Source organism: Strigops habroptila, chromosome 1, assembly GCF_004027225.2.
Source record: "Strigops habroptila isolate Jane chromosome 1, bStrHab1.2.pri, whole genome shotgun sequence".
NCBI classification, from domain to species: Eukaryota; Metazoa; Chordata; class Aves; order Psittaciformes; family Psittacidae; genus Strigops; species Strigops habroptila.
This window is the reverse complement of record NC_044277.2, coordinates 17814268-17886356: the sequence shown is the minus strand read 5'-3', so window position 1 is coordinate 17886356 and position 72089 is coordinate 17814268. Positions and strand designations below refer to the sequence as shown.

Here is a 72089-nt window from a genome sequence, read left to right as displayed (position 1 = left end):
CATTCAGCTTGTTATGGGGATGATCTGTGACTTGCTGCAATGAGGGACAAAACTCCTGTAGACTTCTGAGAGGAACTGATTGCACCCTCTGCAAAGGGGCTGTATTACAGGCTGTGCCACGCATTGCACAGGGAGGCCTTGATGTCCTCACTGTTGGCAGGTGACACAGTAATATGGCCCAGAAATCAGTGAGAATAAGCAGAATCCAACTCCTAAGGCATCTACCATCCTACTTTTGCTAATTAAAGAGTATAAAAGGGACAGAAAATGTAATCAGGCTTTGAATACATTTTCCAGCACTCTTTCCTGGAAGGACCAAGGGGAATTATTCTGATAAGAGGGAAAATATAAAGGATGTTTTTCTGAGCTATTTATTGTATTGAAATATGCACAAAGACTAGTCCTGAAGAATAGAAAAGGGGTTCTTTTTTAATTGATTTCAGCATATTTCACCCACTGACTAAGCTCACCAGCCTTCCCAAAATAAATACCCTTTCAGACCCATATAATCAGCAGTGGCTTATGACATACTGGTTGAAAGAAAGTGCAGTTCAACATTTTCATTAGGAGGGATTTGTCTAGCATGAGAAGAGCGATGTGGTATTTCACTTCACTTCACTTCATTTACCTCTGAGATAGATGATCTGAGCCATGTAATGTAGTGCAGGCACTGACATCTATTCCCTGTCCATGCCTGTTTCCATTGTTGGAGTACCAATGGCACAACTAACGAATCACTGTCACGTCAGTGGAAAAGGAGACAAAGTCGACAGAGGCAGGAGGACTGATCACATTTCTGCCTATGATGTCTTAATGGTTGGTTATACAATGTGTGAATACTGTTAATTTTTTATAGAAGTCATGCGGTGTTGTACGTGCTTGCCCGTAACTGTCACATTTGCTGTTAAACACTTGCTATTTCTAAGGCCCAGTGATTAGTTTAGGTTTATTAACTCAAGACAAAGGTAACGACAAGTGGCAAAGCTGTAACTACCTCAGGTTTTAGCGTGGGGTGTGTCTCATTGTATTCTGACCTCTTTAGCTGAAATGCACCATTTTTGATGCTCAGGCTGGTTGAGCTGCCTGGGCAGAGGGGCAAAGGCACACAGCAAGAGGTTAGTAACACCAGCATGGAGCATGGAGCCAGCGCTCTTCTCCTCCTGGTCCCATCACCACCTCCATCACCGCACCCAGCCATGGCCAAATCAGCAAGTACAACCTTTCTGTAGTACATAGAGCATGTGGTTGAAGTGACAATAGCCTCTAAGCTGGATGATTAAAAAATTTCTGTGTAGGAAGTGACTGGTGAATGACAAGGCAGAAAAGTGCCTGGGCTTCACATACATTCTACCAATTAAGCACACTGTTTGAGGAAGACTTTTAAATACGTGCTTGATTTTCATTCTAAATTTTCATCCTAAGCAGAACAATGATTCTTTGCAGCACGTTCTGGCTCTGCAGCAAAATACATTTATATTTACTGAGCACTAAGAAGCATTCAACTGGCTTAAATGATATGAAAGAGAATGATGTATTTATGCCTCAGGGTTTAATTTCTCCTAATGTAAGACTTGTATTAAAAACACCCTCCACACTTAAAAGTGGGACAGTTGTCTTAATTTTTGACAAGGGATTCGCACCTGGGGGTCTGTGGTGAGTTGGGGAGCAGCAGGAACGGATATGAAGCAAATTGTGCCTTTCTTTCCTGATGATTAGTAGATACACAGAGAGCAAGGAAGGCAGGTACTTTATTTTTCCACAGTTTTATTTCCTTGTAATTTCCCAGAGCCCATAAAGACAATGATGAAGAGATCAGTGATCCAGTTACAATGATCTTTCTTTTCTTCCTGGTCAGGGAGCTTCGGGTCTTTTGTATTTTACAAAATAGGAGAGGAAGAGTATTAAAAAGGTGACATTAAAAATGAAAAGATCTGAAATAAAATAGAGCTTGTAATTTAACTCCTGGGGTTTATTATACTTCGGGTGATCTCAAATATACACCTCGTTTTTCTCCTTTGACTATCACTAGTGTACTACCATATAATGGATAGAAAAAAAAAAAAAAGATGATTACTGCAAGTTTTAAAGTGCTTCAAATTTGCAATGGCTTTTGGAAAAGTCAGTAGACCAATTACCGTCAAACACCAAGATATGAATTCCATTACCCCAGTGTAGTTACTATATCTGTGTGAAAAAGCTGTGCAGCAGATGGTAACTCCAACTAGTCTTTGTTATGTTTACTTTATTTACATACAAATGTATGGATTCTTTTTTCCAGAATTCTTTTTTTCATCATCAGCTCTGCCCAGACTTGGTGAGTGGAGACATGACTTTGCCTTACAGATAGTATTTGTTACCATAAATGAAGCCTGCTGTGAACTCTGCCTTCTCATCTCAGGTGAGACATGGAAAAGTCAATTAGACCTCTACCCTTGTCCCTGTAACAGTGAGACAAGCAAAAATAATAGTGTAACAACAACCCTCGTTTTCTCTTTAAAGCGTCTGAGCCTGCCACCTGAATGTGAAAATGTTACTCCAGCTCCAGCTGTTTGTGGCATTCTTTTTTTGGACTGATGCATAGGCTACATACTTGTTTAGAGGTTTCTCTCCAAGGAACTAAGGTTTATTACTAAGGTGTTATCAAAACCTGAACTAATAACGCACTCAATGTGTAGAAGTGTCCTGTTCTATTATATGATCTTCGGTAGCTATGAAAAGCCCCAGAAAGAAAGAAGAGCCATAGTAGAAGAATTGAGCCATGTCCAGAAAGACTCATTCCCTCTCTTTGGTCATCCCTGGTATGGATTTGTCTGATGACTAAAGGGTTGTTAACACCTCCTTTCCCAAGTATTGTTCCCAAATTGGAGCTATTTAGTGTCCTCTTGTGTCATGAGATATGACTCTGGTTGTGCAACCTCTGCATTTGTATTGTGGCTTCATCTTTTGCCTCTCTGCACCTCTCTAAATATTTTGCACTTTCTCCCCTCTCTGCAATCTATTCTGATTGGGAATTTTTGAGGCAGCAGCTCTCATTTGAATGTGCACGGACAAAACCCACATGAAGCTCCTTTTTATAGCAGCAACGGAACACGGATACAGAAACTCAGTCCAGCATCAGATTACTGTTGTTTCATTTCTCACATTCCCATTGAGCCCTCTAACACCAGCCTGGAACAATAATTTGTTTTAACACCTTCCTTGTTGCTGTGTTTACTTTTTCACCTCTAATATTTGGATAGTAAAAATTATCTCACTATAGTTGATCATGGCTTTTTGAGATCTTTCTCATCTTTTGTTATTTTATCTGTTAATTATAGATATATATTGAAATTATAGGTTACCATGTCAACAAAATTCCTCTTTCCGTCCAGCAAGCGAGCTCTTCTTGAAATCTGGCCAGCTGGCTTTGTGTTTTTTACCTTGGCCTGAGTTTGTGATGAAACTAGAAGGCTTGTATTACTTAACTGGTTGCATGGAGGATGACTGCATTGTTAAGAATGTAGGCATATAACCTGTAGGCATATTCAACATCCATAATAAGCAGAGGACATAGTTAACATCTTTCAGCCTTGGCTGTCTTTGGCTTCAAGTATGTATTTGAAGTTTGCGTACCACTGTAGTATCCAGAAAAGAAGAGCAATCTCACACCCAAGAGTGTGGGGAGCTGTAACTGTGCTTAGATTCTTTATAAAGAGTGAGATCCATATAAAGGGAAGGTTCAACAAATCTGTCCTCCCAGTTTTATATAATTCTAAAATTTTTGAACCATCTGTCCCATAGGAAATGTTCTCCATTCCAGAAATGAGCCTTTAAAAATACAAAAAAAGTGATGGAATGAAAAAAAATACACTCAGAAACATTTCTTAGACCCTTTTCCTGAGGTCAGCAGCTCTTGAAAGAAACCTATTTCCAGCAAAATATTTGTTTCATTCATAACCAAATGGTTTATTAAAAAAGAAATGTGGCTAGCAATTGGAGAACAAGGCTAAGGCAGGTCAGAGGTGCCAGCACCAAGGCAGTTCAGTGTTGCAGCAGAACACACTAGACATCCTCTTTGGCACTAGAAGTCCTCACCAGCTCCCAGGTGACCAGGAAGCAGGAGGAGCGTCTGGGCATCACAGCCTGGTGGGAAGGGCAGTGGTCTTGGAGGGAAAGTGCCGTGTGGATCACCATCTAGCAAGGTGAAACACAACACTCAAGGAAAGAACAGACTGGGGTTTTAATCATTCTTCAGTTATTTGATTTGATTCATTTGATGATATTTGCAAAATACAACCTCTGTGTCTCATGCACCTTACATGTTTAGTTCCCGATACAGGTTTTACCAGGCATCCAGGTGAATGGTGGTGAAAGTGTGGGGCTTTCTAACTTATATCTCCTTTGCTGGAGCATGTTAGAGGACAAAGTTTTCATTCCTGCCTAAAGGAATAGAGGCAGTTAACAGATTAGCACTCACAAATGCAGATGAAGCCTATGAATAAACTCTCTGTGCCATTGCATTTGTATGAACAGCTAATGTAGTTGAAAGCAAAATACATCACAAATTAGAAGTGCAGAGCTTACAAGGATATTCATAAATGTAAGTAGCTGTAGAAAAAAGTGAAATCTTTCAGAAACACAACCAAGGAAATGAAAAGATCCAAGTAATTCAATCAAGCATCAAAGGTCTGAATTTCTGAGGAGCTGTTGCTAATGAAGAAACAATTGACTTCACAGAGCAACTATGCTAATGAACTGTGCTTTGTGGATGATAATGGAGTATTTTTTATGAATGCCTAATAAAGACAAAACTGGTGAAACGATAATAATGAAAACTCAAAATCTCATCGAAGTTAAAGGAATTGTGAACAAATATGTTTATGCTGTGCTGGGAGCAATAATTATTTATGTTCTTTTTGTGTTTTCAAGAGCAAGAAATATGAAGTATTTAAACACAAACTTAAAGCAGAGTCCCAGATTAAATTTAGGTGGTAGTAGGCAGGAGAATGGCTTGGTATCCATGGAGAGTAACATGTCCATAGATAGCTAAATATAGGGTCTAACATGAATGAGCACTATGTATGGTTGCAATGCTGGGCCACATGGGAGGCCAGCGGGCAAATACCCTGTGCTATGTGGCTGGCAACAGGCAGGTTCTGCCCCAAAAGTTTGGCAACCAAATAGATGCTGTGGACGAAGGTAGGAAATGGTTTTCAGACTCTGATACAACATGGTGTTTGCAGTCAGGAGGTCTACAAGTTTAAAAAAACGTATGCTGAACACTGAAAAGATCATACAGGCTCCTACTCGCAGACCGTAGGCTTTTATGATCAAAAGCTATGGATTTAGGAAATATTAAAAATACATATGTGATATTTTACAAATTTTTAAGATTAAAGTATTTTGCAGTGCAATTAAAGGTATTTTGTACAGCACCTATAAGCATGGGAGCAGTTACCTGATATTTCTTTTCCAGATTGATGTTCAGCTGTATACTTAATCTCCTTGCATTGTCAAAGCTTCCCACTTTCGAACTTCTAGTAAAGATATTGTTCTTTACATCAACGTTTGTTCCAAGCACTCCTCAGAAATAAAATAATAGAGCAAATCAAACCGAAAATCTCGTACATGAACAGTTTTGCAGTTACTGAGATATGCCACGAGGTGTCAGAATCTGCAAGTGCTGGTTTCGTAACAACTGACACAACTTGAAACCACACATCCCTTTTCTCTTGCCTCTGGTATCCGTTGTTTGTTTTTTATTTCTAATCTTTCCTGTGTACCTACTGTTCGCTAGATACAGCTGTAACATAAATACTCAGTCACTTAATGTTCTACCATAAATACAGAAATCCCTTACATGGGAATAACCCTATATGAATTATTATGGCTACCAAAGGTAGAAATAAAAAATTGTTCACCAGTTAAATGTAGAAAATGTAACATGTTAATGTGGGATTTGAAATGTTTTTACTGGGAAGGCACCTAGTTTTTGGTCCTGATGCTGAACCATAATTCTTGTTTTTCTCCAAAAAACTTAGGCAGATTCTCTATTTTTTTATTTCCAATATGAAAGTTTGTTTGCCCCCAACTTCTTACTCCTCTATCAACATGTTCTATTATTTTTCAATTAAAAACAAAAACAAACAAACAAACAAAAGAAGCCTGTACCTCTTGTTCCTAAAAGCACCATTTCTGCAGAACAAGAGCAGTGTTCAGTCTCTCTGCCCATTCATATTTTTCCTAGCGCAGCATTTATCCCATGCCGAGGAATGCAGGACTCAGCCCATGACCCAAGCTGTTCCTGTCTGCCTGCAGCAGGGTCCTTGGGCCTCAAAAGGAGATATAGTGCCTTCTGCTAGTCTAGAAAGGGAAATTTGTTCCCCCCAAAAGATGTCATGCTCACCTTCCAAGAGACTGATTGAGCCCTAAAACACTTCTCTACTTTCCAGAACATCTTTTGCATTGACTCATGCAGCTATAAGTATTCCCCTTGAATATATGTACTTCCAGCTTGTTTGAAGCATTTTGCCTCATTCTTTGTCTCTAGGATCTTGCCACTGTCGCACTTGGATAGCACGCAAAGTCTGTCCATCTGTTAATGAGTTCTCTTTCAGCCTATTTGTACAGGTGCACAGCATGTGAAGATACAGCTGATGCTCAGGTGGCTTGTTAAAACATGGCTTGTGTGAGGTAAGAATAGCACCAAGGGCTTGACAGGAAGGACTTCTGCACAGGTTGCATAAGCCTGTGGAGGGACATTCCATGCTTTGCCAAACGAGGGCTTTAAGCACATGCTGAACTGCAGGAGTACACTTAGATCCCACGAGGCGCAGAACTGTGCACCTTGCTAAAGGTGAGAAGGCTTAAACCTGACCACCTTCTTAATCAGCTGCTTATGTTCTTTGCTGGACTGGAGCCTCAGGCTTTGGTGTCTCCAGCAGCAAGCTTTTAATCTTTTATTTCGGCATCTGATCTGGGCCATTCTCTGGTGTTATTTAAGTGATCAACATGGAAAATAATGTAAACTTTTCTCTCCTGTATTTAGGTATAGCTTCTTTATGCAGGCAATGAGGGTGTAAAATATATCAACAGCTACTGTTACTCTAAAATCAACAATATATCCTTTGTCACATGATTGAAATATTTGTTTTTCTGAGATGTCACTCTCTGCAGTATATGCTTTCAATTTGTCAAAAACATGTATGAACATCATTCTGAGCTTCTTCTCAGCCTTCCAGTTGAGAGGGCAGCCATCCAGTGTGTTCTCTTTGTTAAAATCATATTGCTTTTTATTTTTAAATCTAATGAAAGCATCCAATTAGATAGATACTCACTTTTCAGTCTGAGGGTAGCCTGGAAACTAATAGATGAAACTAATAGAATCATAATGGCCTGTAAAAATGAATCTTTTATTGTGATGTTTTAAAGTTCTTAAGGGGTTCTCTTGCTTCTGTTGCTGCCTCAGTGCAGAATATAGGCACAGTGCTCTAACATGTCAAATTAATTCATTTTTTGCTAACATCTTCCTACATCTCGATATGTATATTGCAGGTGTCTTTAATCAGACATTGTTCATATACATAGATAAGCAAATAAATACAATTATATTTAATGCGCATATTTAAACTCTGAAGAGTTCTTATTTCAGTTTGGGTGACTAATAGAAACCAAGACTATAATTGCTACTTGTCTGTGATCATGCTTAAGATGAGTAGGCAGGACTTGGCACATGTTCACTATCTACCCAGAAAGAAATAAGTGTGACATTTTAGATGTTGACAGCTTCAAAAAATAGACCAGGGTAGCCAAGAATTATAATATGACTTCAGTTATTGAATTTATGGGCTGACTTGTCTAATGCCAAGCTAAAATGGTGAAGCACTTAACTGAAGTAAGACAGATGGTCAGCAAATCAACATTTCTGTGGAGAGCGATGCTTTTATCTGTTTTTTTCTGTTCTCTTAGCATTATTATCATAGTATTGATCCAAGCATTGGACTTTGTATCAATTTACATCACCTGATATCATATGATCAGGATAAGAGCAAACATAATCTTTCTCCAAGCAAGATGCAATTTTAATAAGCCTTCTGGAGAAAACAGCTGTGGCAATTTTCATGGAAAACTAGAGGTCAATCCTCTGTTTATATACATATTTAAATCCTTTAAAAGCATTCTTCTGCATACACATTTGTTACATTGCCTTTAAAAACATTTTGTTCTTTGCTGCTTAGGGAGATGTCAGAGATCCATAATGCAGGACCTCCTGTTCTAAGCACCGCTGTACTAAATGGTACTAAACAGGCTGCCGCTAGCTCTGTTTTGTAATATTTCAAAACCAAAGTATTTTAGGGTTTGGAGGGCGTTTTTATCATCAAAATGAAATGTTCTGATTTTCACAAATCAGAAACTTCTAAGATGGAAAATGTTACAACTGCATTTCTGTGACCAAGTTGTTGCTCAGGTGAGTGTTAGTCTCTGCCTTTTCCTGCTCTGGCGCTCATGAATAAAAGAGAACAACCATTTTTTTGAACTTTCCTCCACATCACATATTTGGGCTCTGTGGGGGTACAGGCCACTTGTGTAAGTCAGGAGTTTGGGATGTCTGCTGCAGGTGGTGGTAGTGCACCTGCAACAAGTGCTCCTCTCAGCCATGCCTGACACAGGCACTCCTCTCGGCAAGACAGACATGGTCTGTGAGAGGCGGCCAGGTTACAGCACGCAGTGATATTTATGCAGTGGGCTTGTCCACAGGTTTTACTTCATTATCCCTCTCCTCTGTAGGCATAACAGCTTCCCAACAGTCAGCCTGGGCAAGGAGCTTCAGCAACTTTGGTTTTCTCCCCCTACTTCCATTCTTTCACATAATACACACAACCATCTCAGTTTTGATTTGTTTTATTCGATCTATGTTTGCTTGATTTGCAAACGTTTTTTAGGCCAGGAAGTGGATGCCAGAGTACAGCTTTGTAATTACAGTGAATTGTCTTTACTGGAGCACTGCAACTCACCCTCAGCACTTTCACTACAGTAGTTTTTATGTGCAAACCATTGTGTGCTGAACTACTTCCATTAGTATAATCTCATTTCAACAGGCAAAATAAACCCCCCAACTTTCTTAAAATTAAGCACCTTTTCCATTACTCTGACTTTTTAGTAGAATATCAAAGCTAGTCTAGAATACAGGTCTTGTGTTTCAAGTTATCCAACCACTTGAACCACTTATATGAATAAAAATACCAAAAATTCCAGGCAAGGTAAGACACTCTTATAGCACCCTCGAGGTAGAGTTTTATGTGCAGCTTTTGCAACAGGTTGTTGCAGAGGCTAAGAGTTGATGTGGGTTAATTGGTTGATTTGACAGCTTTATGGAAGAAAAACCTATTGGGGTTTCCTAAATGCACAGAAATCACAAGATTTGTGAAGCTCATAAGCTGCAAATGACTGGAGAAGACCCCTAGGTCATGGCATGTGTGTTTGTTGATGTGCTTTTGCCTAGATGTCCATTTCTGGCTTTGGATTGATCCAGTATGTTTGTTCTTACACAGAGAACTTTCTGGAGAGCAACACAACGAAAGAGGAAAGACCTTTGCTAGGAGCATAAAGCACAGTGTCCTACACCATTCTGAGTGTGGTAGGAAACAGTTTCACAGAATCATAGAATGGTTTGGGTTGGAAGGAACATTAAAGCTCATCCAGTTCCAATCCCCTGCCATGGGCAGGGACATCTTCCACTAGCCTAGGTTGCTCCAAGCCCTGTCCAATCTGGCCTTGAACACTGCCGGTGATGGGGCAGCCACAGGTTCTCTGAGCAACCTGTGCCAGTGCCTCACCGCCCTTACAGTAAAGAGCGGGAAGAATTTCTTCCTAATATCTAACCTAAATCTACCCTCTTTTAGTTTAAAACCATTACCTCTCATCCTATCACTACACTCCCTGATAATCCCTGCCCATCTTTCTGTAGGCCCCCTTTAAGCACTTGTAGGTGGCTACAAGGTCCTCCCAGAGCCTTCTCTCTCCAGGCTGAACAAGCCCAACTGTCTCAGCCTGTCTCCATAGGAGAGGTGCTCCAGCCCTTTGAGCATCTTTGTGGCCCTCCTCTGAGCAGGTTCACATCCCTCTTGTGCTGGGGGCCCTGGAGCTGAACACAGCACTCCAGGTGGGGTCTCACAAGAGCGGAGTATCACAAGGGGGACAATCATCTTCGACCTGCTGGTCATGCTCCTTTTGATGCAGCCCAGGACTCGGTTGGCTTTCTGGGCTGCAAGCGCACACTGCCGGCTTGTGTTGAGCTTCTCGTCAACCAACACCCCCAAGTCCTTCTCTGCAGGGTTGCTTTCAATCAATTAATCCCTCAGTCTGTATTGATATTGGGAGTTGCCCCCACCCAGCTGCAGGACCTTGCACTTGGCCTTGCTGAACTTCATGAGGTTTGCACTGGCCCACCTCTCAATCCTGTCGAGGTCTCTCTAGATGGCATCCCTTCCCTCAGCCACACCATTCAGCTTAGTGTCATTCACATTTGCTGAGGGTACACTCAAACCAATTGTCCATGTCCCTGGCAAAGATATTAAATGATACTGATCCCAGCATGGGCCCCTGAGGGACACCAGTTGCCATTGGGCTCCACTCAGACATAGAGCCATTGACCACAAAACTTTGAGTGCTATCATCCAGCCAATTGGTTATCCACTGGGTGGTCCACCCACCAAACCCATGCCTTTCCACTTTAGAGACAAAGATGTTGTGTGGGGCAGTATCAAATGCTTTGCACAGGTCCTGGTTTCCAGCCACTGTGTGGTTTGGCTCAGAATTAAGAACCTGCTGTCACCTGTGTTGCTGGTGGTGGTGTCCAGCACACACACAAAAAAGAAAAAATATGCAAATATCCAAAGCCTGCAGCAGTCTCCTCAAACAAAACAACTTTGTGCCTTTCCAAATTAAGGCATTTGCATTGAAAACAAGTATTTATCTCTGAGGCAAGCTTCAGAAAATATGGATTGATAGATTTCAGTTGTGTCACAGCAAGCTATTGAAAGCAACTGTCAAGTATTAGAGTGATGAGAGAGTGCTAGAATTCGTAAACAGCACACCATGGCTCTGCTTTGAATAAAATTTCCTGAATTGAAGCTCGAGGAAAATAATAGTATTTATTAAGAAATTCCTTTTCTCTAGAAATAGTTTCATGTAAAAACAATCCCAACTGCATGCATAATCAAAGTAATGGCAACAAAGATTCCCTCCATCTTAGCTTTGTTTTTGCTTTCTAACTTTGAAAATACAATTTTGAAAAATGACTGAACTCAGCAATTACTGTTCTGAATCAATATAAATGTTTCTTTCTACTGAAAAAGAAAAAATATCTCTTTGTTGGGTTTACCCATTAGGATCACTGGGTAAGTAAGGTCCTGCTAATCAGTGCTGCACTGGAGGAGCAAGGTTAGTTATAGAGTTACAGAATCAACTAAGTTGGAAAAGACCTTTTAAGATCATCAAGTCCAACTGTTATCCCAGGACTGCCAAATCCACCACTAAACCACTTCACTGAGGGCCTCATCTACACAGTTTTTGAACACTTCTAGGGATGGTGATTCCACCACTTCCCTGGGAAGCCTGTTCCAATGCCTGAACATCCTTTTGGTGAAGAAATTTTCCTAATATCCAATCTAAACCTCCCATGGTGCAACTTGAGACCATTACCTCTTGTCCTATCGCTTGTTACTTGAGAGAAGTCACAGGTTCAGTGTGATTTCTCAGCAGCTGCACACTGTCAAGACTGAGCAGCACTACTGCTGTTACTAAAACATGCAATTCCAGTGGTATACACCAAGGTGAAGTGATGCACTTGGGCGCTGGGTTCACCCTCATCCATCACCCCAGTGCAGGTAAGGTCTCCACTAACCTCCCACCCCCCCAGGCTTGGCTGTTACTGACCCACAGCCCCTCTTTGTAGGCAATGGCAGCAGCTGCCGAGGTACAGAGGTATGACCCCCATTTGGAGGTCCTGAACCTGCAGAGGCTGCCTGAGACAGCATCCCTTTAACCCTGCTCTTGCTACAGCTCTTAGTGCACAGTTAGAGAGACCTACATTTCAGGGGATCATATCCCCAGTTGCTCTAGATAGTGTCTTCTAACAGTGAATACGTGTTGCAATCTAAATTTAATGTTAATGGGGTTAACAGAGGAATTCTGAATATGAGTTGAGATAATGCAGGGTGTGGAGTGAAAATATCCAGAGTGAAAATCTGCACGTCTAACACCTACTGAGCTGGCACCAGGGCAACTCATCCGTGCCCCAGAGCTGCTTTTCAGTCCTTAGGGATCATTCAGCTCTGGACCAGACGCTCCCAACTCCAGATCTCTGGTTGTGAGTGCCTGCCTATGAGCTAGAGACTGCTGGCATTACCCAAGCAACGATGTTTAGTGCTATTTGAGATAGTCTGGGCTGCTGAAGACTTCAGCATGGGGCAGGTAGGAAAGCAGTGCAGGACCTGCAGGAAGCCTCGTGCTTTTCTGGGACATCACCTGGGTACCCAACGAGATCCCAAGTGACATAAGACACCCGTGCATGGCATGCTACCCACTGGATGGAGTGGGAGCTTGAATGCCTGGTTCACATGTGCATCTTGTATTTAAGCACATACATGTCTACAAGGCAAAGATGAATCTCACCTCTAGGGTAACAAACAGAGAAATGGGGCATAGTAATAGATCATTTTGAGACTCGCACTGTTGCTATTACGTAGATCCTGAGGCCCTAAATCCTTGCAGTGACAAGATCAGATTCTGTACTAGCGATGCTTAAAAGCCAGTTAGTTGCCTCTGTGGAAGGGTTTCAGGTACCAGGAAAGCAGGGCAGGGAGCAGCAGGCTGCGGCAGGGAGCACAGAAGCAAAGGTACAGTGTGTTTAAAAGCTTACAAGGCTGAAAAATGGTTGATCCCACTTGCAACTGCTTCTTCGTGAGCCAACCTGTAACTCCCTGAACCTGAGGTATGCCTTTGAGTGGTCTTTCACTCACAGGGCAGAATCTGGAACCCTTTTTGTGTATGGAAAGAGTAAAGCATAACACGAGGGTGACTCTTTAGCTAGTGATCAGTGAGTGCTGCCTGCCACAAAAATCACAGTCTGTGGACAGAGCAGCCCTACTTCAGGGCAAAAAGACTTCTCTTTTGAAAGAAAAGATAAAAATCTCTTTCAGTCAGATCAGGGACCTGCTGATCTGTAGGCAAAACCACCTAATTACTGCACTTCAAAAGAAAAAAGAAAAAGTTCAGCATTTTTTCTTGGCCCATCATGCGTTTTAGCTAGTTTTTAATTATTTTTTCTTTCCCTTTCAGTTCTCCCAAACAATAGATCATTTTTCTTTTCTTTCTTCTCTTAAAAAAATCCCAATTTATTTTTCTGCCTTTACTAATAACAGTTATTATAATTTAGATGATTTCTGACTCCCGGTCATTTTTCTTTGTCTATAATTTTTCATAGTAGATATAGAATATTATCAAGATTCAGGAAGCATTTGGTTATAATTTTCCTCTTCTGGCCAATAGATGGGACTCTTACCTCTGATATCTCTTCTCTCTCTGATCTTATCGCATCGATAAGCAGTGCAAAATCCATTCTTGAAATCTGAAGCCTGAGGGATGGATGTTACCCGGTGTCTCTGAAAAGCACATAAACAAGGGATCTCTGCAGCTGTTGCCAACCCATAGAAGCCAGATAGGCAGGATGTTGGAGGCAGCAGAACCTTGGGTTAGAGCAGGCTCATCTTTTAGACAAACTGTTTCATGAACAAATTAAAAACACATTCTGGTTTTTCCCCCCAGGAAGGATACATACTGTGGGAGTCAGTCAACATAATAAATAAAAAATAAACCAGCAAACAGGTCAAGCTCATTAGGGGGATTAATCATGACTTTGTTCCTCTTGCCTTTTAGTCTTAGATGCAAGATTGCTGTACAAATTGCTGAAGCTCATCAGGAGGTGGGCTGACTGGGTTGAAACACTGGATTTTGTTGGAAAGTATTCCTTTGGGTGGGAGGTAGTTCCAAGATGAAATGGTTCATGGAAATACCTGTTTCCTAAAATTTCTGGTGAAACGTAGGTGGGGCACTGGTGGATTTCAGCCTAACTGGAAATGCACCTACTCCCAGGGTAGACCTGAGGACTCCTGCTCTCCTGGCTGAGAAATTGTTCATGGAATTCCTGGTGTATTATCAGTGGATCTTGCAGTCAGTGCCCTGAACTTGATGGCAGGGAGGCTGGGACCTCTCTGCTGGCTGTTCTAGCTTGGGGGACATTTTGCAGACACTCAGGGAGCTGGATGCCTGGAGACCCAATGGTCAGATTTTGGCCCTCCAGGTTTAATTTCCATTGCTTTTCCTCTTTGCAGTGAAATGCTTTCAATACTTTGTCTTTTCAGATTTTGGAGTGGAAAAGGGATGATGAAGTCCTGCAGCAGAACTGCAGTGTCCCACAGTGGAATACATTTTATTTTCTGACTCTAGATGCAGTGTTATCTGCAAGAGTGTGTTGCTTTCTCTTGCTCTTGTGGCAGTATTATACCTATATTTTCTTTAAAAGTGTTCTCCTGTGTTTGGTTCCCCTGTGTATTGTGTTTTGTTGGGGGGTGCCCCATGGCCTCTGCTCAGCAACGGCCTGGTTAGCACCACATGTTAGGATATAGATGTGAGCACATGCCTTGTGTGTGTGCAACAAAGACACAATACTGCCTCAAAGGCACCTGCCCAAAATTGATCACATTAAAGAGCATGATGCCATCAGCCCTTAAGCTGATGGTGTTGAAGTGGGAGATGACCATCACCCAGATCAAGCAGTAACTAGGGAATTATGCATCACTTTCGACACAAAGGAGTCACCTGGAAAAGAGATATGAAAGGCACATGAAAATTTGTGACAGAGGAAGCAACAAGAGTGTTGCTGGTTCACCCAGCAGAGCAGCTGGTGCATGTGCCCTCAGCTGAGTGGAGTATGTTACCATCACGTGGACATCCCATCCAGCCGGTCAGAGGACAGAATGACCTTCGGCAGAGGTGTATCGAAAAGCGGAGTGCGGAGCTGCCTCAACTAGTACAGCTTTGGCATGTGCACCTATCCCATCCATGTTTTGCTAGCAAAATGAACAATGATGTCATTGAGGCCTCCTAAATAGACTAGATTGGTACTGCAATTTATTAGAATTTTATCTATTATTCTTAATTGAAAAACAGTCCTATTTTTAATTACAGATCATTCAAGTACCAAATGGTAAAGAGGAGAATATGAAGCGACACACGATGGCTGCAACACATGGCAATTCCTTACTGAGCCATTGTCACCTCTGACTGACAATTGTAGCCCCCCCCCAAATGCTTTCTTTTTGTGCTTTTGTAATAACCAGTATGTCACCTTATCCCATCTTCATGCAACAAATGAATTATTGTAGTTTCATGCCACAGGCAAACCCAGCACTTAGTAAAATGACTCATTAATATTTTGGGGTTTTAAAATCTCCACAGATCTTCCTTACTTTGAAGCAGGCAAACTCCACCATGTGCAAGCTAACTCCCAGGCGAGCTGGGCATGCATTAGACAAAGAGGTTTTGGCAGGTCGTGCAGCATCTCACTCAGAGCACACTGAAAAGGGGTGGAGGCTTTGATCATGTACTGATTAAACAAGCAAAATAGGGGAAGGGAAAGGGGAATTTCTTGATCATGATGAAGTTCTGCAAATAGAATGTGTCATCCTCTTTAACAAGGGCTTTCAGTTGTCTCCAGGCTGTAAGCAGGCTGGCCAGGCTGCTTACTCAGATCAAATGCTGTGTCGGATGATCAGAAGTTGCATTTGTTCTCACTCTCTGCTCTCAGCTGCTTTGCAATGCTCTCTAACTGTTGTTTGAACAAAGGCTTTGCTCAGGACTTGCTTTAGCAGACAAATGCGGAAGTGTATGTTTTTCACAGGGCAGCTCAACGTCTAGCATATAAGTACTGTACAGCATGTTTAGGCAACCTGTGTGTCTGTGATTCCTCAGAGGGAGTGAGCTTCCAGCCCACACAAACACCTGCTATTGCCACATTTACTCTGAAAATACTCCTTTTTCTGAACTAAGGCAGCAAGGTTACAGAACTCTGAATTTCCTGAATCTCTGAGCAGTTGTTAAATACTTTTCTTGTGTCCCAGATTTGTTTCTCTGTGTCTCCTTGCCTCCCCTGCACTCCCCAAAACATGTGGAAAATGATGACCTGCACATTTAGAAAAATTAAAGGAAACATATCCTTATGTTGCACATGATTAACCTCTAACTTCACCAGTGGAGGAGAGTATTACAAACACTACAGGTGCACTTCGAAAAGGGCAGAACAATTTCAATGTCTGGTAGCTTTATGGACAAATTTAGTAAATGAAGAGTAATCTGTCATTATATTTTTAGGTACTGCATGGCTATATTAGAAGCCAAAAAGCAATATAGTTCCCTCCAGATAGAAAACTGCCCAACATATTAGTGATTATTCCATTATACTTTCTCTGAAGTATAATGGCCAGTGTTGATGGCCTGAGGCTGAGTTTATTGAAAGAATAATCTGATATTTAAGGGCAAATACTCCTGCTTTCCATGGGAACTTGAAACCATAATGAGATGCTTCTGACCTATGGTGCACCTGAGTACACCTTTTCCAGCCTCTATGCTCAAGAGAATGATGAGTAAAAGTCTCATTAAGTTGCTTGGTAGCGGTGGCTATTTGGGTGAGTGGTTACTTCAGTGCTGTAGCTGTGATGGGAGCTGGATTGTGGCATCTCAGGATTCAGGCAGGCTGCACTGCTCATCATCCACTCCAATTCTCCAAAATTCTGCCACTGCTCAAGGCAGCCTGACAAATAAGTCTGCAGTTGTGGAATAAACCTGAATATGGCCCTTACCAAGAGAAGGCCACCCATGGTCCCCCATCATTAGCAATCTAGTGCAAAGGAGGAGCGGGTGGACTTCTGTCTGGCCTGGAGGTTACCTTACATTGCTGACCCTGCTCTACAGTGGGTAGATCCAGCACTGCAGAGTGGATGCACCTGCAGAGCAGGATGGCACCTGAGCACGTGGCTTGCCATGCCTGAGAGAGAAAGGCATGATGAGGGGCACAGGGTGGGATCAGATGTGCCCTTCTCCATGGAGAAGAATGGTAGGGAAAGCAACTTCCAAATCCACCCAGTCAGCTTCTCTGCAGACAGTGGGAATAGCAGGCTGCTTAGCCTGCAAGTCACTGTGCTGGCATGTGCCCAGTATGTACCATACCTGTCTGGTTTTCTGCACCCTAAAGGGCCACTGGAATGAAGGTGAAACTCAAAGACACGAATAATTTTGCAGTCAAACCAATAAGCAAGGATTTGCTCCATCTGCAATGCACAAATGTTTGGGGGTTTTTTGCATTTGCTTGCTAAACAAGCCAGCAGCATAAAATTATTGTGGAAGAAGGTTTTGTTATCAGTTGCATGCAGCTGTAGCTTAAAGGAGAGAAAATTCACTGAAGCATTCAAAACCGGCAACAAAACGGCTACAGTGGAGGTACCCATCCATAGAAGGTGCTCAACCTGGCGTGGGTCTCTGCCTTTACCTCATGAAAAATCCTTTCACTGCAAATGAAGCTGAGAGCTGACAACAACTTTATTGAGCTGGTATACAAAGGACTGTCTGTATCATAATAGCTACTAGGCAAATTACTTACATTAATAAATGTCGCGTCTTGGGGATGGAAAGAAGTGATTGCTTCTTCAAGAGGGGGGACCAGAGTAGCTTTAGTCAGCATTTTAGCATTTTTAAGCTGGAGAAAAAGAAGTGTTCCTTTCTTCTCCCCAAAACATATACTTAGTTCAATTAGGAAATGCAAAATGTAGTAACAGACTTTAATTTCTCGCACTTTTATTATCCATTTGTTAGATTAACTCTTAAAGCAACCCCACGTAGTTCTTGGTGCTATATGGTAAGGGTCAATCTCTGCCTGACAGTGGTCTAAAGAGACAACACAGGCCAAAAGTAGAATGTAATACCCTCAATTATAGCTGGGGACCAAGGCACAGAACAGCTAAATCATTTGCTCAGGTCATGGATGATATGGATAAACATTTCTTGATCCAGTTCAACTCTTATTCCAGTGCCTTCCTTATACATTAGCTTTATGTACAAATTACCATAAATGCTCTTTTTAAACTTATAATTCAATACAATGAATGAGACTAAATTATAAGGGTTTGGACCAGAAGTATTATTATTACCAGCTCATTTTTTCCTGTTGGGATGGCATAATGGGATATAGTCCTGAGCAGTCATACATTTTTCAGACACTATCACAAATACTGTTTTTGTGATTAATACCATTCTCCCTTTAAAGCAAGAAAAAGTATTTCAGCCACAGCTATTATTTTCTGGGAAGCAGAAAATTATACTGAATATGTATGTCTTACCTTCCTGAGAAAAATCAGTAGTATATAAAACAAGGATTTGTAGTACATGTGAAAAGTAGTGCTTGATAGAAAAAGAAAAAACTATTACTTTGCTGGATTTTCAGAAGTGTCTTATTAAGGCAAAATAAAATTAAAGTAGCTAAAGCTATTTAAAGGTTCAAAACTGGTGCTCACAGTCTCTTTTGAGTCGTGAGAGAGCACAGCAAGAGAGGAAGGAAAGCACAATTTACTTGAGAAAATATTTTTTCTCTTTGCCATTTTTTGATCCAGCGTTTTTTTCAGTGCTTCCTGTGATACTAAGTTGAATGCTGATGAGTCAATGCTTGAGACAAATAAGTATGACCAAGCTGAGGGACTTGAAATTTGTCACCACAGGAGACCTCTGACTTCCGGAAGCTCTGAAGTTCGGCAAGGTCTGGGGTTTTGTGATAATTTATCTTCTGATCCACTCTTTTTTATCCTGCATTCTTATTGCTATAAAACCTGAAAACTCAAGTGATTCAAGCTGTGCTCTATGAAACAGAGGTGTACTATAGCTCCTTTCCAGGAGTTTTTAAAGTCCAACTAGGGAGTACTCTTGCATATTTATTTAAGGAAACCAGCAGACAATAACTTTTAATTCCCCGTTGGACCAAGGGGACATCTTACCCTGTTGAATTGCAGCTTCTGCTGATGGCTGCACCCTCCTTGTCTTCTGGTCTGTGCTTCTTGTGCACGCGCTCATGGGCAGAGCATCAGACAAAAAGTCCTAGACCTAGGGTAAACTTTACTTAACAACAAGTAAAACATCAGTGTGTTATCAACATTCTTCCCATACTAAACACAAAACACAGCACTGCATCAGCTATTAGGAAAATTACTAATAATATTAACTCTATTCCAGCCTAAAACATATCTAAGTGAAAGTTCACAGCTTATGGCCCAAGGCTTCAGCAAATCTAGCTGCTCATTTTAAGCAAGTAAAGCTCAGCAAACACCATACTAAAACACACATTATTATAACTCTAAAAGTGACACATTCTACTTAAAACTTGCCTGTTTAAGCTAAAACAGTAATATCTTTCAATAGTAAACAACCTGATTGCCAAAGGTCTGTTTTATGCATGTTACTGTTCTTTGTGTAATCGCTTTAGAAGAGATGAGGACTGGGAACAAGTCAAATGTTTTCGTTCCTTTTCTGACTTTCTTGCATATTCACAAGACAAACAACCCAACCCCAAAAAAATCTACAAACGGAAAAAATATGTCTGTAAAACTATGACCAGTAAAACCAGTGGAGCCAGAAACAGATGAAATATATTAAATGAGTTCTGACTTATTTAATATCACATTTTCTCTTTACTTCTGTTGTAGACAACTAAACAAATGATGGATACATGGGTGTAGACATGATCTTGTTCTCATGCATGGGTCATTAAATAACTGAGTATTGTAGCTCTGTCACAAGAAAGAAAAAAATCATGTGTTCTTTCAGGCTCTTCTCAAAAATGCATGTTATCAAATTAGCAGGAAAGGAATTCAGATTTGATGATATTCAATCCAGTGATTCCATTCTAACATGTTGGATTCAATATCACTATAGATTACATTTTTTTCCCCCCCGTACATATGCCCTGGAACTAACAACCTTTTTATTATAATGATTAACAAGCTGAAACCCTACACTTCTAATTGAATCTGGGCAAACCTGAGAGAATCAATATTGTTCACACACTGTCAAGGTGTATCATGAGAGATCTAAAGTCAGAAGAGAGCCATAATCCAAAGTATTTCTGCAAGGATGTTAAAATATTGCTTAATGAGGCCTGTGGAGTGCACCCATACAATCAGAAGTAGTTTGCAAATTCCTATTGTTGAAACTTCATTAGCAAGTCAAAAAATAATTACTGGAATAGTAAAATGGTCATTATCTACTGTTCCCAGAAGTCAATGAAGATATTATTTACTTTTTAAGAGCCATGAGGATTATCATTTGAATCTTGTCACTCTGCTCACAGCATAAAGTGACTTCAGTTTTAATTTTGTAGCTTCTGTTGTAGCTGGAAAATGGGTCGGCATTATTCTTGTCAGCTCAGTAATGGCAATTTCATGTGGTCCAAAACAGCTAGTGTGCTGAAAATGGGTTGTTTACAAGACAAGTTTTTTCAGACAGACTTCGATGTTAAAGGCTACTTGGGTTAATCTTTTCTTCTAATTGGACAACTTTGTTACTATGTCAACAATGATATGTTTTGCTGAGAACTCATGCAAACATACCTCTAGTAAATTTGCAGCCCACTCAAAGTCCCTTCAACTAATGGGTGCTTGCAAACAAAAGCATCCTTAGCATACCCTTCCTTTTCAATATCTTTGCAAAATACTCATACACAATGAATACCCCTCAGGTCCTGAGGTTCAACTGAAAAACTCTTAACTCTTCAATAATTCCAGAGGTGCAGAGATTCTGAAGATACGTACAAAAAATCCCCATTCTTTCAGGCTTTTTTTCCACCTCTGCTTCTTATTTTAATGAATGGTTCAGGCTTCAGTCTCAGTTATTCAGCCTCATGCTTGGAACTGAAAAACACACACCAAAAAACCCCCCAGAACAGAAAATCAGAAACCATGCATCTGCATAAAGTATTTATCATGAGCTTCATTTTTTATTTCCTTAAACATCTATGCATGTGATTCCTTTGATCAATGACATGTTCAGGGAATGAAAAAAAATCTTGTGATTACTCATATAAATCTGTCTGTATAAAGGTTCTTACACAGAGAAGATGAACAGCCATTTCCAACGCATCTTACTCCGCTATCTTGTGTTTGCTCAATTTCCGTCACCTAATCAGGAAGCAAAAATTTTGCCATGACACTCTGATAAGTCACACACAAAAAGCAATGGAGGACAATCAGATTCAGAGCTAATAGATCAAAACCAACTGAGACTGAAATGTTTTGTAGCAAGGACTTATTGTCTAGGGTCTTACATATTTTGTTTCTGTTTCTTTTCATAAGAACAGTACTCTTTGACTATAAGACAAGATAGGGGCATGAAGCTAAGCACACTCATAATGGTTGGCAGGATCATTGAAAAGACTTCAGTTGAATGAATATTTAGAAGCAAAAGTACATGAAAGACTGCCCAAGATCACAGGGCAAATTGCTGACAGAGATGGAAATAGTACCCAGAACTACACTTTTATTTCCAGGAAAATGTGAAGTTGCAATGGTAACAATGTCTTTACAACCACAAATGCTGGATCCCTTTGATAACTTCTTCTCACACAGCATGAGTGATTTCCCTTGTTACAGGGACTGTCGTGAAAGGAATTAATTCCTTCCACTTCTTTCAGACCTCTCTTATATGTGATTTTTAAAACACATTTCAATTTAAAAAGAAATACTTTAGTTATTTTTTCTAAAAAAAAAAAAAAAAAAAATCTACCTCACATTATTTGAATAAGTTTCTAATCTTCTACAACATGTTTCCTCCCTGGAGGAAATTAGAGTGCAGAACCTTTGTGTAAAACTGTCTTGTTTTCCACAAGGGCTTGAGAAAGTTATTGCTTCAATTCTCAGATCAAGCTGACCTGTCACATGGAAAAATATCTACGGTAGCTTAAAATCATGTATTGCTCCTTACTCTCCTTTGAAGATTTTGTCATTCACATTTTTCTTTGAGGGATATTTTGTTTATCTGAAGTTTATGGATGCACAAACAAGAAGTATGATAATGTTGCACTTTTAGCCCGAAAGAACTTTATTCTATTTTAGGAAAATAAAAAACTAAAACTGTCATCCCTGACTCTACGTAAAGGTCTCCTGGTCTTTATGAGATCAGGATCAATGTATTTCATTGGTACCTGGTGACAGCTGAACACCATTAGGTTTGGATATAGAAATGACAGCTTCCAGTAGAGCAAGAAGCAGCCATTTCCCTTTTCAAGGGATAATACGATAGGTCGTATAAAAAACATTCTTTATCTCCAGTTAAAAATTTGCAGATTCCTCTTGTTATTTCCATTTTACCACATAGGTAGACAGCTGACAACCCCCAAAGTCAGCAGAGCAGGGACTAAAATCTTCAGATTTTAGGGAAACAGCAGGACCTAGTGTTAAAATTAGACAGCTAAGAAGAGGCAGTAAGAAGAAAACTGGTGGGTCAGTCTTCCTCAGGCTATTTTTTAATATGAATTGCTGCAGCCCACTTGAAGAGAGGGCACATGAGGAAATTTAAATCTCCGTGAGGAGGCTGAGTCCAGCTCTCCAACATGACCCATGTCCACTCTCCTCCAGTACATTTTCACATATTTTTTTGTTTAGAAGAAATTGCCATTTTTGACTAATGGAAGTGCCACTAAAGTGTTTCCAAATACCTTTTATACATAGCAAGAAAGTCATAACAGCTACTGATTACATTTTCTCAGGTTTCTTATTTTTCTGGCAGGCTGTGTTTCTCCTGTAGAAGAAGAGGCATTTTAGAGGGCATCTCTTCAGCTGTGATTCATTCTGCACAGTAATATCTTCATTGACTTGAGGCTAATAAAACATTTCCGTTTTCCTTTCCTATAATTGCATAGCTCTTGAATTTGACTCCAGGGCTTTCTTCCATTTCTGAACATGTTTTTTTCTATAATACCCTGAGACTCAGTTTTGTTGTTTGGGGGTTTTTGCCTTGATGTGGTAATTGTTGTCTGTTCAATAACTTTTCCTCTTTCCTCTCCTGTACTTTGGAGTAAAATCTGGAGTGCAAAGCCTTAAAGGATGTCTGCTGTAGGCCCTTCATTTTGCCTTGACCCTTATTTTTGTCTTTTCCTTACTTTCTTTGAGTGAATCACAGATACTTGCACATCCTGGGTAAGAAATATTGATGCAGAAAGACAAGAGAAAATCGGCAAGTGATATTCTGGAGACTTCTCTGGAGTTACTTTCAATTTATTCTAATACCTCCTCTTTGTTTTCAAACAAAGCATTATCCTAATCCACTTATTGTTGCACAATAAGCAGCATGAAATAGACTTTGCTGAGGATATTTAGTAGCAGTTGAAATTCCTCTGAAACAATGTGATCATTTCTGACTGAAATTACCCTTCTCAGATAATTTATTCTGTAAAGTTAATGATACGTGTACTCTAACTGGCTTGCTAAATAAGTTGAGTCCCCTATGATTAACGTGCTTATTCTAGCCAGCAAAATGAAGCTGCAGTCTATGCAAGGATCTCAGATATGTTAGGGGGCAATTTCTAGAGCATTCTGGATACACCTTTGGTGAATCCATATCACTCATGTCCTGCTGAGAGACCTTCATCCTGATTTATCCCTTTTCCCATGCAAGCAAAGGTATTTGCAGTTCTGAGTTAGTGTATTGGGTTTGCATGGCAAGGTTTTAGTAATGGGAGAGCTACAGGGGTGGCTTCTGTGAGAAGCTGCCAGAAGCTTCCCCTGTGTCCGATAGAGCCAATGCCAACCGGCTCCAAGATGGACCTACCCCTGGCCAAGGCTGAGCCCATCAGTGACAGTGGCAGTGCCTCTGGGATAACATAGTTAAGAAGGGGAAAAGTAACTGCACAGGAGCAATTGCAGTCAGAGAGAGGAGTGAGAATATGTGTGAGAAACAGCTCTGCAGACACCAAGTTCAGTGAAGGAGGAGGGCAGGAGGTGCTCCAGGTGTCAGAGCAAAGATTCCCCTGCAGCCCATAGTGCAGATGATGGTAAGCCAGGCTGCACCCCTCTGACAGGCAATCACACTAATTCCCCCAAGTCAAGTCTATTTTGCCCATGACAGTAATTGGTGAGTGATCTCTCCCTGTCCTTATGCCAGCCCATGAGCCTTTCGTTATATTTTCTCTCCCTGTCCAGTTGAGGAGGACAGTGATAGAGTGGGCTTTGGTGGGCATCTGGCCTCCAGCGAGGGTCACCCCACCACAGTTCATGGAATTCATGGAAGCACTCCTGTACCAGGACTGGTGGTCTGTTCAGGCAGCTGAGATTGGTCTCAGGGAATTCGTGGTGGTTTTAGGGTAAGGACTCTTGGAAGATGACAGTTACTGAAAGAGACCCACATATGCACTACTTGCTAGAGCCTTCACAGTGCCAGCCTACCTATTCACCACAAGCTCATCATATTTTGGAGCACCCCTGGGCCCAGCTCTAATGAAATAATGCAGGGTGATAGGACAGTGAATAAAGCGCAAGCCCTTTGCTACTTCATCTCCACAGACTCCCAGCAAAGTTAAATATTCATGGAAATTCAGATGTGTGAAGGTTGCCAGCTCTGCTCCAGCTCTGCACAGCTTTTCAAAAAGTCATGGCACAGCAACACTGTGCCCAGTTACACATCCACACATAGTTGCATCTTGATTTTAAGAACTTTAATCCTGGGATTTTGAATCCTCTTTGTAGCTCCTACAGATTTCATTGGCTGTTTGAGTGGTGTTCGAACAACAGATAAATAGGAATGCTCCCAGTATTTGCTATAACTTCAAACATTATAAAACCCTGATGTAAAGAAAAATGGCTGTTTCTTTTGTCCAGAGACTCAGAAAACTGACTGATACTTCCCGAGAGAGACAGAGCCTTTTCCAAACTGACTCTTTGTGAGTGAGGAGAGCTTCCCAGCTCCTCAGGGCCAAGAGGAATGTCCTCAATCTGCATCACCATCAGCAGGGAGAGGGGAAGTCTGGCTGCACTTAAAAAGCTGCTGCACTTTTATTTTTGAAAGATGAGAGATGTGATGCCTAAAACCATTATATCTCTGTCCACACCCATTTCTGTCTCAGCCTGGAACATGCTACTTTAGAGCCCCTCAGATTTGGTGGGTCTGCCTCTATGAAGCTGCCTTGTGAAGCAAGATTGAAGCTTCTGGAACCTGCTGCCTTGATGGCCCATACAAATTACAGAGGATGCAATGGGTTACAGGTACTTAAAAAATCCACACAACTCCATGAGCCTTAGCTATATGTATTTCACTATTTAACATAATTCATCTGTGGTAAAATGATCTGACCATTAATGCCGCATTGTCAAGGAGATTATTTGGCCTTTCTCAGAGGGAGTTCACTCTGTGAAAAGCAAAAAGCTTGGGATAACAATTCATTTTAAAAGAGCGCCCATGCGTAATGACTGATACTGCACAAAAAGCAGCGTACATTAATTACTTGCTTCTGGCTTTCATGAAAATCAGTTATCCTGGTTGGTGTGTTTTCCAGCGCTTAAACTGGATGGGGCCTGAACTCTCAGAGAAGATCTGACAAAGTGTTCTCAGTTATTTATGACTGTCAGAGAGCAAAAGGCGGGGAAGCAAATTGTAACTGCATATTACTGCAGTGGCAAGAGCAGAGGCCAATTTATGAGAATGATGTGTTACAAGTGCAGTCCAGCTAGAAAGAAAATATTTCTGATGCCTAATAATAACAGAATAGGAAATCTTTCTTGTATCTCTTTGCACAGTCAGGATCTGGTTCGATGTCTGCTGGTACCAATGGGTAAAACTCCCTTTTACTTTGCATTTTGGGTCCAGCCTGTAGAGAAGAAGATCATGATGAAAAGAAAAATAAAAAAGAGCCTGCCATGAAGGAATGTCTTTAATATCTGTAAAACCAACAGGCTGTGCGTGCTCTCAGCATAACTTGCCCGTTTTGAGGTTTTATACAAAGTTTTGGAATGGACTGTCAGAAAAAAATTGGAACATTGACTGGAGTCAATTTGGACGGTTGGAGCCATTTTGGAGAGAAGTTGAGAAAAGGTGTGGTAATCCTGGCATCAGTCAGTTTTGCCAGTTTCTAAATATGCTGGTCCATTGGCTGGATTCCTGTGCACTGGGAGGCTGGCCAACTACAATTGTGTGCCTCACAATGGAGATCTGCTCACATGAAACAAGATGCATCATCATGGCCCTGCTGTGAAAAGTTATCATTTATCACCTTTTGCCAGGGGATTTTGTCATTTTTTTCCTGTATTCTTAGTTAATGGTTGGACTTTATGATCTCAAAGGTGGTTTCCAACCTAAACGATTCTATGATTCTATGACATAGCCATTACATTGGCACTTCTCGACCTATTCAGTAGGATGACCCTTCATTCAGAGTAAAACCTCTTAAAACCCTTAACATTTACTCTAGAAGTAAAACCAAAAATGTAGCACTGATAGAAATAGTAACCCATTTCATTTATTTCAGAGTTGTTTCAAGAGACTGACAGACTGTATGACCTTGAGGGGCGAGAACCGGGAGAGCAGAAGCAACATTGCCTTTGCCTCGCCTCAAGCTACCCTGAAACCCAGTGTCCTCCCCTGGCCTTGGTGGGAGTTTGCACCTTCCAGCAGAGACAGAGAGTGCAGGAGTGCCTCTGCCTGCCCTGCTGTCCCTGTGGGACACATGGGACCTCTCCAAGTTTTGAACTGCCATAGCAAGAGGGCTGGAGGCTGTGAGCCCCCTCAGGTAAAGCTGGCTGGATGTATCTCGTCTCTGCCTGCAGCAGCCACTGCTTTGGCATGGTTAACCACTGCTTGCTTCAGCTGATGCATAAGGAAATGTGAAAACAGTTCTGAGATACAGGTTGCTCTTCCCACAGATACCTGCAAGCCCCAGCTCCTGGAGGAGGAGATCTGACTTCTGAGACCTCAAAGTGCTTATGGTGAAAGACAGTCCACCAGTTGGACTTACTTTCAGTACAAGGAAATGGATTCTTCAAAGCTACATGACTTTTGCACCTAACAAGAAGGATTTGCAGCTTTGGTCAGTTTTGATACATCATCCTGCCTCTGCTGCTGGTTTGGCTACTTGGCCAAAGCAAATGAAAAGTGAACTTGAGAACAAATGATGCCATTATGTCTTCTTTTGACTCTTTTATTGATTTTTTTACAAGATACTAACTGAAAGAGGGCTTCTAATGCCTGTCTACCTTGCTGAGTGTATGTATGATCCATTACAACAGCTATGTCACTGTTGTTTGTTCCTTTTTAGTCCCAACAATGTAGCAAAGTTATAGACACATTGGATGTCTCTAAATTAAAACATGAGGTGGCCTACAAATCTCCTATCTTTAAAGCATAGTTTTAAGAATACGGTAAGAACACAACAAGTAGAGTCAATAGAAGATTTAGTCTACAAGGGAGCTGGACCAGACAAGTGGGCTCCATACACTTAGCCCAGTGACTAGTGAGATATCTTTCGGCATGACAAGCCTACAAGCATTCTCTCAGAAGAACATCAGATCTCCAGGCTGGTACACTGTGAAAACAAGTGCTGTTTCATGAATAACCACATAGAGTACAGTTTCCACTCCACACAATCTATCAAAGGACAAGCAAGAAATCATTAGACAGTACATGTATTGGTATGAAGGGATTTCACAAGCCACCTCCATAGGCACCATGAAAGCTTAATAAGAATTTCAAAAATTCAGAAGAAAACAACCTAGTCCCCCGTAGAGAACGCTTCTATGGAAACTGTGTTTAAAGGACAGAATCAATATAACATGTTGTACATTTGCAAATACTAAAACCATTCTGTAGCTTATAGGAAAGTCCCCGCTTCATTTTCATGTGAGTTTTGCTAAACTGAAATCCACTGTAGGTTTCCTAAGTAACAATACATTAGGAAAAATATTGTATATAACGAATTTTCGGAGATGCAAGGGCAGTTGGAATCAATAAGGCAAAACAAAAGATTTCTTTTGAGCTTGAAGGAGTTTTTTATTGCCTCCTTTATAACTCTTTTGGGAATGTGTATAGACAGGATAACCAGAAAACAGGTATACAAGTTTATGTGCAGAAATATCACAGGGGAGGGAAATGTGGAATTCCCACGGAGAATGGACACGATCTGAGCCCTGGTGCTCATAGCTATGCAGAACACTGGTGTGGGGAGTAGTAAACTACAGCCGGGGAGGTGTGAGCAGTGCAAGGACAAAGTAGTATAACCATGCCAGTTTATGGTAGTGTAGACAGAAATGCTACCTTGAATGCCTGTATGAATGCAGCACAGATAAACGCTCTCTACATTACTGTCTAACATGATTAATGGCAGTAGTAATGTTTTTTGTAATCAACTATTAGTACTTGCTTTCTCAAAATACAGTAAATAGTGACTCTTGGTATGGTGTTTTGTCACGTTGTTTTATTGAATTGGTAAAAGGACAGACTGAAATATAAGGCAAGAGTTGTTCAGATTTTTTTCCTCCTTTTCCTCAAAGCAAAATATACCAGTGAGCAGCAATGTTTCTCTCCCTACATCCAAGTTTCATGATGTTTTGATTTGCCTGACTTGCTTGAAATCATAACATTTTCTTCCAGGAAGTTTTCTTAGGGCTATGGATTGAGCAGCCCTCCTGGAAGACCTGCTGCATGTACTGCTCCTCCCTGTGCTATGTCTCTGGCAGCATGGCATAAACAAGCACCGTAAGTCATATCAGAATCAGCGTCAAGTAAATAACCCTTGTACCTATAACTTTTGGTTGCAGAGAGGCTCAACCAGCTTTTGACTCCCCAGGCTGTTCTGCTGCCTTCAATACACATCCACTTGTGTTTATACACACACCCCACACACAGAGAAATGAAAAGATCTGAAGCACCATAAAATCATAACAATCTCTAATATGCAGCTCATGACCCTCAACACTGCCTAGTTCCAGAGGTGGGTATGGCCACATTAGAGAGGATGCTGAAATTGTAAAAATGGCCAAATAGCATCAGATTTTTTTAATAAGATTCTTTGAAGGAATATGTCCGTTAAGATTTGGCTTTCATTTCATACAGAAAACACCTAACAAAGATCTTTTGGAGGTTTTTCAAAAGCAATAATGGCTGGTTTGGTTTTGGTGCCTTCTGCTTACAGGGAGTGCCAAATTTGCTAACAACAGACTTCATTCAATGAATTGAGACTGGCACAGAATTTGGTCCTTGAAACCCAGCCTTGACTTGATTGTGTTTCATGCAGCTACACACTCCAGAATATGACCTCATTCATCATACACACGGGCTGTGCAAGTACAAAGCAGCATCAGAATGACAGAGCCTGTGGTTCCCTGTTACAGCTCTCGGTATTTATGGAGAGTTGATTTTCGACTGTGATGGTAACAAATTTTTCTGGTCACAACTCATTGCTAACACATGACAACTGAGTCTGGCAATTCACCTTGAAGATAAAACCAAAAGATAACAAATGAGGAGCAGCTTCACTATACTCTTAAATCTACTCACATTATAAAATTACCAGAACAGCTACTAGGGACTGCAGTGTTGCTCATTGGTTTCTGTGACTGAGCTCGGAATCATACAGCCCTACTTCACTTTCTGTCCAATTTAAAATGTTTTAGTGCCTTGTACTTAACTTCTCTGTTGATAGGTTAAGAGGAAGCTACATCTGAGGCACCAACACCCCACTGTGCTACTGATCACTTTTTGAATAAAAAAGGTAGAGCACCATAATCAGCTAAACCTCCACAGGGGGTGCTCCCAGGCTGCAGTCAAAGCAGCAGGTATTTTTTGCCCACTGTTTTAAGTGTGTTAAGCTTTGCAACTGAATGAGTAACAACCGATGTGCCTGTTACAGCTTCAACCTCGTCACATCGTGGGGGGAACATCACAGCCCTCTCCCCTCCTGGCTCTGACCTGCCATGCTGAGAGCAGCCAGAGCAGACGAAGCAGGTCTCCAGCTTAAAGTGCACAGCTATAAACCTGTGTTTGACAATTTAGCCTCTGATCTTCCCTGTTAAGATGGTTATGAAAAAAGTTCACAAAATGTAACAGGGCTTTAGAGCGAAGGGCAAGGGGGAAAACCACATGAAAGGGTGTGTGTTGTACTGTGTGCAGCCATAGAGGCATTTACAAGAGGAAGAAGGATGAGAGAGGGGAGCAGAGAGAAAAAGCTGTGTATGCTGGAAAACTATCATCTTTCAAGTCATGCTGCACGTTACCAAAAGCACATTCTTACAGTCTGGTAAAAGAATACATCAACTCTTAATTATTATTTCCACAATAATGCAGACAAATACACCTAATACGTCTGAAAAATGAGGTCTCGCATATCTCCTAATGAAGATATTTACTTTGGTTTAAGAATATTAATATAGCTGTAGTGTTATACAGTGAATTAAAGCTATATTTGATACAGTGAATTAAAGCTATTTTCAGATCTTAGCTACATACTCACTGCTCATTCACAACACAACGCCAGCACAAATGAATGAAGCTCGAAAGGAACAAACTTACCACTTTTTGCACCTCTGCATACTAGAGCAATTAAAGAATAAAGGAAAACAGAATCAAATCTCCAGGAAGGAAACAACATTTGCTCAGCTTTATCTCACAGGATTACTGCTTGTGTAGATTTTATTTAATTCAGACCTATTTGCTCCTCTCTAATTAACAACATAAGTAATTTGTTCCTCTGACTGTCTGTTATCATTGTGGGGGTTTTTAATTAGCTGTTTCACGTGGCTGAGTCACTACAATGTTCTTAAGATTGCATGTCTCATTGTATTTATCAAATCCACGCTTAGGAAATCAAGTGAGCAGTTCTCTGAACAGCAGCAATAAAGTAGCAAGTTCTTTGCAGAACTACATCTTTTAGTTAAATTGTCTAGTCTCTAACAAGGCACAAATTCTGATTCAGGTTTCTCTCCTATGTAATGGTCTGTATAAAAGCTCTTTAGTGCATGGGTTTTCTGATTGTTCAAAACTTACTCCATTCTGGACACATCCGTTACCTGAAGCTTCTGTCCTTTATGTACCCATTTGTTTTAACACTTCTCAGCCTTAATGTATTGGAGACTGCTAACCTTTCTGTCAAATGTATTTGAAGTTTGCTAAAGCTCCTAAGAACTACTTAGGTTGAACAAGCAAACAGACAAAGAGGAGCTTCACCCCTTTCTTATACCAGGATGAAAATCAGTGGGATAGATTCTGAACTGGTTTAATTTGGTATGAGCCCAAGAGAAGGAAAAGAAAGCATCATACTGTCATTTCTTGCTTCTTTTGCCATGGACTCATGCAAATTCTAACAACCAACACTTCCTGGCTCTGCCATACTGCATTTCCAAATCTACTGTTTGTTCTACTTATTAAACACAAAGGAGTGTGTGATTTACTGTTTGCATTAAAGAGCCAACATGTTCAGAGAGATTAACTGAAGTGAAATCACAACAGTTGTTTTCAAAACTTTCATGGACCTCAGAAGTTATGAAGAAATAGAGTTACAAGAATATGATTCTTTTTTGAATTATTAGAAATACTTTAAAATTTTGAAATGAAAAAATGCAATTTCTAATTTTTTCTTCCCAACAGAAGTTCTAGGGCTGAAACAAATCTGAAAGTTGTTTCAGTCATTCTTGGTGTACAAACATTTTCAGAGATCCTTCCACTGTGCTAGAGCAGTAGACCTGTGCTCTTCCAGCAATGCCCCCATCATTACCCAGTGTCATATGCAAGAAGTCATGGTATAAATCAGTTTTCCACTGCCTTTGCATAGCAGAACATACAACATGAAGGCAAGGATGTAGAACATCATATTGTTTTCATGTTTGTACTAACAGCTTTCAGTCTGCTCCATTTTGCAGCTGAACAACCAGCCACCCACAACCAACCATCTCAGATGACTGCCAGAAGTCTTTTCAGCAGGATTTTTTTACCATGTTCTAATAAAGACACTACTGTGATCACAAACTCCCATCTTCTATGTGGTCTCTTCTACAGTGTTAACAGTAATGAGTAGCAAATAGCTGAGCATACCGGGTTATTCAGACACCAGATGCTTACATGTTTTTTGCTATAATTCAGTTTTTCACTGCTAGTTAGGAAAAAGTTACCAAGCTTTACATTAGTCAGAGATTTGGCCTCATCAAGCTTCAAACCAATCTGCTGTTCTTCCTCCATCCTTGGGCAGCTGATGGACTGTGCTTCACCTGGACCCAGCCTCATGCCACCCAGCTGAGAGCTGCTGTCAGATGCTCTTTTTCTAGTGCCTTTTTCTAGGATTTTGTGGAGCTATTTATTCAGCAAGGAAGAAAGTGCTTAGCTGTCAACTGCTTTGCAAGGCCAAATGAGTCAACCTCCTTCCCAGCTGCTAGATTAGCATTTTGAACCTGCTGAGCATCTCACTAGGGATGTGCCAAACTGCCTGTTGGTAATCAAGGTACTCAGGTGAGATAAGTAATTTTTCACAGCTAGGAAGAATTTGCATTAAACATTATCAACATACAGTATCCTAATAAGTGATTTAATATCCTCAGCATTTCTTCTGAGCATAAGAAACAGGCAGTGTGCTGAATTATGACAAGTCTTTCTACTATAAACAAAGTTAAATGAATTTCCTGAAATTCCATCTGATCATTCATTACTTTATTCTCCAGAATAATAGACAAGCAACCATATTCTTTACAACAAAGCTCTATGCATAGTCATGGTAGAATTAGTATTTATACTCCTGACTTGAGATTCTCTAGACACAAAGCAGATGATACATAATTGGTTTTACATAGAAACTAGGAAGTTCAGACCTTGCAATAGAACTATGGGAGGATGTGCAAGATCTAAAACTCATAACCACCAAAGACAAGATTTCTGCTTTGATCCTCCAGGCAGGTTTGTTTGTTTCAAATATTTATTTTATAGGTAGATAATTTTAACGCCTATAATGCACATGTGTACTCATAGAATCTAAAACTTATAGAATGAGATTCCAGCTTAATTTTAAAATAATTTTATTTTTATTTAGAATTTTGGAGTACAATCTACATTTTGCCCATAATCACAAGAGGATTTCTGATGCCTTTTTCAAAATACGGTCAACAACTTTTAATCCGAAGTATATATATGAAATAAAGCAGACTTTGACAGTGGGAGAAGTAAGTGATTTTGTTATTCTCTGCTTATGTTCTGCTTATCAACACCTCTTTTGTAGTAGAGGCTCTAAACAGGACACGGTATTACCAATATGGGCCACATGCATGCTGAAAGAAGGAAGTAACTTCACCATAGATACTGCTCCCCTACTACCATTTGTTTCACTTTCTCCTTCTCTCACCATTTCTATGCACAAGATTTATAAAGAAAACAGAGGAAATAAATACTAAAATAGACCAGTGTTTTCACATATGGTTTCCAAATTGCATAAATGTACAGGACTCTTTGTCCAGAATCAGCTGTCAAAGGTATTGGGCCTCTGTCTTTAGGTAACTGTGTTTAGGACAAGGGGGATGATGGCATGCCCAGAAATTCTGGCATTCCTCATGCTGTTCATGAGGAATTTCCAATGCTTGACTAACTTTGGATTATACTAACCCAGTTGCCTTGCTACTCTCTGTGTTCAAGTATAATTTTGGTAAATCGACTCATCCTTTTCCCTTCAGCGCTTGCCATAATGACTTGAAACATTTACCTGATCAGGTATAGCGGGTCAGTATGCTGACCCTACCTACCTGCTGGCTCTTTTAAACACACTTGGCAAATGTGAGTATATTAGTGAAATTTGAGGCACCCTCTTTAGTCTAAATAGTATTAAATGACCATTGGAGCTTGCAGCATTTATTTCCATGCAAAGCACAACTGAATACACTTACAGAGATGGTATCAATCAGCTTTAACTCTTTTTCCCAGTAAAAAAATTTTGAACTCTACAGTACACAATATATTAAAGATATTAAAGGAAATATTTTCTCTTACATTTTAAGGTATTGTCCTTTATATAATTGATGTCCCAGGGCAGGTATTCTTTTTTTTCCTTTTCACTGTCATAAAAATGACAGTTTCTTTATTTTTCTTGTGCACTTGTTATTGAGAATCATATCATTATTTTGATACCTAATGACTTTTTTTTTTTTTTTGCAGATAAGAAACACTTTATAAAAGAGGAAGACAGGCAGGTTTAAATCTTAAACGGTTAAAATGAACATAGCCCTATTAAAATTGACTGATGGATGCTTTCTCTGCTGAGTGGCCAGTACTCAATAAAGTGGCAAAAGTACTTTTGATCATTTTATTGACTGCTTTCTTAGATAGCAAGTCTTTTAATGACCCTACTCAGATGAAAGACTTGTGCTGGAAAAAGCAGGATAACAAATGTATCTACAGAAAAAAAATTATTCTTGATCATGAAATTTATTTGTATCTTACATTCAACATAACTGGGCACAGAACTTTGCAGGAAGGTCCAGAAAACACTAATCCCTTAAGATGGTGGTGAATTTACCATACCATGGCTCTTCTGCTACTTTTCTACACCTGCTCTGGTTTCTATCTGTATCAGGGAAATGTATATGTGCATCCTCATTGTGCTATGGCAGAGAGCTCAGTAGAGGCCCCACAGTCCTTGTCAGAGACCTGCCCAACCTTCCCTTTTTGGATGCTTTCCAGCTCATCAAAGCAGTCTTCCTCACCCACTTTTTGGGTGATGTTACTATATTTATTCTGAAAAAGTTCCCTGCTTCATCAGGCTCTTGTACTGTTTATCTCCACCTGAGTTGGTAGAAACTAGTGAAGATTAAACCTCTTAAAGTCCTTCTGGTCTCCTTTGCCACGTGATCCAAGGTCTCAACAAACCACAGTATCCAGTGACCTTGGTGACAGGCAAGAGATTAACCAAATATCCTATGTGAGCCAACTGGTTGCTTAAATCCAGTTTTCTTACGTTTTGTAACAACTGTTTTTTCTGAACAATTAAGTTAAAAATTGCTTATTACTTGCCTTAAGCCAACACCACTTGAAGATTAAAAGAAAATAAAGATGATACAAAAACCCCTCACCTTTGAAACAGGATTTGCACTCTCATGGAGATCAAAAGCCCCTAAATCAAATAGAATTTGTCAGATACATGTAGAAATCCCCAAGTCATCCTAAGCCCAGGATTTCAGCAGTACTTCAGTGGAGGTGCTCTCCAGTGACAGACAGTAAAAAATAAGTTAGAAAGAAGAATCGCTGCCTTGGGTAGTGAGGTTTATCTCACAGAAAATGTGTTAGGTTCCCTCACAATCTTTACTCATAGAAGGTTTTTCTAGATGTAGGTTTGTCCCACAAACCAAACATTTTGCCACAGGCTTACTACGTTCTCACAAAATCACAGCTATGTGGTGCAGCAGATGTAAGGGAGGAAGTTCTAGTTGTCCACAGAAACTTCAGTATTTAACTGTGTCAAGTGTAAATCCAGATCGTGCCAGTAGCTAGTTATGAACTGTAAAAGACAGCCTTGGTACTGAAGTTACATCATTGGTAGTGACTTTTGTTCTCTACAAACTGCAGCCTTGGAGACACTGGTACAGCACTAAGTGCTTGGCGCTCCATCAGAGGTGGGCACAGAGTAGAGAATCCAAGTTAGTTATGATTTTTATGAAGCCAAAGTACAGACAGGTAATAGAGTATGAAATTGCCATTTCTGCAGAGGCAGAACAGAAAAGGCCAGCTGGGAAAGTGAGCTGAGTTAGAGAAATAGAATTCAGAATAATTTTTACCTAGTGGGGTAAAGAGTTTATACTGTTTCATTGTTCCATCTCAGCGTGTGCCTAACATTATGAGACAGTTTATTATGGGTTTGTTGTGCCTCAGGTGAGCAGAGATACATTTTAATTGAGAGAAATGGGGGGAAAAAATGGACAAGAATATTGTTGACTAACCAGTATACAGCACAGGGTGTATCAACATGATGCTTTCCCCTCTCCCTCCTACCCAAAGGGTTGTACCAACAGAAATGTATTAGCAAAAGCCATCACATTTCAGGAGCTTGTTTTTCTACCTGTTGCTGTTGACTTGCTAACTGCATCTGTCCTCATTTGTACATGTGATGTCAGTTGATGCCTGGACCAACAGGTATGTGTGTAAACTGGAGTAACAGATATGCAGTAAAAGTTTCACACTGATCTCTGGTCCATCTGCTGTCAAAATTTCTCTGGCACAGCTGCTGGGCTTGCATGTATTAATGCTGAGCTGCTTTTGAAACTGGCCAGTATATTTTGATGGTTGCATTAACACAGCACTAACTGGGAGAAAAAGTTGGTCTTTTACTGATTCCCAAATTCAGTATCTGATCACTGACTGATCAGCATGTTAAAAGGATAATTTGAATGTATCAGGCAACGTGCATCATGTGATGTTTGAGACAAATCCACGACACCAGATGCTTTAATTACAGAGAACATATATTTACAGTCTTGAAATCCCTTCTGCAATTACCGCAGATTTTACATAAACATGGTAGGTTGGGGAATTACTGTATGGAAAGAAAAGGGAAATGCTCCACAGAGGGTGTTAATCAATGCTGTCAAAATCCTCTGAATGCCTCATGTAGATATACTTCCCTATAGCCATACAGTGACAACTCTGTACTTTTTTCTTTACCAGAATGCAGCATTTGGCAAAAAGCCATAAAAAGTGAACTACTGGCTGAGACAGGATGGTCTATCCCATCTCTGATACAGACCAGTAGTAGATGCAGAGGAATGAGACAAGCATCAGATAATACATTTCTTGCACATCTTGCGGACTTTCCATATTCACTTCAAAGTCATGTGGGCTTTTAAACAATCTCCAGCTTCTTTGCATCCCATGTCCTCAGCCATTACTTCTGGCACTGCAAACACATACTCTCAGATGCACTGGTTCCTCAGCCCTAACTCAGACCATCCACATCGCCTACATAAGCTAGCACAATAAATCGAAACACGAGGAACAAGACTTCGTGGTGGGACGGTGTGGCAGAAAAGCATCAGTCAGCCCTGAAGGAGAAATCGGTCTGTGGAGGTGCTAAAAACATCCAATTCAGCTGAAGTCACTGAGGATGAAGGGCATTATCCAGACTCTCAACTAACTCAGTTTCCTGGTTTGAACTCTGTTTCAACATCCTGCTAGGCTTGGCCCCTGTTGGGTCCCTGATTACCAACACCAAGCATGTGATAGTTGACTCATGTGCTCCCTCCCACTGAGGGGTTGAGTAGCTGGGGCTACACCCACTATAGCCACATAGCTTTAAAAGCACAGGTTACTAAGGGGGAATCTATCTAGTCCGAAGTGTAAAATGTTGTGGACTGTGAAGTGGACTGGAAGGAATCCTTTTTATGACACCCAGGCATTACACTAATTCTGACCTTCATCTCTCAGCTGTGACTAGAATAACAGGACCTGCAGATCGTAAAAGCAGAATCTCAATGAGACCCGTGATACAATTCTGTTAATATACTGTTGGTCAAGTCACCAAGTAACCTGAATTTTCCCACAGGCCATTGCTAGGCCACTGGCAACAAATCTGTTTCTTTTCATTCCTTTTTCTTCATCTGTTATATAGCAATAATGATATTTGCTTTACTTTGTTACATACTTTGGTGTCTACAGATGAAAAGCATCTGATCACAACTGAAGTGTGAACAGACAAATGGAAAAAATTACTGGAAAACTTAACCAAGTGGCTTCAAACCTTTGCAGTTGTTTGAATCTAATATCCAGCTCTGATTCAGGTGGTATTCTCTTTTTGGCACCACCTGTTGTTTCAGTCTATTTAAAATCCTACTTTTGCAAACATTACACCATGTGCCTATGCTAATCCTTCTCTCTCAACACTAAAATCTGTTTTGAAATCCCAGTTGCCTTTCCCCAGTTGTGTAACATTTTGGTTTTTTGAACCCTTCCTGAGCAAAGAGCAAAACCATTTCCCTAAATGGAGAAAAAGGGGGATTTTAAGGCAGATTTCATCTTCAACCTTTTAATGCAATAGTATAAGGAGAAACAGCGGGTTGAAAGGCTGTGGTCAGAGTTGATAAGGGCTCTTTCAAAGAGTCCTGTGGAAGGGTTTGCTGTTGTTTCTCCTGCTTCCCAGTAAGTGATACAGGAAAGCTCTGCATCCACCTCCAGGTGAGGCCAGACTAGTGAATACTGCAACCACAACTGTAGTGCTTTCAACCATGCATCTCCAAGCAGCTTTTTTCTACCAGTCTCTGATCTGTCTGTGGTTTTACACAACCTGACTGAACAAGGAGGAGTTTATTCAAATGGAGGAAACAGTGGTGGATTAGTAATGCTGTGTGTGTGTGCTCGTGTGTGTGCGTGTGAGTGTGGCTGATTTCATTGAGCAGCAATTTGTGCTCTAATAGTTTTATTGTTGCTGTGCTACAGTTCGGAAAGGAGCTGAAAGGGCTCAGGAGTGGTGACAGCAATAGCAATAGAGGTGTTAAAGAGAATAGTCTATAAAGAAACACAATTTTTCCTGCTGTTTTTAAAAGCTGGGATACATTTCTTCCTGTAAGCTTTGAAGGGACTCTTACAGCTCCCTGAAAAGCAGGAGACAAGTGTAAATTACCGTCAGTTTCACAAGGACAGGGGCACAGGAAAAGCTGGAATTTTAGAAATTGATGTATTTTTGCTGCCAGTCAATCTCCCCTTTGTTTCCGTGGGTGGATCAATGTGATCGATACACGAGATAGCTGTGTGAGACACAGAAGAAAAGCAGTGTGAAGCAGAAAACCTGTGGGGCTTCACAAATCACCCTCCTTTCACCTCCCGCTGCTGTCTCCACCCTCGGTATGCTGTGACTCCTCCTGGAAAACAGTGATGCTAAAGTCTGCCTGGGCTGGATCAGCTCAGTCCCGTGCAACGCTTTAGCCAGCTGGCAGTGCAGGAGAGCTCTGCTCCCCTTGCTGCTGCCACCTCCTCCTCTGCACGGGGGAAAGCTCACACCCCTGTGTTCTCCTGAATGCCTCAAGCTAGCTATGAGAAAACAGCTTTTTAACCTGTTCAAATGAGCTGGAGTCTTAAAGGGATTAACTTGTCTGGCAATTGAATTTGCAAAGACTGAAAGCCCAGGTGCTTTTGGGGGGAGTGGAGGACAGTGCAGGCATGGGACTGTGACTACGTGGAGAATGTGCTCTGGGGCTACATATCACCCATGCTCTGCTCTACTCACCCTTTCGCAGAGGACCATGGAGAACATGTGCTGAGACCAAGTGCTGAGCAGAAGCAGCATCGAGCTGGTGAAGATGGAGAATGGCACAGCAGACGAGCAGAACCAAACTGGGCTGCCATCAAGCCAGGAGATCGTTACAGCTGAATACCAAGTGGTTACCATCCTCTTGGTCCTCCTCATCTGCGGACTGGGCATCGTGGGCAACATCATGGTGGTTCTGGTGGTCCTCAGAACCAAACATATGAGAACTCCCACTAATTGCTACTTGGTGAGTCTGGCTGTGGCAGATCTCATGGTGCTTGCGGCTGCAGGACTACCCAATATCACAGAAAGCCTGTATAGATCTTGGGTGTATGGCTATGTGGGGTGTCTCTGCATCACTTATCTCCAGTACCTAGGGATCAATGCTTCTTCTTTTTCCATCACTGCCTTCACCATTGAGAGATACATAGCCATCTGCCACCCAATCAAGGCTCAGTTCCTATGTACTTTTTCAAGAGCTAAAAAGATCATTATTTTTGTCTGGGCTTTCACCTCCATATATTGTATGCTCTGGTTTTTCTTGCTGGACCTTAATACAGTAGTCTACAAAGACACTACTGTTGTGTCCTGTGGCTATAAGGTGTCTAGGAGCTATTATTCTCCTATCTACATGATGGACTTTGGCATATTTTATGTTTTGCCAATGGTACTGGCTACTGTCCTCTATGGCCTGATTGCTAGAATACTCTTCCTGAACCCCATCCCTTCGGACCCAAAAGAGAACTCTAAGACATGGAGGAATGACGTTGCTCACCAAAGCAAGCCTGTGAATTCCAAGATGACTAACAGGAATTTCAATAGCACTGTTGCTTCTCGAAGGCAGGTAGGAACAGCAGCTTGAAATGGCTTTCTGAGACCTCAACCCAACTAGTTTTAGAGATCACCAGTCTAAACCTGTGAAGGGGGTTCATATGTGTATATATATATATATAAAAATATACACATATATATATTCTTCCTTTTTGGTAAGTAAGCAAGATGAAATTCTGTTATACATATATACATACATATAAATATGTATTTTTCTTGCCTATTCATTATTACCTGCTGCAAGAACTGAAAAACAAATAGTATTTTATTTCCTATATCAAAAAACAATTAGGAAGTATCAATAAAGAATGAAACATTTTTAACCATAATTTATATTACAACATGCTAGTACTCCTGCCACATATACAGAGTGACTCAAGTTATTTTTGAGATCTAAAGAGAAAGAACTAATCCTGGAATTTGGGAGACTGGGGGTTTTGTCCCAGCGCAGGCACTGCGTCACTCTGCAAACACAGTAAAGTTGTTACTTTTCCTGCCTATAGCTCTGGTGGGAAAAGTCTGCTTAAGCAAGTCTGTATATAAAAGTGCTTTGTAAATGCTAAATATCTTTGCTATTCTGTGTCTCATAAAATAGCTTTATGTATTGATGCCTCAAATCTGAGGCATAGGTTCGACTAGCTTCTTTTAATATTGTTAAATATGTATGCTGCAATGTGTAATTATACAAGTAAACTATAGTTAGTAGATTAATTTATGTCTATTTGCAATAAACCAGAGTGCCTCACAATCACACAGCAGGCAGCAAGTAGCACAGCCAGGCGCAGTGCTGAGAAATGCAGGGCACATCGCTTCCCAGTGGGATCTCAGGAGCAGGCTTCAGTGGGTCAGGCAGCTTGATGTGAGTGGCTTGGCTCACACCCCTCAGCAGCTCATTTGCAAAGTGGGATGCTTCTACCTCCCTGCACTGTCCAGTTCCCTTGGGAAGCAAAGCTGAGCTGTGCAGCCTTTCAAACAAGCTGAGTGCCCTTCTTGGGTGACAGGTTGAACTTTATATTCTTCTTATTTTATGTAGATTGCTATGGTTTAATGAGAGGGACCATTTTCCCTTGTTACAGAGATGGCACTGACCTCAAAAGTTAGCTGAGCTGCCTGCTAGAGCACGGAGCCCTCTCAGAGCATTAGAACTATGCTTAACTGAAACATGAGGGCTAGGTTATACTTAACTATGTGTCTCCAATTATAGCTGATAGTCAAAGTAGATGTGTTTAATCTTGTTTTTCTTTGTCCATTAATTAGTAGAAGAACAAGATAATCTGCTTTTCAAGTTCTCAATATCACTTTAGTATACATGCTTGATTACGTGTATTTATCACTTGAAAAACAGACCGATTTTTTACCTTGAGCATTGCTGAATGCGGATACTGTTATATTATGAAACCTAAATGTGAGGATTGCAATGTGATATTCCTTCTCTGAACTGTGCTTGCACTACAATGATGGAGTTGCATACAATGTCCAGCATGTGATCTGTAGAAAAAGTGACTGAAAATGTGGTGTAGTCTTCCTATTTCTGTGACAGTTCTCATATCTACCCAAGATCATTCTACAGAATGAAATCTGTGCATGTTCCTGTGGTGGGTTGGCTCTGGCTAGCATCCAAACATCCACCCAGCTGCTTGCTCATTCTCAAATCCCATGAAAATTGGAAGAAAAGGAGCAAGAAAGCTCATGGGTCAAGATAAAGATAGGAAGATCAGTTATCAGTAGTTCTCATGAGAAATGCAGACTCAACTTGGGGAAACTTAACTTTATTTATTGCCAGTTTATTGCCCCTTGCTATAGGCACGAGTTATACTCAATTGCTTCCATGAGGCAACCAGCAGCATGGGTCCAGGGAGTGTTGTGGTCAGGTTGCAGAGATTCGTCTCTGTCACTCTTTCCTTCTCACTCTTTCTCTCTGTTTCACTGTGCGTCCTCCATGGGCTGCAATCCCGTCAAGTGGTGCTTGCTTTGCCAAGAAGCCTCCTCTCTGACTTTGATATTCCCTCTCCTATTTCTCACTCTTTTGTTCTCTTCTCCCCGTTCTCTCTCCAGCATTTTTGGTTTTTCTTAAATACATTTTCACACAGGCGCTGCCAGCTTGGCTGATGGGCTCAGCTGTGTCCTGTGGTGGGTTTGCTGGAGCTGGATAGAACTGCTTGTGTCTAGCACAGGGCAGACCCAGGCCTCTTCTCAGAAAGGCCACCCATGCAACTTCCCAACTTGGACATGGGAATTCAATACAGTTCCACTGAGTGATTATGATTAATTATTATTACACTTAATCTACTATGAGCTCACATTTATATAATGCACCAGAATACAACAGTAAGTTAGATAGGTTTCTTCAACTATCAATCATGAAGGTTTAACTTAGGAATTTCTTCATGAGGATTAATCCAACATGGCAGTATGTGAATTGATTTCTCCATCTAGAAGAGCTCTCTGCTCAGGAAGGAAGCAAATATAAAATAAAATAACCATTTCCTTATAACTGTGGAGGCCATTTACTTAAGCTGAGGAGAAGGGGGCGGGTGGGAAGCTCAACAGTGAGATAAACAGGAGGAGGGACGTGGCTATTGCTGAGGGAGAACAGATGGACCATGTTCAGCTTCATTAGAACAGGTATTTTCAGTCTCTGATGTAATGCCAGCACTGAAGGGCAAAAAAGCAGTCATCAGGTGGTCAAAGGACTTTTTGTTTTCAAAATAGAATGACAATTTAGAGCATTCTATGATTTAGAAAGAAGGCCTGGAATATATTTTGTAAAGGCGAGTCAAGCCTATTTTAATATATTTTTGATGTGAGATGCCTAGGGGCGTGCTCTGAATAAAGCTATAGCACACCTCCAATGAATGGAAATCAGTTCTTCCAAGTAGAAAGTGGTCGTCTACTTACTTATTCCATTCCCTGCCACATGATTTAAATGTCACTGAACTAGTTCTAGGAAATATTTATTTCATTACAGTGTTTGGAAAGCTAGCAGGAACAAAATCTGTTTACTAAAGGATCAATATCCCCAAATCAAGAGCCACCAATGGACAAAGCCTTCAAAGTACTCTTCAGGCCCTCCTGAAGTTTTCATTCAAAGCACTGCCAGACATACTGAACAAGGAAGAAGATGAGCAAAAAAAAAAAACAAGCCCCAACAAAAAAGCCAAAACCAGGTACAAAAATCAGTCCTTTTTTAAAAAATGTCGAAAGAGAGGGAAAGACACAAAAAAAGCTTTATTTTCTCATAAAATAATATCTCCATTTCCAATACATTTTTGTTTCGCTGTACATCTGTTACTGCTGATATTGGACAATTACTGAAATTATGAGATATTTGTTTACACTGCAAACTACAGTTCTACCAAGGAAAGGAGCACCAATACATGCCCATAGGATGCGCCAAACTCCATTCTTGCATCCACTGTTGAAGAGCTAAATCAATGACACTCATGCAATATTTATTCTGTTTTGCAGAACTGTACTGAATAGCAGGGTATGATAGATGTACTAAAAGTTTGGGTTTTTTTTTAAAAAAAACCCAAACAAACTAGTTTTACTGACAGCCAGGCGCTGGCTTTCCTTCGTACATGGGAGTACACTTCCAATTCACTTTATACTTTCCATCACACTCCTGGTGTCCCAGAAGGCACAGACACCAGTTCATTTTGCCTCTTCTTTGTCAAAAACTAAATCCTGTGATCCACTTTTTGCGGAAAGCAGTAAGAGTCATTTATTTCCTTTGCAAAGCTTTTGATCAGCCACTACAAGTCAATAGATGACACCTGACTTTGTCCTGAGGGAAGATCTCTGCCAGAAGAAAGTAAGATACTGGTATGCTCCATCTTCAGAGGAATTGGTTTGTGCTCAAGACTCCATGCCATTAGGCCCTGAGGAATCAAATAGTGTTACGTTTGTTTACAGTATTGAAACATGCAGTTAAACCTTCAAGCATGTGTTTAGTTTGTGCCTAAAGAAAAATCTTAAACACCTATTAGGTCTGATGGAGCTCGTGACGACTGTGTTGAATGGGCTTTCATCTGTGCTTTGCATAGAAAATAACCTTGCTAGACTGAAGTTCATATATAGCTCTGAGAAAACAGAATGATACAATTCTGGTGTACACATTTCCTCAAGTTGAACAGGAGGGAAGCTGAGAAAGTACAATATTCCAGCACCCTTCAGCTGAACCCAGGTCACAGTAGCTGAAACTTCAAAGCTTAACAGAGGAAAGATCAAGAAGATTAGAGGATGGTATCATGACAAAGAGCATCTCTTAAGGCCAGACAGTTCAAAGTCCTATTTATGTGATTCAGAGACAAAGAAAGAACTTCAATGCAAATTCAGTGTTAAGATTTATTTAACAACTATATGATCATTTGTACAGATGATCACAAGTCCCAAGGAAGTGAATTGAAGTCAATTTCTACTCACTCACCAGAAAATACGGACTATGAATTCGAAGCAGTCCAATTACAAACATATTCTATGATTCTATCTAAGGAATCCTGGACCTCATGAAGCACTAGGGAACTCTAATTGTTGTCATGGAACTACGGTAAAAACTGCGTGTAGTGGCAAGAAAGATTGAATGTGACCCAAAGGATCATGAGCTAAGAAGAGACTTCATCCCAGATCGTTCAGGACCTTAGATTAAAGAAATTTCCCTCCAATTCTTTGTTATGATTTCACAGAATCACTGGGTCTGGCAGGCACCTCTGCAGATCATGCAGTCCAACCTTACTGATAATACCACTTTCAGTGGTGCTGTGGTAGACTGAAGACATCTGGCTTGCTAGCCTCCGAGGTAGCTGTTCTTCTGCCACTTTGCATTGGTTTCTTCATTGCAGTTGCAAAGGCAGATGCAACAGTTAGATCTTTTACTTTTCAGGCATGCATATAATTACATTAGTTTACCAATTTGTGTCTTTGCTATTCCAAAATGGCCTGTTATTGGTACTTGCAAGCCATCCATATTGTTGTTTCCTGAAAACACATTCGCTGACTGTATCCTAATCAAAACGAATAGCAACTGAGCAAACATTAACTGCAGTTACAGGCATTTATCGCACATAAATAGTAATGTGTGCGCATAAATTCAATCTGGAAAAAATACAAGTGCCTGTACCAAAGGTTTGGCCAGATTGTCCATTACGAAAAATTGCAGACAAACCAGATTCAATATAATCAGCTCATTGCCTCTATCAAGCAGCAGTTCATATTTAACTCACATTCACATACATTACAGCTTCTACGTAACACATGCCTGAAATTCAAGCTAATAATTCTTTAGTCTTTACTCACAATCTTCCTTTCTGCATCTTTACACCATAAAGTACCATAAATGTAATAAATTAATCTCCGCACTTCTTTTTCTTTGCTTTTTCATTTACAGCACCACCCTTATGGCAGCTAAGAGCCCAGGGATTGTCTGGCTGATGTGCTCATGGAATCACAATTTGAGCTATGTGCTTCCTTTTCTCTTCGCTTCCTTTTCTCTTTCCCATATGTTACCCCCCTGTCCAGTCCACCAGATCACATCCTAGTTCTGGCTGTATTGATCTTTCCCACACTTCCATTTTATCCCACCTAGTTCAGTCAACATGTCCCAGATTTTTTTCTTGTCCATCCATAATATGAACACTGAATTAGATATTTGCAGGTAGATTACATACTTTCTCCAAAGGAATTCTGAGTTTCCTCAGGTATCAAGGACTGTGAAAAATAAATACAGCCTTAGATGTCAAACATGTCTGCTTATACTTGAGATGGGATCCAACACACTTAACACTCACAGAATCACAAAATCACAGAAACACAGAATGCTTGAGGTTGGAAGGGACCACCAGGGGTCATCTAGTCCAACCTCCCCACTCAAGCAGGGTCACCTAGGGCACATTCATTGCTTAGGATTGTGTCCAAATGGCTCTTAAATATCTCTCCAGTGAAAGGGACTCCACAACCTCCTCTCTGGGCATTCTATTCCAATGCTTAGGCACCCTCACAGTAACGAAGTTCTTCCTCACGCTCAGGTGGAACTTCCTGTGTTTTAGTTTATGCACATTGCCTCTTGTCCTATCAACTGGCACCACCAAGAAGAATTGGGCCTGTCCTCTTAACACCCTTCCTTCAGATAATTATACACATTGATCAGATCCCCCCTGAGTCTTCTCTAGGCTGAACAGGTCCAGCTCCCTCAGCCTTTCCTCGTATGAGAGATGCTCCAGACCCTTAATCATTCCAGTAGCCCTTGGCTGGACTTGCTTCAGAAGCTCCATGTCTCTCTTGTACTGGGGATCCCAGAACTGGACACAAGTGCAGGTGAGGCCTCACCAGGGCTGAGTAGAGAGGGAGAATTACATTATGTATATCTCACAAAGTTAGTTGCTTAGTCCAATCAAATTATCTAACACCTCTCCACAGTAAATTAAAATAGGTAGGTTACTCTCTAGAAAAAGTCCTCTCTTTTAGACACTGACACAGTACTTGATGGCCTGTATCACATAGAAACACCTCTGTTCTCTCACAGCAGAGCAAGCACATATTTCAGCTTGCAATGCAACATGCGTTTTCTATGGCTTACATGGAATACTCAATCATATCACTTGGTTTCACTTACAGTTATATTTTATTTATTTAATCTTCCTCATTGTACAACTTCTTTTGGATTACAAAATCACAGACTGGCATACTCAATCTTTCTGCATCGCAATGAACACCACCAAGAACAAGAAAGAATAATAAGAATGATACTGTTACGTCTTTAAAACACCAGAGTAACTCTATAGCACAGTAACTTAGTAAGTATGACTATTACTTTTACCTATCAATTTAAGACAGATTAGTATTCAAAAAAGGAAGCAACTAGTGAACTGTGAGTACCATGGTAATGAAAATGTCTTGTAAAAGCACTACCTTAGAATGACAAGGTTTCGGAGCAAGAAGGAAACAGAGAATACTAGTTCAGAATCAAAATATTGGAAATCTGTTTAGAAAAAAAATTTTAAATATTTTTCAGAATGTTCTCAGAAACCAAAAGACAGGGCTTGAAGAATGGTTGTGTGCAGCCAGGAAGACATTCAATCTCAAGCACTTCCTAAGTGCACAGAGGCACCCATCTGCCGGCCTGATCCAGTCTCGAGGGAGGTGTGTTGCCTGCCAGGGGCTCGGATCAGGGATGTTGCTGAGAGGCTGCCTGCTCTAGTAAGTCCTGCTGACTATTACCCCCTTCTAGTGGTCCATGTGGGTGCTAGAGATATAGATAGCAGTAACCTGGAGAACAATAAGAAGGAGTACAGAGCCTTGGGAGAGGTGGTTAGGGGCTCTGGTGCTCAGATAGCTTTTTCATCTATTCTCCAGGACAAAGGGGAGGACCTTAAAAAAGCTAGGTGCGTTTGGCAGGTTAATAAATGGTTAGAATGGTGGTGCCATAGTCAGGGGTTTGGCTATTTAGAACATGGGGCTCCATTTGGGAGGCCAGATCTACTGGAGGCTGGTGGAGCTGGTCTGACAAAGAAGGGGAAGAGCTGTTTTGGTAGGAGGCTTGCCAGGCTGGTCAAGAAAGCTTTAAACTAGATGCGTTGGGGGAGGGGAGCATTGATCCATCCCAACACTCCTGGTCAGTTGCCAGCACCTGTAATAAGTGCTTGGAGCGATGTAGAGATGTTCCAGCTGCCCCAGCCATTGAGTTGGCTGCATTTGGAGCTCGGCTCAGATGCCTCTATACAAACGCCCGTAGTATGGGGAACAAGCAAGAGGAATTAGAGATGTGTACAAGGCTACGGGAATATGATGTCATTGGCAAAATCTTGGAACAGTTTCTCCTGGAAAACATGCTAAGGCACATGAAAAACAACGAGGTGGTTGGTGACAGCCAACAGCCAACATGGCTTCACTAAGGGGAAATCCTGCCTGACCAATTTGGTGGCCTTCTATGATGGAGCCACGGAACTGATGGACAGGGGCAGAGCAGTTGACGTCATCTACCTGGACTTGTGCAAAGCGTTCGACACTGTCCCGCATGACATCCTTGTCTCTAAATTGGAGAGACATCAATTTGATAGATGGACCACTCAGTGGATAAAAAACTGGCTGGATGGCCGCACGCAAAGAGTTGTGGTAAATGGCTCGATGTCCAGTTGGAAACCTGTAACGAGTGGTGTCCCTCAGGGATCGGTGTTGGGACCGGTCCTGTTCAACATCTTTGTTGGTGACATGGACAGTGGGATTGAGTGCGCCCTCAGCAAGTTTGCCGACGACACCAAGCTGTGTGGTTCGGTTGATACGCTGGAGGGAAGGGATGCCATCCAGAGGGACCTTGACACGCTTGTGAGGTGGGCCGATGCCAACCTTATGAAGGTTAACCAAGCCAAGTGTAAGGTCCTACACCTGGGTTGGGGCAATCCCAGGCACTGCTACAGGTTGGGCAGAGAAGAGATTCAGAGCAGCCCTGTGGAGAAGGACTTGGAGGTGTTGGTTGATGAGAAGCTTAACGTGAGCCAGCTTCAGTGTGCGCTTGCAGCCCAGAAAGCCAACCGTATCCTGGGCTGCATCAAAAGAAGCGTGACCAGCAGGTCGAAGGAGGTGATCCTGCCCCTCTACTCTGCTCTTGTGAGACCTCACTTGGAGTACTGCGTACAGTTCTGGTGTCCTCAACATAAAAAGGACATGGAGCTGTTGGAGCGAGTCCAGAGGAGGGCCACGAGGATGATAAGAGGGCTGGAGCACCTCCCATATGAAGACAGGCTGAGAAAGTTGGGGCTGTTCAGCCTGGAGAAGAGAAGGCTGCGTGGAGACCTCATAGCAGCCTTCCAGTATCTGAAGGGGGTCTACAAGGATGCTGGGGAGGGACTCTTCCTTAGGGACTGTAGTGGTAGGACAAGGGGTAATGGCTTCAAACTGAAACAGGGGAAGTTTAGACTAGATATGAGGAAGAAGTTCTTTACAGTGAGGGTGGTGAAGCACCGGAATGGGTCGCCCAGGGAGGTTGTGGATGCTCCATCCCTGGCGGTGTTCAAGGCCAGGTTGGACAGAGCCTTGGACCACGTGGTTTAGGGCAAGGTGTCCCTGCCCATGGCAGGGGGGTTGGAACTAGATGATCTTAAGGTCCTTTCCAACCCCTACGATTCTGTGATTCTATGATTCTAATATTCCGAGTACACTTGAAGTATGGATTAATATGAAATCATTCAAAGCCTTTTAATCATGTTTTACTAGCATGTATTTAAGAGTGATTTTAATGGAGCTGACTGTCCTCCTGCAAGCAATTCAAACTCATGATTATCAACATCTATCCTTTCTGTGAGCAATGAAATTATAATCTACATAGCCAGAATGTATCCTCTGGTTACAGGAGTCGCTGTTTCATTGAAGTGTAACTTCAGGTACCCAGAAAGAAGGACTAAAGAGAAGGTAAAAAGTAGTTCTTTAGTCTATCAATAGGCAACAACAGGTTTATGTCAAGAAGAAAGGAAATAGTAAAACAAATCACAGCCAAAGAAGCAGTTGTAGCTCACCAAAACCAGTGCCAATGCCTTCCAGTTCATGCACGCAGAGTTAGCCAAGTCATCTGCTGACTTACGTGAGGCCGTGCCACCGTACTATCCCACTGTCACATCTCACTGTACTTTCTGCGTTATTAATTTTTTTCAAATTTCGTTTAATGTAGAGACTATAAAATACCATATATACTAGAATTCAGAATTAAACTATTTATAAGAGAACAACTCCTTTTACAGTAGTGGGGGTTTTTCTTATATTTTTATTATTTCTTGTTCACTTCATTTCATCTATCCTGGGTATCCCCAAAGGCTGTTTTTTTCTTTATTCACGCCAAATTCACACAATAGATCAAAGTTCTTATAGTGATCAAATTTTATTGACAATTTTTTTTTTCCCTGGCTATGTAAACTTTAATTGACGTTTCAGAGTAAATATCAAATAATGAAGATCTAATTAAATATTGAGGATTTGAGGAATAGAAATATATCTAATTTTTATTTGCATTTTTTTGGGTTTTTGGAAATATTTTTAGGGTGGCTGTTAAAGCAGATAATCTGAACAGGTTTCAGGTTCAATTACTCTACAGACTATACTACTCTGGAGAAGGAGATCTAACGTGGTTGGAACAAATGGCTTTAGACCCCTTTTTCTCCATTTGAATCAAAATCTCCTTCTAGCTTGAGAAGTTGCAAAGTCCAAGGTCTGCAACAATTAGCTTATTGGGATGTCACCTAGAAAGAGTCATTTAACAAAAACTAGGAAGAATTTAGAACCAGGTATTTTTGTCCTTGTTACTCTAGAAAGCCTTTCTGCATCAAACGTTGATCAGAAATTCCCAGCTGGAGAGCTTTGTTTTTGTTTTCATTGGCCCTAGAGATGTAGCAATTCACATGTTCGTTCCAAGATGAGTTCTAACCCACCCCTCTTCTGTCTTCCTCTGTGCTTCCCTAGGTTACCAAGATGTTGGCCGTGGTTGTGATCCTATTTGCATTTCTATGGATGCCCTACCGCACACTGGTTGTGGTCAATTCCTTTCTCTCCAGTCCCTTCCAAGAAAACTGGTTCCTGCTATTTTGCAGAATCTGTATCTATTTAAATAGTGCCATCAATCCCATAATTTACAACCTCATGTCCCAGAAATTCAGAGCAGCTTTCAGGAAACTCTGCAACTACCAGCAGAAACGGGAGAAGAAAACGGAAAATTACAACATGGCCCTAAATTATAACGCTGTCAAAGAGTCTGATCACTTCAGCACTGAGCTAGAAGATATTACTGTCACCAATACCTATCTGTCCTCTGCAAAACTGTCCCTTGGCGACACATGTTTGTCATCTGAGGTAACAGCTAATGTATTTTAATGTTTGGTGTAGAGTTCTTACGAACCAGAGCATGTTCATGTGCATGCGGCTGTGCTGGGCTAGCTCTCAGCTGGGACCAGGGGAGGCTGGCAGTGACAGATGATGCACCATCAAACAGGGCATGGTAGGGTGGGAGAACTGCCCAGCTCTGGAAAGTGATACATGACGTGACTGGGAGGATCTCGGTATGGGGAAGGATGATGAGAAACATGCAGGTTAAGCTTTACTCCCTGATGAGCAGAAGGTAGTGGTGGAGCATCAGAGTGGTGCTTTGGGCATGGTGCCTCTTGCACATGTCTGGCTGGAGAGTGGGCATTGGTGTCTGAGCTCAGTGATTCCTCCTGGTGTGCTCTGGCTGCCCACAGGAAGGCAACAGCGAGTTTTCTTGTACCTCATACCCTGGCTCCTGCTCGGGGTTGACTAGCCCAGTGCCACCATGCGGCTGGTGCTAAAAGAAGACACAGACCTTCCCCACACCAGCATTCTGGTCCTGAAAGTCACATCCATTTCCATGCTACCTGCACCATCCCTGTGTGCAGCACATCTCTCTAACCCATCTCTCTTCTATATGATAATGCATGTTACTGTTTTCATAATGCTTTTTTGCACAATACTACTTAAATGCTCAGAAACTTGTATACCTTAGCTCTTACCATACAAAAGATCCACAGAAAGGCTTAGCTTTTCACTTCCTTTTGCAGATGATATGAAAATGAAAAATATTTCTTTCTCAGTTTGCTTTTTCTCTCCTTATTTTCAGGCCTGAGGCCCACCTTGTCCTGAGAACACAGCCATATAAAACCTTTGGATGCTGTGTTCCCACCAACCTGTATGAAATGTAAAGGCATTTCTGCTCACACAATTGCAGGAGTTACCATACATGTCTACACACCTGTCTGTGTCTTAGAAGAAAAAGCTGCATCCTGGGGAGCAAAAAGAATATACTACTGAGTCTAACTGAATGAAACACTTAAGACAATCTTAAGCAGATGAGTTGGCTACAGTGGAATACCCAAGTCCTTCGTCTCATGTATCAGCCAAAGAGTGGTCTGTTCTCAGAAAGAGCAAGGCTGCCCAGGACATCTCCTTGGATGCAGAGAGGGGCAGCAGATGATGTTCACCTCCCATGAGGCTGAGAGGTGAGGAGAGGAGCTGCCCTCCTGCGTGGCTGCATCAGGCAGAACCAGCAGTGCTCGTCCCACAGCACCCAGAACCGCTGCTGACTGCAGTGATCACCTACCTTTGACTTCCCCAACCCACATCAGTGCAAATCTAATTACAAGCATCTTTACACACTTCAATAAGCAGACATCTGATGGAAAAGAGCACAAATTTTGTCTTTGTTTTTTTTTTTTTAACTTTGAACTGCATGAAATAGGAAGACCATTCAATGAATTTGCAGCAGGGAATAAACAAATTAAAAACTCAATAAGAAGCTTTAAAAAAAGCTTTATTTTTTGTCAATCTAGACTTTTTACAAGGGCATGTAAGGATAAGACAAGGGGGAATACTTTTAAACTGAAAGAAGGTAGATTTAGATTAGATATTAGGAAGAAGTTCTTTGCTATGAAGGTGGTAAGACACTGGAACAGACTGCCTAGAGAAGTTGTGGCTGCCCCATCTCTGGCAGTGTTCAAGGCCAGGCTGGATGGGACTTTGATCAACCTGGTCTAGTGAAAGGTGTCCCGGCCCATGGCAGGGGGGTTAGAACTAGATGATTTTTAAAGTCCCTTCCAACACAAACCATTCTGTGATTCTATGATCATAGGATTATATATATATGTACCACTTTAAATGTAAATTTCAGCTAATGTTGAATCCTGTTGGAGCTTGACAGGTACTGAAGACTATTCTACAGACTTTTACTAGTTAATATTATCTTGGTTCAACAATAGTTGTGTCTTAGACTGCTACAGGGGGTTTATAAGTTTGGTACAGATGTCTGGGGAAAAGAGGAAAATTCAGTGAAAAATTACTCTTTTTTTATTTTTTATTTTTTCTCAAAGATTATCCATTAAAAAACTTCGGGGCATAAAAACGTTGTCAGAAGAGAAGTCACCATGGCTTCTCACTTGCCAGCAATGCTGTTGGCATGCTCTTCCCTCATGGGCCCATTTCAAGCAGCCTGGGACCACAATCTCCCTACTGTAGCTGCAGTCAAAACAGCTTTGGCTTTGCTCTAGACCAGCTCGTGTTCTTGCTAGAACTTCATTTTCCCATTCCTGTGCAGCAGTAACAGAAACTCTGGAAGATGCCTGTGTATTCTTGTTTGCTATGAACATTTTGCACAGCTTTTTTTACATGACATTTAAAAAGCTGTAAACCCCTAAATGTTCCAGTAAAACACCTGTCTATCTGGTGTGGATGTAAGAGGTAGCCTCATAGCACTAGTAAGGCTTTCCCGTCCAGTTTTCCTTTGCATATACAGCTGCTTCCCCAATTCGAACCACTTTCACAGTCATGTGAACTGAAAATATTGATAGGCCCCACATTTAGATTTTGATGTGAATCCCTGACTTCTGCATCCAAAAGCCCCTATTCAACACCATCTGGATGGCAAGGAAGAAGTGAAGAGTCTGTAACCTGCTCCATTCACATCCTTGCTTTATCTTCTGTTTCAACCTTGGAGAGCTTCACAGGTACTTTCTAGTTCGACAGAATGATGGCAGGGCATGGAAGGGACCAACAGCAGGAGGTTTTCAATCAGCAACACAGATGTGACAAACTTCCTCCAGAAAGGACTTTCTATCTATCTTTTATTTCCATCAGCACTTGCCTTTTCATTTTGGTGAGCAGAGGGAGCAAGACCACAGGGATATCCTGCTTCTGAAGACTTTTACCTGGAATTATGGGGGGGGGGAAAAACCACCTCACGTGTGGGCAGTTATCAGGGACAGGCTGTACACTGTCCTGGGAAGCACAGGACCTGACAGAGCTTTGGCTGGAGCAGAGCCAGCAGCTGAGCCCATGCAGGCTGTGTTGCAATGACGTTTTGTATATCCTCTGCATTGGGGCTCTTTTTACTTGATTTACTGGGGCTGAGGCTTGCCAGCTTGTCTGCCTGAGCAGCACAGGCCACCAGACACATGCACTAGGTCTGTTTCTGTGCAGATGCTCCACCACCGTGGCATCTGAACACCCATATAAAGGGTGCAAGGGGGATGTCCAGACTCTTTGCTGCTTTTGAATAAGAAAAAATAAAATGATAGAGTAAGCCACATGGAAGCCAAGCAGGTAAAGCTGGCCAGTGTTCAAGAGTCAGAAGAATACGATGTTGTTCAAGAGTTAGAATTTATAGCAATTCTATCTCATATGTACAATACCACTACAGTGACATACACTCTGAACAAGCCTTTCCTTAATAGAGACTGTTGTGAAGTTATAGTTCTACAGCATTTTACTGCTCACACTTGTTTAAAGCTAGTTTGCTATTGTAAGGGGAAGTCAAGGAGAAGTACCACATAATGTTTGCCTCCAAAGCAACTGTCACAGTAAAATGAAATTATCTGGGAAACCTTACACAGGCATTTATATTTACTTAGCCAAGAGACATATTCAAAATAAAGGCAGGTTCCTCTATCTGCCTGAGCAAAGCCTTCGTGTGCAGTCGGCCAGCACCACTCACAGCTAATCAAAGTGGATCCCCGGTTGGTACTGGAGAGGGAGCGTGTGGAGGTGGCTGCTGGTGGAACCGGCATGTGGAAATCCTTTTGCTTGTCAAATGCTGTTGTAAGTCAGACATCTATCCAGTGCTTTCAGACCAGGCCCTACCTGCCAGATGTTCTAAAAAGGTGCCACGACTAGGTCTTTTTCTTACTTCAAAAGCAAGTAGACCTCGATGATAAGCATCAGGCAAAAACAATGCCTGCCACGGAAACCTGCCTGCGCTGTTAGGAACACAACTGGCTGGGTGAAGAACTGAGCTAAGTATTCGTGTAATAACAGCAACACAAACTTACACTTTTATCTTGACCCTTTTCAGAATACAGACTGAACTGCAACTCTTATAGACTGACAGTATCAGAAAGAAATTCCTTTATTTGCCTTTTGCTTAAAAAGTAACTTTCTGCTTTCTGAGACTCTGTCTCCATAGTTCTTTTTTTTTCAGATGCTCAGATGAGGTATGTTAGCCCACATTCTTAGTGAGATTTCATCAAGGGCTAAAATCTGTGTAGGTAATTGTGCATGCACCATCACTTAGAATAAAAAATGCAAGGTATTATTTCATTGTGATATTTATTTGCTGTAACAAAAATGATTGAAATGAAAATTGTGTGCACCAATGCAATATCTAAAATTGCAGATTTAAGAGTGTGATTTTGATTAAAAATGTGCTGTGATTATCTTTATAGATAACATTCATGAAATCTATGCTAATTTTGTACAGATTCATACAGCTAACACTACGAAACTTTGTTAGATACCTTGTTAATGTGATTTTAGATCTATTTCCATGCTTGCCCTTGTGTTTGTAACAGCAACCAGCTTTTTTTCTTGTGCTTAGATGTTGTAATTAAATATGAGGGTATGTATTTATTTAAAAAAAAAAGTGTGATTTTAAGTTTATTAGTAATAACATAAAACTTTTTTGCTAGAAGTGAAAGTGGCTGGATGTCAGTTACTGACTGCAGTAATATAACTATTTATCTCTATAGACTTATTTTGTGGATAACAAGTTCCTTTGCAAAATTTAGTTTGAAAGCATTATCTGATAGGCAATTCATGTCTGTATGCTCATTTGATGGCTTTGATGTAAGAGATTGTAGTCTTTTTGCAGTTTTTTGTGCAACTTTCTCCAACATGTAACAGAAGAGATGCTGCTGTAGCATCTGGCTTTTGGAGCTAGACTACTTCCCATGTGAAATACTGAGATACTGGAAGCTTCAGCGTTGGTAAATTATGGAGGTAAGAAAGGTTACGTGTATTTAAAACATACTTTGGTTTAAATTAGTGCAGGATTTCTCTGAGGGCAAAGTTAAAGATATATCAAAGCAGCTCCAATGTAGTGTGAAGCGATTTATGACGCTCCCATAGAAGTGAATGGCACGAGTCAAATGGTAAGGCTCTCACTAGCTTCCCTTCAAAAACAATTATCTGATACAACAGACTGAAGTGCTGATACTACTTCAGGTGCTCCCGCCTTTGCTCCCCCAGTACACAGTGAATGCTCAGATCAATGTCTTGGCATTTGGAAGCAGACAAATATTTCTTGGTTGTTCTTTCAAAAGCTATTCTAAAAAAATAAAAAAAATAAAAAAATACAGATCTGATCATTGTCACCATGGAAGAAAACAAAGAATTATTTTCAGAACGTTCAAAGATAAATTGTTTTTTCAACAATGCTGCAAATGCTTATTTCTTTCTCCACTATTGTTTGAATTCTACTGTGTACAGTTTTAGTTGTTACAAACTGCAGTGAAATTTCAAAATGATCTTTCAGTACTTTTTGTTATTTCTTCTTCAGAATTGTTTTTTTGCTGTTTTGTTGTTTTCAATAAGGGATTGTTTTCACCTGATTCATTCATTACTACTGGGATACAGGGATACAGCAAATGCCAGGAAATAGGTTCAGCCAAAGTGACTGGGACTCCAGAATTCCTTAATATGGGACCTGAATGCTAGAAATTTGAATTCACTCAAGAGCAGTTAGTTTAGAAGGAATTACTTTTTGTCCTACCCAGAGTAATTCTGACTTCATTTTGTCACTGCATGAGGTTTATAAATTTGTTTATTAATATGATTGCAAAATTGTTCAGAGAAATGTACTGTTCATAAATGTAATCCTTCTAAAAATGAAGAATATTTTTTGTTCAAAAGAAGCATTTTGTAGCTCTTTGATGCATGCCACTCTGGACATTACTGTGATGGAATTTTATTGCTACTCTAAATAAATGTTGAACAAGATAATTATACTGCAACTTTAATTTTTTACAACCACTTGAATACATACCTTTTGCCTTCCTGTCCTTGGCAATGGGCAGATAATGCAACAACATCCTTTGTCATCTGTAAGGGAATGAGCATTCCAAAAAAGCAAGCTTTGTTTCCTGAAGGAAATGCAGTTTGACAGTAGTTTAGCAGTTGCAGTCCTTAAACAGGAGAGGATTCATGTGAATCCTTGTCCCTGCTACAAGGATTACTTACGCATTTTGCACTGGGCAGCGTTAAACAAACACAAAACCAAAAAAACCTCAAATAAACAGACAAAAAAAAAAAAAAAAGTAATCTTTGGAGTAGAAGCAGAGACCAGAAGCCACTGTGGTCTTTCGCCCCACAATCAGCTTAGTGGGTTCCCCTACTTGGTGGGTACTGCCTTACCTTTCTCATGATGTCAGCCACTTGTGCTTGGACTCAGCCTCAAGTAAAGGAGTGGAAGTACTTGGTCTGCTCTGATTTTCCTGCAGATAATGCATAGGAAACTCTCTGTCCTGGAGAATAGGATGTACACAAAGGCTGAATTCCCGAGAGGCCAGACTAAAGCCAGGTGTATGTCTCTCATTTCTTGGGTAAATGCTCTATCAGTGGTACTAAAGACAGGTGGCTCATTCTCATGACAGATCTTGCTGACATTTGTGAATCCCAGGTAGTAGGTTTCTTAATTTTTTCACTTAGTACCCAATTCAAGTTGTCTGCTTGGGAATGAATAACCCCATACATTAGTACAGGCTGATTTGCTGGAGAGCAGCTCTGCAGAGATGAGGCACTGTGGATCCTGGTGAACAAGCTGACCATGAAGCAGCCATGAGACCTTGCAGCAAAGAAGACCACTAATCTCCTGGGCTACACTAGACAGACCACGGCCAGTAGGTAAAGAAAGATGATCCTTCCCCTCTGTTCAGCACTGGCAAGACACATCTGGGGTGTTGTGTCCTGTGCTGGGCTCCTCAGTGCAAGAGAGGACATACTGAGATGAGTCCAGTGAAAGTCCGGAGAGATGAAGGAGCTGGAGCATCTGACATGTGAGGAGAGGCTGAGAGAGCTGATGTTGTTCAACCTGGAGAACAGCAGGCTCAGGGGAATATTACCAGCATGTGAAAACACCTGATGGGAGAGAAAGTAAACCCAGGCTCTTCTCAGTGGTGCTCAGTGACAAAGCAAGAGGCAATGGGCACAAACTGAAATACAGCAAATTCCACTTAAACGCTGGTTAAAAAACCTTTTATTGTGAAGTTGTCAAACACAGGAGCAGATTTCTCAGAGAGATTGGCAAGTCAAGTTTAACTACAAACCTCACTCCCACAGCTTTCCCTAACAACTCTAGATCTTATCAGCTGAGTGTTTATTTGCTCCCATTCAGATGAACTTTGTTATTTGGTGAAGATGCATAATTGTCCTATTCCTCTGCACTATATTGCATTTCTCTTCCTTTTATTGCAAATGCACAAGGTAGTTTTTCGAATTGTTTTGAAAATTCTTGTGAAGTTTTACATACATGCACTTGTAAGGGTGATTTGATGTATAGAGCTAAACAGTGAGGAGAATGGCATTTGGTATATTTTGTTAATATTGAATGCCTAATGATCTGTGCTACTTCAGAATATTCAAGTTCCCATTTATTCCCACTTTTGCATATCTATGAAATATTTTTCCTGAGAGCTGCTTCAGTTTTATTTTGGTAGTAGATGTTGCCACAATTTTGAGTAACAGGTAAATATCACAATATTTGATATCATAGCCTGGTTTTGTATGCTTTTGTGTCAAGAGAACATGCCTGCATGGTCTGAGACTTCTAGAAAATTATGGAGATATTCTCCTATGAGTAAGGAAAGAACACCTGAGAGCGGATCTTCCCTCATGCTAAAAACAAGTGCTTAAAAAGAAGAACTAGCGAATCGCTGTCTGACTGTAGCACACTACTTGCCGGTGTGCCATGGTGAAGGATACAGGACTGAGGGCACACACACTCCTGCCAGACTGTGGCTGCTGAGGTTCATGGTGCTGAAGCTATTACCACTTGCACACTATTACACTACCTCACACATGTGAGGCTAAAAGCACAAGCACTGAATGCTCTCAGACCAGTGGTGTTGCTGCCAAATCTTCCAAAATAGAAAGTGCTGCTACTGGGAATTATTTGCATTTGTCAAATGATCTCTTTTCAAATCTGCAATCGTTGCACATATTTGCATGAACATGGTGGGGGTTTTGAGTTCTCAGTTTAAAGCTAGCATCCAAGAAAGAACAAGAAATTGAATCCTCGCTTGCAATGTTTTATAATGGCTAGATAAATCTCCTGAGGGATAATCAGATAGATCTTAACAGGCCGATGACAGCTAGCCAGCTGGATTTTGTCATGACTTAATAAAAGCATATGAAGTAGAGCAATAGAACTTTGCAGAAAGAATAAATAATAATAATTCTTTTAAGATATTAAAAACCAACCAACAAACAAAAAATAACTAAACAACAAACCCAAAACAAATAAACATGACAGCTTTATAAAAAGGGATAGAAAAGGGATGTGCTTACAGAAACTACCTGCTGGCCATATGCAAGTATTATTCATGTGATGAGTCCGATCTGAAGAAAAGTGTTAGTATGAGTTTCTCAAATAACAGCGCTGACCAAATATGGCAACTCTTGCATTGGTGTTATTTCAGGAACTAAACGCTTAAAATTCAAATATATAAATACGAATGTAAGATATCTCTTTTTTAATATTAAGGAATCAAAAAGAGTTCATTTAGATTATTATTCTTGGTTGTATTCATACATACATGTACATATATTTATACACACATACATATATATGTGTATATCTACTACAGCTTAATATGCAACCATATCTTCCTCTCAAATAAGTCTACTGCATTATTACTGGATGCCTGTGGACATGTAACTACCAAGGTAAAACCCAAGGATTTTGAGATTTTTTTTGATTGGGAAATGGAGAACAAATCCTTCTCAATCCTGTGAGAAGACCAGAGGAAAAGAGCGAGAGTAGATTTAATTTCCAGACACACCATTAGTTATTCAGTAGAAAAATCAACTCATTTAGACTTTCAATATAAAAGAAATGCAATATTCCTTTTTTTTTTTTTTTTCTCTTAGGCGTAAACTGTCAAAATATCACAATGACATTAGACATAAAGAGAAGATACAGAAGATAAAGACACAGTCACACTTCTGGTGGAAACGTAACAATTTCTCCTGTATAAGACAGACAGCATCAAAATCTTTACATTTATGACATGCTTCTCTAATAATGATAGCTGTTAACAAGGATTTAATAACTTACCAGGCAAACAGACACCAGAATGATCAGAGAATGATTAGTTACAGTCATAAAGGAAGAGTTTGAGCAAATTCTGTTATGAAGTGTAATAAAGACAAGAAAAACAACTTTTTCATTTGTAGTTTATTTGGAGGGGTGGGGTGGGGCTATAAACCACCTACATTCAAAATTTAAACTGGTTTTATTGACCTGATGTGAAACCATATCTTCTTTCTTCATGAGAGGAAGACAATTTCTAGGTAGGCATCCAGTTAAGTTAGAGGTTAATAATTCATAGCAAAATTTGATTAAATCTGAAATTGCAGTAAGTGGTCATATCAGTAGCTAATTTCTGTTGCACTGAACTAGAAGGAGACCAAAGCCCTGTAGAAAGTAATCCTTTTGAAAATTCAGTTATTACTTACAAAATTTAACATCAGATAATGTAAAATTAGTAGGATAATTAAATAAATGGACTTTGGAGGCTATTCCCCTTTGACCACCGATCTATCAAAGCCACCAATACCTGTTGATGCTTCAAACTAACTTCTCCATGGTGGTCACCTCCTGGTGACAGCACAGACATGCCAGCATGTCCTGGTCTCAGCTGAGGGTGCTGGGCTGCTGATGGGCAGGAAGTGCTCAGTGGTGTGGGGCAGGGCACTGGCCCCAGACAGGGCCCCAGGGATCCTTCGCAGCCACATGGGGCCGAAGTCTTAGCCTACACCTTGCTGAGTCTCCCTCCTGAAATACCTGTACTTATACTCACCATCAGATGTTGTTTCCAAAAGCAATACTCCGATTTAAGACAGTCTACAGAAATGCTACTAGGACAGCACTAACCTACACAGATTAAACCTGCGTGATGGAGTGTTCCTCTTCTGTGCAGAACTCAGTCTTCCCCTGCCCAGAGAGCCCTCAGGTTTAAGTTGCCATTTGAAGTCTCTTTCAGTGCTTGATCTCAATGGGGAAAAATTAAGGGAAAGCAAAGCTGCATCTGTGCTGACAGATCTGTACCCTGAGTGCATGGTATTCCACCAGACAGCAAGGTATTTCTGCTCTACACACATTTCGGATCCAAATCCAGATGCCACTGATTTATATTTGAAATACAGCAAAGCATATTTGGGAGGAAATTATGGAAAGATTTATAATTTCTTGAAAGGCAACTATACTGTATTCAAGCAGAAATTACAAAGGGTCAGTGAGCTATTCAGCACATAAAACGCATGCTTAGAAATGAAATGGGAAAAGATGGCTCTCATGTGTGGAAGCGTCTTCAAAAATTGACTCTTTATAATGTAAACATGACATTTTTACAGGTAATACTGGAGCCTACCCTGTTTATGCAGAACAACAACTAAAAGAGTGAGCAGCATTGCAGGAGGGCACAATGGACATGTGGAAGAGGCAAATGGCAACGTCTCTACTGCAGTAAGAATGGGTTAGACTAGTTTTTAGAGGTAATATCTAGCGGCACATCAAAGAAACTTCAAAAGCTGTTGCTGTTAAACTAAAATAGGATGCAACAAGATGCTTAACATCATAGACTATCAATCATGTCCGTTGTACTAAAAACCGTAAGGGACCATGGAGTGAACTCAGATAGTAATATTGCATTTTTCTAAATTACAAACTCCAGTATAATTTCCCTAGTGATCTGACATTCTGGAGTGTCAGACTGAAGTTAAAAGGGTACTTCTTATTTTGATTTCTCAAATGAAATATTTTGGTGTTAAGGAAAATTGTTCTGCAGGTGATAATTGCATGTAGTGAATAGCAGTGGATAAGCAGCAGCTCAGCATGGGTGCTGTTGTGCTGCCATTGATACTCTTATGCAATTGTACTGTCCCCGGAGCATGCCTAGCTCCATGGCAAGTAGCATGTTTGCAGGGAAAGGGCAGGAGTCAGCCTGGCCTGGCAATATTCCCAGTAAGGACTTTGGGTGTTGCCACCCTCTGTACAAGGGTAGGAGAGTTTACACAGTTTGGACACAGACCATGCAGTGCCTGTTGAGTCTGAAGCTAGCAAGCAGATGGTGGTCTAGTTTGAGTGTTAAACAGGCATAGCCACTCTACCTCATGGGAAATAAATAACTTTCCTGTCTTCTATTTGTGTCTCCTCTTGTTCAAAGGTAGTAATTCGCCTTTCTACCCAATCTCCATAATGAAGTTAAACTCATAGCAGTTGCTCTCTGCCTGTAGTCTGGTCCTTCGCATACAAATCTGAAATTGGAATTGTGTACTAGAAAGATTGTCTGTTTTCTTGAATGATAATAGTTGGACTAATAAAGCATACTACTTTTCCCTAAAAAATGTCATTCTGCTATTATAAAGAAGAGGAAAATGCTATATATGGAATTACATTTTGCATAAAACAAGTGTTTTAATATTGTTTGTAAATTGTGCTGTTCATCAGAAGCTAATAAAAGGACAAGAGAAACAAGCAGTACAATACAAAGGAAGAAGACCAACTGAACATGGTTAAAAAAAACACTATAGAAGGCGGAAATGCCACCTAATTGTCCCAATAACTAACTACAGTTTTGTAAGTGCCTTTCTCAAAGATTCCAAGTTTGTGCCGAAGTGCTATCAAAATTCTTCCTACCAACAAATTCATCAAACACGAACATATGCTTGGCGACCTCTTGTGCTTAAAAGCTCTGCAGAGCAGTATTGGCTAATGAATTAGAATTTTCTTTTTAAATAAGAAACTTTCTACTTAAATAAGAGAGTGTATATATACACTCTCACCTCTGTGAGATGAATCCCCTTCCCTTTGCACCCCATAGGTCAAGCTCACAACTCCAGTTCCTGCCTCTGGCACAAAAAGCCTACTACTGGTGTCCTATTTTCTGCCAAGGAACCCACAGCACAACTCCACCCTGACCACGCACATCAGCTCCCAAGGCTGTGACTCCTCACTGCAGGGAGGGCATCACCACCACCTACATGGAGACAGTGCCTATGTCAGAATGTGTCCCCTTTCTTTCTGTTCCCCCATGCCAGCTGCCATGAGTACTCCTCTGGATAAAAGAGGAGTTGTGATGCTACTGGAAATGGTAGCACCACTCATCAGATGCCTAAAGCAAACAATAGATAAACTCTGTCTTTTGATAAAACGTAAGATGAAATCTGGAATAGGGAGCTATTTTCTGCTCTTACTCCAGTAGCAAGACATCATAGACTTTTCAAGCCTGGTGGGATCTTAGTTCTAAACACTAGTCTTTTTCTGGGGACAATTATCACACTAAGAGAAGTCACTGGAATGAATTCTCTCCACTTAATGAAAGCTGTCAGAAGTCAGATCTTTTTGGTCACAGTTTTAGCAAACAAGCTGGACTTCTGTCAGTTTTCAGAAATCTAATCTCTAAGACTGACAGAAGCAGCAAATCAACATGAATGAATTAGATACACAGTGGGGAGTAAAAGACTGAATAGAAAAATATCTCAAATGGGAAATTAGTTTTTTAATTCCTTCTACTTCAGTACTCAAAAGACATTCTTTGGAGTCATATCCCTCTGTAAACCCAAGTGAAAAGACTAGATATGTGGGAGAGCTGCACCAGCAATGTTGCTAAATGCAGATTTATAATGTATATCTTCTAAGGCTAACCACTAAACCCTATGTTTATTAGCAGTGTGTTTAATCCACGTACATTGACATCCATGAGAGAAATGAACAACAGGTAATCTCTGAGTTCTGCAGCAGGGATTCAGTCTTCAGACTTCTGAGTGAAGATGTTTTCTTTTAGTCTGTTGTCAGAAGGATTTTAATTTTTATTCTTCCCCCCAGCCAAGGATGGTGTCTAATGCACCTTTTCCCTTTTGCTCTAGGCCATTTATTATCCCCTAACTCAAGCTGCTCCTGGTCTTGATTGCACTTACTACCATAGCACGGGCAAAGCAAGGATGAGGCTGTGCAGGTGATGAAGGCACACAACACATTTATAACTAGACACACAGGCAGCTTCTGCATCCACCCTCGATCCCAAACTGGAGCTGCTGGCACCAAGAGGGCTGCAGTGGCCTGACTGCCTGTGTCACTCTGTCCCATGCTACAGGGCAGGGTCCTCCTCCGAGGCACCGCCACAGGTCTCCGGAGTGGGGGAAGCCCTGTCTGTGCTGTGATACTACAGAAATCAACTGCTCAGAGGATTTTCCTGGCGTCAGATGGGGCAGTTGTATTCGCACACAGATTATTCTTGCAGTTAAAGTTTTCAGTCTCCTTAGTGCCTTTGGATTATGTCCAGCAGAAAATGTCTCCCAGTATGTACATTCATTTTCAGGAAAGTTTCCAACACTTAAAGAGGCTGTGCAGAGTATTTATTTATGTCCTGGTTTCTATTTCTCATATTTTCTGGAGTTCTTCAGTTGTTTTTTCCCCAGTAATGTGGCTGGAACATGCTAGGGTATGAATTACAAAGTGTATGGCTAATCTACAGGTGTTTTGCATTGACAGGGACTGTATCTTTATGAGGTTTGAGTATTTAAAATCTGCAAAGCTCTTTTGGGAAAGGAGTAATAGAAGTGCTGATCATTGGCACAGCTACTGCTGCTGCTTATTTTCCCAAGGTAGCAAGTCTGTAAAAGAGAAACAAGAATTGCAGTCAGTGTTCTCTCTAATTAAACTATAAACCACTGTAAAGTTCAAAGCAGTGTGTTACTGTGTCATCTTTTATAGAATGACTAAGGGATTTACAACCTAATTTTTGTGACATGGAGAATGTCACATGAATCATTCCCTGGCAGCATGACTAGGAGCTGTACCAATCACATCCATCATTGCTACCACCTTCAGAATGTCATTTTCACAGTCCTTCATTTGAGAAAATTAATTGAAAATTAATTGAAATTAGTTGAAAACGAGAGTCGTGTTTACTGGTCAGGAATGGAAACGTAAGGCAAAACCACCTCCTGCTTCTACATCTTTACCATCAATTCTATCAATCAATAGAAATATATCAAAAACTGATCTGAGATTTTCTGAGTTTCAGAAGTTGGTTGATAAATAGAGTATTACTTACTTTTGCATAGAGCAATTATTCCTACAGTTGAGTCAGCTAGTAATAGAAATGAAAGAAACAGTGAAAGGTTTGTGTAGCATCGCATTTGCCCTTCAGGATGAGTAGTTTCAGAAGTGCAAGGGGCTGGAGCAAGGGAAACAAGAAGCTTGCATTGCACTATGTCTCCTTTAATAATGCCACATAAAATCAGAGGATAAAGCTTGATAAGAAATATTTTAAATCGGAATTTTATATCAAGAACATACTTAGTTTGAGGAAGCAAGATTCTCTGGACCTAGCTCCCCAAGGCCTTAAAGATACCAGAGTCTGTCACAAGATGCACCACTTCCAGCGCTCTTTCCCTCCATTCAGCTGCCACCACTTCTTTAATAGCTCAGCATGAGTCCAGGAGCATTCTTGATTATACACAGGCTGTTTCTGTTGCAGGCTCGTTCACAACAGATAAACAGCAGATGCACTCTGAGTAAAACATCTGCATAGTTCAGAAATTGCTTTCTTCAAGTAACACATTTTAGTGTCTCAAAAATGTGAAGTATCAAGATAAACTGAAAATTTAGAGTTGTTCGTACCATCTACCATGTCAGATCCTGTACTTGCCTTCAAGTGCAGAGCAGTGGTGAATTCTCCCAGACAACTAAATGGATGTAGGATGTAGCTAGGGAGTGAGCATTAGAACTGGTAGGAGGTGGATTTAGTCTCAGGACTTAAAAGCATTACTCATTTCCAGAGAAAAACTCCCAGTGAGTAATAAAATAAAGACTACACAAGTGAAGAAATCCATTAAGTACTTGCAGAACTTAATGTCTTTTGTGACAGTACTGAGGAAGGGGATATTGTTTGCTTCACGCTACACTTTGGATGCTAGTTACACCACATGCTTACATTGAGAAAAAGGTGTTTTATTTCAGATCTGATGCTATGTGGCAGTTTCAGTGCTCACTGAAAGCTGTTGTGGATAAAGATCTGTGAGTTGCTTGGTCCTGTAAGTTAAAGTTAGTGCTTTGCTAAGTAAGTATTTTGGTTTTAAATAGAATGAAAAAGAAAGATGATGAACATAAAGAGCATATCACTCACTTGAAACAGTCATCTTCCGGTACTGCAAGCCCTGATGATACAATAAAGCTATATTAAGTCTTACATACTATGTATGAAATTCATTTAGTTCATCTTTCTTGCCTATCCCCTCCTCTCAAGGTACTTGAACTTTTCCCAGTTGTGGTCATTTACAGTCATCTTCAGGTGACGAGTTTGCTCCAGTGTATGAAGCTAAGCAGCAGAGGCTCTTAAGTGCCATCAGACTATGGGGCTTGCCTTCCAGCAAGGAGGCTCTCAGAGAGGCTATGCTACCAAAGAAGACATAGTCTAATGGTGTGAACTCTGCTCCTGATGGAGACTCAGGTGGGACATCCTGGGGCTCACTTGCATGTTTATGCTGGGCTAGAGTAGTTATACACATTTCCCTGCTATATCCCAGGCTGGAGAAGGTGAGATGTTCAAGCAGTCCCAACAGAACTTCATGAAGATGGACTGACTTCTGGAAATTGCAAAGGATTTCTGAAGTTGAATAAATTTAAAATTAGAAGAGATGAAATCTGTCAACTGTATCAGCACCTTCCCAGAGGCAGAGGAGCATGCCCTGTTGGTAATGTGGAGAGCTAACAAGAAGTCCTAGACACATTTCAATTTCTTTCTGACGTGAGGTTCTATAGAGAAAAAAATAAGCCTTGGCTTTTCGAGTTTTGAGGAACACATTCCTTGGCTATAAAGGCACTAGAGTTTATCTAATTTTTCAGACAGAAAGAACCAGCAGCTTCAAACACCTACCCTTCTTTTCATCATTTTTGTTTTTGACATGCTAAAACATGAGCAGTAATAGAGCTCAAGAGACCAGATCCCACATCCTTCCACAGAAAAGTAGAAGCCTATGTTCAATAGACAGAGTCCAACCTGTTCTCGAAACAAAAATCTCTAACTAAATCTGAACTTTTGAAGACCCTTGATGGAGGCAGCACTGAACGCTTCCATTCATAATGGGGGTCTCAGCAGCACCGAATGCCAACTAGAATTTCTAGTGTCATTTCTAGAATGTTTAGAATTATGGTGCGGTTGCCTAGAACAAATTCAATCTCAACAGATTAATCTTCTACAGCAAAAACTACTGTAGCTTTCTCTACAACAAAGCCAATGTATTTAATTCTCCATGATGTAGCATCAAATGTGCCAAAGCACATCTGGTCTCTTGAGAAGAGGAAGTAGGCCTTTATGTCTGGCATTTTCAAATCAAGGTTTTGCCTTAATTTTACTGCATATATAATCTTTCTGCATTAGAACTAGAAACTCTTCCTAACTGGATGAGTAATCAAAGCTGCAGAATGGTTCTGCTTGGGTGGCTAATCAGAACTGCAGACTATCTGGTTGCTTAGAGCTAGACATTCTTTCATGTTCAGCTGAATAATTAAAATTGAATGTTCTCCTGTGGAAAACAAGATACTCAGGGCCTAATTTGCAAAATGTTTAAGTATTATAAGCTTGAAGACTCTGTCAAGCTAGAGAGGAAGAACTAAAGAGCCCATAAGTATCTAGGCATTGAGTTAGGATTTTGTTTCCCCCATCAGAAGTTTAGCTTTTCAAGAAAATCAAAGCCGGCGGAAGATGTCTCTTGAACAGTGGCTGTGCTTCCCAGAGACTCTGTCTGAATTAAGACACTTCCCCTCAAAGTCCCATCCTTGAGAGAAAATTGTCTCACCGATTATTCTTTCTGAAAGGCAGGAAAAGCTGACTGCAGACTAGATACTGTGAAAATGAAATACATGGAGCTTTAGGCGCAAGAAGAAATGTAGTTGCTGGATGTATCTTCATTAAAAAGAGGGAGTAAAGCACTCACATATGTGGCAGAATCCCCACAGACATTGATGAGACAAAGATTTTTCCCATGGCAGTGTCATTCTACTTTCACTTGAGTGAAAGCGACAGGCTATATGGGTTTATGAGTGAATACCAAGGTAGTAGAATTTACAACTATGAATGCAAAATTTTAATCAAACACCATTCTAAGGATCCCTGTATAGAGAACTGTGGCTCATTACTATGAAACAGTTCAGCACTTTAAAAAGACAGCTTTTTTACTGCTTCCTCTCTGTTTCAACGTTTGTTGATTCAGATCTTCTAGTGTATAAAGATCCAGGAGGAACAAGGGAAGCTAGATACAATGCCTATCTTTTACTAGAAGGAAAGAAGGTGGCACTGGAAATTATAGATCTAGCCAGATAACAGAACAGGAGCCAAAATGCTTTTGTAGAAAGTCAGTTAGGAGAAATAAAAAGAGCTACATTTATGTCTGAAATTCAGAAGTGTTTTTGACACTGTCTGGAATAATGTCCTCATAAGCCAGCCAAGGAATTTGATTCTAGAAGAAACAACGTAATTTAATACAAAATTAGTTGAAAAGCATCTTCCCTCATGAGCAACCTTCAGTGTCTCAGCGATATTAAGAATGCATCAGCTAAAACACTGTCTGCTTTTGGATCCTGAACTTTAAGATGTAGACAAACTAAGAACCTGGAATAGATTGTTAGCAATGACAACAGCTTAAAAACCAGGGACCCATAAGGAGAGGTGGAAGAAATTGAGAATAGATGTAGAAAAAGTTAGATTGAAATATGACAAGATAGTTATCTTCCTATCTATCATCTGCAGGAGGACTAGCATCAGAGGGTGTTGAACATAACAAAAATTATCCTCATTTCCATCAGAGATGCTCTAAGTGAGCTATACTTGATCATAATTTTCAAGTTAACAAAACACTGTAGCAGACCAGCAAGGAGGATTTTAAATCTCCTGCACCAGAGATTAAATATACATTTGCAGGAGACTCTATATACCTTCAGGAGTAGTTATACCGGTATCGGGATTTTCAGCTATAGGCTTTAGAGAATTTATTAAAATAGACCAAGTTAGTCTGATGAAGGGTTTTTGCATTTATGTTTTCTTCCCAGCCACTTTTGTTCCTTCACGTGTGGCACCAAGCAGCCTTATTTGCCTTGGGAATCAGTCCAGCAATAATGCACTGAGCTGATTTTGTGTCTACATTATTAAGTCTATGATGTAACAGGAGCTCCTGAGGACCTGATGTTCATATTGCATGAGAGCTTTCTTAGGATTAGCTCTAGTCTGGTCCCATGGACTGAATGCCCAATAGAAGTTCAAGCACATCGCATGAGCTCCTGTAGCACAGCTGTGCTACAAATCGGAAATAAACCAGTTTTGTCCTTTCCAAGATCACTCCATGGGGCAAACCAGACTGCAGTAAATGGGGGTAACCAAGACATTCGCTTCAGAAGACACGAAACATGAACATAGTTGCACATCTATTAATTCAGCTGGCTCTAGTGAATCTCTATATTGTACAGACACCAGTAAAGATTCATGAGAACTGTGAGCTTTGAAACTGCTCCACATTGAATTGATGCACATATTTGACATATTTGACATTAATGTTATTCCCCAGGTCACTTTCATTAATACTATGACCATAACTATGACCACAATAGCTCAAAGTAGAAGTAATTTTCACTTGGCTGGACACCTAAATTTACCAAATATAACCATGGAGGTGTGCCCCTGTATTTCACCTCTGTTGACAACATTTTTTTCAAAGAAGACTAAGCATCATAAAGACAGGAAAAGAAACCCCAACTATTAATAAATCTGCAAGATCAGACATTGGGTTCACAATGCTATTGGTAAAAAAGTATTTGATATCTTTAGACAGAAAGTAGATATAAATGAAAGGGAATATAAATGAATTTTCAGTTACATTTCAGTTACACTGTAAAAAGAGAAAACCACAGATACGTAACTCAAATAGAGATGTTAACTCAGGCACTTCAAAAAACATACTCCCTAAAAGAATTTTAGTTTGGATTACCTTAGAGGTAAATCTCCCAACTGCCTTCATAATGGTTTGCATCCTGGAAGTTTTGTACCATGCAATCTAGATTCCTATTGGTAAAACTAACCTGGAAACTGCTTCAGTAGCAATCTTAACTAACTGCAACCACTACTGGGCTGACCCAAGGTTGCCAAGAACACTAGTCCAAAAAAAAAATTATAAATAAATTAATATGCTTTTATCTGTTTGTTTATTCAGGTCCAAATGGGTCTTTTTTCTTTCAATACCAAAAGAACCTCACACATTAGCATAAATAATCCCAAAATAGCACTTCTGAAGATCTCATTTATATCTACCTAATCTGGACAGAGTTTTACTGTTTCGGTTGTTGCTTTAACAGGAAGTTCAATCTATAAAGTCCTTTATTACTTGAGTCACATACATCCACTTGGTACATCACATCCCAGCACTGTGCTTGCTGCAATGCTCATTGAAATGTACTGCAGATAGAAGATGCATGAGAAAAACACAGCTGGTGTCCTGTTAACTGAGCAGCTGCATCTAGATCAAAGCATCCTTGTAGCACAGCACAACAGGAACCTGTGAAACAGATGATGTCAATTATATTTGGAACGCTGGGGGTTTAGGGCTCAACTCTTATCACAGTGCATAAGCAAATTGTTGGGATGATGTTGGATCACACTGCTGCTGGATCAGGCAATATCTAATGTAATACAGCAATAACATTAAATTCATAATTCTGTATATACTATGACCTTGTAATGTATTTTATGATAGTATCTTTATTGTAAATCATATTTTTCTCACCCTCAGCAGTCACGCACAACAGGAAATTAAACAATATTAGCTCCTGGTGCTTCTCTGACTATTTTCCTGTTAATTGAACAATAAACCATAGATGCTTGCAATTTTGTCTTCAAGCCTGCACCTGAGGCATTCTCCATTTAACTACCACTGCCGTGTGCTTAAAATATGATGAACTTGAGGGTAAAGAAAAAAAAAAAAAAGAAAAAGTAAGAAAATGTTTGGTAACACAATGAAAGGCTCCAACCAGAAGCTGAGGTCATTTATACAAGACAGTTTTTGAAAATCATAAATATATATGAATTTTCTCAAATAAACACTACATTTAGGTAATGAAGTTGTTGTCTTCCTCTGGCCTAGAGACAAATTCTCTGGCATAGATTTTACAAATACATAGATTCCTGGAGGCATACCAAAACTGTGCAACAATTCTTGTGTTAATCATACATCATCTTCCATACACCTACACACTGTAACCCAGTGTCTTATGGGAAAGTCCTCTGCTATCCCTGGCATTTCCCCCAAAGAGAAATCACCCACATCACTAAACTAGTAAGAAATCACTAAAGAAAATGAAAGCCACCACAGTGCATTTATTTCAGTATTTCCATTTCTCTGCCAGTGGATCACTTTCCATTATATTAAAAATTAATATGATACAGACTATACTGCAAATTCAACTTATAGCAATAAAACCCTTATCATTGTTCCAACAATGATGCTAATACTGCACTTCCGTGCACCAGAAGACATGATAAGTGATCTAGAAAAATGTGAGAAGGTACATGTGCAAAACCATGGGCTTTTCCTCAAAAGAGAAGGCAAGGGATCTGTGGTAGCATGTTCGCGTCAACTGTGGTCAAACAATTAGCAACTGTCAGAGGTTTTAAAGAATTCAAGAAGTTTCTGAACTCTTTTCAGTGATTCTCCTGCTCTTGCTATTACCAATGATCTCCACAAGACAGCCTGCAGGCTTCATTTAAGCAGGTATCATTCAGTTACTTTAAGCTTCCCAGCTAGTGTCCATCAACAGCTCTTTGTTCTCCTAACACAGCATCCTATTTTCATGCTTCATCTAGAACAGTGATAACTGAGTGGACTCTGCATAGTCACTGCAGAGAAGAAAAACAATGTATTT

At 40.6% G+C, this 72089-nt stretch overlaps 1 protein-coding gene across 1 annotated transcript; it reads left to right on the top strand.

The window, feature by feature from the left end:
* The first annotated feature begins 38773 nt into the window (after positions 1-38773).
* Positions 38774-56867, top strand: TRHR (thyrotropin releasing hormone receptor). Its single transcript, XM_030507661.1, has 3 exons — positions 38774-40157; positions 50588-50974; positions 51756-56867. The coding sequence occupies exons 1-3, from the start codon at positions 39366-39368 to the stop codon at positions 51759-51761; spliced, it is 1185 nt and encodes a 394-aa protein (XP_030363521.1). The 5' UTR covers positions 38774-39365; the 3' UTR covers positions 51762-56867.
* The last annotated feature ends 15222 nt before the right edge of the window (positions 56868-72089 follow it).

What these genes read in the sequence shown, in the direction of transcription:
- TRHR (XM_030507661.1), top strand. Translation starts at nt 39,366, where the DNA reads ATGGAGAATGGCACAGCAGACGAGCAGAACCAAACTGGGCTGCCATCA. An exon ending in CTGTTGCTTCTCGAAGGCAG is followed by an intron (nt 40,158 to 50,587) that starts GTAGGAACAGCA and finishes GTGCTTCCCTAG; the next exon opens with GTTACCAAGATGTTGGCCGT.